Raw genomic sequence first — 69,703 nt, 5'->3', positions numbered from 1 at the left:
GATAATTCCTCCTCACTCTGTTTCAAAGGTAATTAGAGTTTATCCGCTCTGTTCCCAATGTTAACACTTTTCTGAGCAGGTAAATCAGGTAATTCTCCTCACCAGCTGCTGCTTCCTGCTGAGTCAAGTCCTCCTGGAAGGCTGCATTTCCTGTTGAACGCCTGATGAGAGGTGCTGTTTACAATGAGTCCAGTTCATAAATAGCTCCTCCAGCTGAGACCATTTGTCTGAGGGATATTTCCATCAGTTACCATTGGAACCTGAAGTATTTTCACTGCAGTATGCTGTAATCTCCTGCAGCATTAGGGGAAAAAAGCAAAAAAAAGAAAAAATATATATATACATTTTTTTAGAAATCTCTGTAGTTTCACCAATAGGAGGTAGCCTCCCTCTAAATGAGCGAGACTCAGCAGGTCTGGCGCAGCTAACCTTGATTCTTCCTAGCTGGTTTCCCATTGCTGCTTCTTGCCCAGCCTCCTTTCTGTTTTTGACCTGGCCTCCTCTTTTATGTTCACTTATTTCATTACTTGAAAGGAAACAGCAGAACCTGGAAACTGTAGTCCAGTCATGCTCCTGGACTCCTGTCTCGCCCTGTGGTCTCTTTTGATCTAAGTTTCTTTCTCGCTGTTACAAATGTGGCAGCTGAGAAGCCTGGGGAATCTGAAATAAACCAAGGGATTGTATGAGGATGTGTTTGTAAGGGTATGAAACCAGGTGTGTCCCCCACATCATTGTCTGATCTCAGGTTGGCGGCAATCGTAGACGGCGCAGCCTCCCTCCCCAAACAGAGGTTTTTATGGCCACACAGAAGTGTGAGTTCCTACATTTAATTACAACATACGGTGAGTTGCAACATGCTCTGGTGCTGATTTTAACACTTGTGAGGCAATTGGAGGATTGTCCATTCTTATTTAATTGCCTCACGGCTGGAGAAGAAGTATTGCCACAAGCTGGTTTCATAATGAAAGGCTACTGCCGGGATACTCTGGTTTAGGCTGGCCTGCTTTTCTTGGGCAAAGACAACATGCACTCCAGCCTGCCTTTGTAATACTATGTTTGATATACTGGTCTTCTGTATTTTTTGCTTTCTCAGCTAGCTCTTTAAAAAAAAAGTCAAATTTTAGAAGAAATGAAGTTTAAATTGGAAAATGGCCATACACTATTCAGGTAGAGAGGGCATGTGTAGCATCCTATTACATACACCTATACAATTTTATACATTTCATATACATATTTTTATTTGAATTCTTATGAGTGGCTACCTTTTTCTTAAATCTCAATTCATTCATAAAGATGTTAGCACTTTTTTATGCCAAACATTAAGGGTTTTAAATTTCATATTTCGTAATTGGTTTTTTCATATTGTGTGCTTAAAAACATATTTTGAGTTTGTGTTTATATACTATTTTCAAGCTGAGCCATTTTGAAGAACTCCAAGATACAACTTATATTTTCATTTGGAATTATAATGATTTTCAACTCACTTAAAATACTAGATTTTTTTTGCTGTACACGGGCCTCGCCCTGTTGTGGCCTCTCCCGTTGCGGAGCACAGGCTCTGGACGCGCAGGCTCAGCAGCCATGGCTCACGGGCCCAGCCGCTCCGCGGCATGTGGGATCTTCCCGGACTGGGGCATGAACCCATGTCCCCTGCATCGGCAGGCAGACTCTCAACCACTGCGCCACCAGGGAAGCCCAATACTAGATTTTTAATTGAATTGATTTGTTTTGCAGACTAATTTCATGTGGTAATTAAAATGTTTCCTTTATACACACTTCAGCACATTTTGTTGCTGTGTATTCATTTCTCACATCTACTACCTAATCCTGGAAAAAAGAAAAAAAAAATCAAGCACAGAGTATTTCCATTCTGGATGAGACCTAATGTCTTTTCAGTTCTGATTCTGTTTCCTACTAAACCAGGAGATGTGTTTTAGAAGGACATGATTGACCTCCATGATGTCAACTTCAAAACGCAATCTAGGGCTTCCCTGGTGGCGCAGTGGTTGAGAGTCCAACTGCCATTGCAGGGGACATGGGTTCGTGCCCTGGTCCAGGAAGATCCCACATGCCGCGGAGTGGCTGGGCCCGTGAGCCATGGTCGCTGAGTCTGCGCGTCCGGAGCCTGTGCTCGGCAACGGGAGAGGCCACGACAGTGAGAGGCCCGCGTACCGCAAAAAAACTCCCCAAAAAAACACGCAATCTACCATTCCCCACTAAAAGGAATGAGGACTCCTTGAGAATGGCTGATTCCTGGGCAGCGGCAGTGAGAGTACACCATGAGCCTGAGATTTTTTTTTTTTAATGCCAGAAATAGGGAAGTGCTCAAAAAATGATGAGAACATGTCAGAAGTTCACAGAAGCCAGCTTGAATGAGTTCCCACAGGCCAAATATAGGACAATTTGGGCATGAGAGAGAGAGAAAAATAAAAAAGAGAGAGTTACATTAATGGAAAATAGTTGAATAAAGCAAGAATTCATGGGTCCAAACTGTTAATAAATAAATAAGGAATAAAATAAAGCCGTTCCTTACTGCCAGGTAGATAGAGTAGGCTAATAGATAAATAAAATGTAAATTAATTACCATTTTGCAACCATCCCAGTGAAATTAATTCAAGCTAGAATGAGCAATAGGCTAAACCTAAGGGAGGAAATTTGATTAGGAACAATATATTTACATAGTTTCAAATTGTCTCTTCACAAATTACCTAATAATTATAAAAGGGAAAATAGTGTACAGGGAAATGGCATAACAGCTTAAACAAGTAGATCTACGTTAACCTAACCAATAAGAAGGAACGTTACATCCAGTTCCTCCAAATTTGAAACCATGAGAAAGACACATCCATCATGTAGCAACCCAACTAAAAATGGGTACTCTGAGTTTAATCACCAGGAAACAACAGAGAAACCAGAATCTTAATCAGTATGAAATACCTGGCCTGTATTCATCAGAAATGCCAATGGTATGAAAGACAGAGGAGGGCTGAGGAACAGTTCCAAATTAAATAAGACTAAAAAGACATGATAAAATGCAGTATGACATCCTAGACAATATCATGAATTAGGGAAAAAAACTAAAAAGGATATTATTTGTACAATTGATAAAGTTGAAATGTAGACTTTAAAGTGTTATATCAATGTTAAGTGTCCTGAATTTGTTAATTGTACTGTTACTATGTAAAAGAAAAATCTTGTTCCTAGGAAACAAACTCAAGTGTGGAGGGATAAAGGGGCATGATGTGTGCAATGTACTCTCACATGGATAAGAAAAACTATGTATATTTTTAAAAGTGTAACATATAATAGATCTATGATAGATAAATAGATATAGATAGATGGATACGTAGATGAGAGAGAAATGTTAAAATCTGCTAAATCTTGGTAGACAGTAATCAGGTGTTTGTACTGTTTTTACAACTTTTCTGTAAGTTTGAAATGGCTTCAAATACAAATTTAAAAGAAAAAAATACAGAAGAGAAACAATAAGCCAACTCATTTTTATAGAAAACTTGCTGTAGCCCAATTCATCTGTAAAAGCAGAGAGGAGCTAAGAGACATGGAACTTCCCATTAGAATTTGTAAATATACTTGAGAAGACTACATTAGCATATAAAACAATTAAATCAATGGATCTTACATAATAAAATAGTTACAACTATTTATTGAATAAACCTTTATAAGTTAAGAATGCACATCTATTTACACCATGGACATTCCCTGATCATATGAAACTACAGGGTTCTAACTTTTTTCCTGAAATTGCATAGATTCAATTTATTATCTGGACCTGTTTATCATACAGTTGACTTTTTTAATATAAATTTATTTATTCATTTATTTTTGTCTGCGTTGGGTCTTTGTTGCTGCACGCGGGCTTTCTCTAGTCGCAGAGAGCGGGGGCTGCTCTTTGTTGCGGTACACGGGCTTCTCATTGCGGTGGCTTCTCTTGCTGCGGAGCACAGGCTCTAGGTGCGTGGGCCTCAGTAGTTGTGGCATGCGGGCTCAGTAGTCATGGCTTTCAGTCTCTAGAGTGCAGGGTGGGTCAGTAGTTGTGGTGCACAGGCTTAGTTGCTCCATGGCATGTGGGATCTTCCCGGACCAGGGCTCGAACCCTTGTCCCCTGCATTGGCAGGCGGGTTCTTAACCAGAATCCGCCAGGGAAGCCCCATACAGTTGACTTTTGAGTAACAGGGCTGGGGAGAGGGGTGGTTGGGGGTGCTGACCTGGACACAGTCGAAAATCCAAGTGTAGCTACAGTCAGCACTCCGTATACCTGGTTTTGCATCCACAGGTTCAGCCACCCATGGATTATGCAGTACTGTAGTACATATTTATTGAAAAAATTCCACATATAAGTGGACCTAGCAGTTGAAACACATGTTTTTCAAGGGTCAACTGTATTATTATTATTATTATTTGGCCATTTCTTTATTTATGTAGCAGAAAAACATTACCCTAGGACTCAGGACACTTAGTTTTAGGACTAATTTGTCATTTCATTGCCATTGACTTTATCAAGTCAGTTAATTTTGTATGGCCTCAGTTTCCTCACCTATGAAAAGGGGAAGGTGAGCTCAAGAGTCTCTGAAAGTCTTTTCAACTTTAAAGGCCTATGATTCTACATGGGATGGAAACTATGAGAACTACACAGAGCAGAAAGCTGATGAAAGTAACTGGACATATTAAATATGTTTTGATGATTTGCAGTTAGGATGCATAAGCAAACGGCCAAACTTCTGTAGAAGCTACACACTTTGATGATAAAAACACTTTTATTTCCCCCAGTACTCCCATACCTTTGTTTTGATATTCGTGGCAAAGCTGCTGTGAGACAGAGAGTGTACATCATCAATCCAATTTTTCAGGAAACAAAACAGATCCTGAGAGGTGACCTTTATGTCTGTAAATAATATTAATATTTCTTTCTTGGTCTGTCAACTTCAGAAATTTGTATTCATAATCACATAAAATGAGGAGATTAAATGCCCCCTATGCTTTCTTCCATCTCTACTCTATTTACATGTCCCAACTTTTTACACTGTCAATGTTTCTATCACTTGGGTTGTTCTAAATGGTTGATTATTCTACACTTTGCCAATAGGCTGAGTGAAAAAAAATTTTTTTAATAAAAAGCTTTTTTACTATTATATAATGCGAGTATTATTACTTAAGGTACAAAGTAGTATGATTAGACCCATAAAGGAGGAAATATAGTCTTGTGTTAATTAACCTATGCTAGTTGAAGAAGAATATTCCAAGTGTCAAGGTCAAATTGATTCTTCTCTTTCAATGTATTAAATATCACACAGCATTATAGTTTTTTTTATATTTAGGCCATGATTTCTTTATATATCATGTTTGTTGTTTGGAAATTCTAATTAAATACTTTTCTTGTGGACAGAATTGTAGTATGCTTTCATCTTGTCAAAGATCATTCAGTTTATTAATAATATTTCCTACAGGAATCTTCCAATGTGAGGACTTACTCCTCAGAGCTTTCTGATTTCCTGTTGCTCTTTGGACTGTTGATTTTCTAAGCCTGCTGAACCACTTTTATCTAATTATTTTTCATAGATTTCTTTTTTCATGGCTGTCATGTTCACCTTTTTCTTGGCTTCCATGACCTTATTTTTGCTGGATTATTTTTTCTTTTTGCTCTAATGCATCCCCCAATATTTTTTTTCCAGAAAGTATGCATGGGAGATAAAATTTTCTCAGCTCTTGAACGTCTAAAAATGTCTTTTGGACTTGAAAAATAATTTAGATAGGTATATAATTCTAGTTTCAAAGGAATTCCCCCTCAGAACTTTTAAAGCATTTTCTGTTATCTTCTAGTGACCAGTTTAGTTGGGGAGGAGATTAACACCAGTCTGATTCTCATTTCTTTACAGATAACTTGTTTCTTCTCAGAAATGTTTAGGCTCTTATCTTTGACATAGTGAAGTTTCAGAAAAGTTGCCGAGGTGTGGATTTTTTTTTCCATGTATCATTTTGTGATCCCTTTAAAGTTAAATCATTCATTTAGTTATTAAAAATAGAGAGGCCACTCCTTATGTACCAGGCGCCTAGAACAGGAGCCTTAGCCCTTCACAGACAAGTTACTCAACTTCTTTAGAGAATACTTCTTTGGTTTTAGTTTAACTAGGGGACACATCACCCCTACATGTAGATGTGGGAGTAGAGAGCAGGGGGAGATGGACTCTTGTAGTTTTTCTGTGCACATGAAACTAATACCCTTGATTTTTCATTCATTTTCCCCTGGAATTCTTGCCAGTTCCAAGCTTCGAGCTTCCAGCTTTCTTCTGTGTAATTTCTTAGTTGTAAATTCTTTGGCTTCTGTTTATAACAGTGAAATCTAACTTTTATTGAGCTGTGTTCCAGGAAGTATCCTAGTGCTTCATATAACTTGGTCAACCTACACAACAACCCAGTGCCGTAGGTCCTATGATTTTTCACATTTTAAATAAGCAAACAGTTGCTCAAAGTCATACAGCTTATGACTCATGGAGCTGACATTTGAATCCAGACAGTCTATGATCCCATCCTCTGCATATCTTGGACAAATATATAGAAATCTTTCATTCCCTGATGTGGGGATTATTATGAATTTATTTCCTTTATATATTTTTTAAACAGGTATTTCGGTGGAATGTGAGGTGGGAAGGCAGAGAAGGAAATTCATGTGTCTGTCTCCAACATTTAACTGAAATCTGTCCATACCTCCTGAATGCCAAATGCACAAATGCTGCTGGTCAACTCTGGGTCTGGGTAGTTGCTTCTGCTGTGAGTTTCTGAGAGCCAAAATGGCAGACAATGAGTAGCCAGAGCCCTTACTTTTAGAGGTAAGACTAACTGTGGTCACTCTTTCCCATTGCTTTAATTACCTCCCAGTGACACAGCTGGAATGACATCTTGCTGATAGAACCTAAAGATACAGGTGAATTTCTCCACTTCCTGCCATGCTCATTTCTCTGATTGGGCTGGTCAAGGGCTGGTAGGTGGAAGGAGGCGGACCACCAAGGGAAGGTGGCACTGGGACTGGAGGAAGGAGGAAGTGAAGAATGGAATTTGTGTGGGAAGCTAGGCTTGGCTTCTGCTCCCTGCTAATTACTAAATGTGTCTAATGTGTCATGTGTTGGTCTAGGTATTCCATGTATATCATTCTGTTTAATTTTTATAATGACCCTGTAGCAAAGGTATTATTATGCCCATTTTATAGATTAGGGCACTAGGTTTAGAGAGGTTAAGAATTTTGTTCCAGGTTACACAGGCAATATGTTCAACTGGCTTTCAAGCCCATGTCAGTTCTACTCTGCCATGCTGTCTCTTAACTCCCTAGGGGAGTATTTGGAATGGAGCTGGTATTTTTGCATGCTCACCCTTCCTCCTTCTCTCTTGATACACTCTTAGGCTCACACATACACATACACTCATGCACACATGAATTAACTAATTCAGTATTTATTGAGCAGTTATGTACCAGGTGTTTGGTAGAGTCAAGTGATTGATGTACTCCCTTCCATATGTCAAATCATGCTTGTCAAGCACACTGTGATGTAACTCTCTAAGGGGTGGAAGGAGCGGGTGTGGAATCTGTGTTCAGATAGGTGGCTGCCTGTAGATCAGGACTGGAAGGGCTGCAGAAGAGGCCTTTGCAGAAGAAAAGCTCTTTCTCATCTACCACTGTGCCTGCAATTTTGACTCTAGACATTGGTTCCCTGGAGGTGAGATATTTTGCCAAGTTATGAAGCAAACCACCTTGTTAGGGGTCCTTAATCACCTTCGTGTGAATTAAATTTATGGGATTTCTCCAAAATGATAGTGTGATGGTTCACACAAGTTACTTATATCCCTGTATCCCTTTGCAGTGGAATTTTTGCCATGACTCCCATCAAAAAATTGAGTTTATTTCTCTATCCTTTGAACCTGGGCTTGGACAGCTAACTTTCTTTGGCTGATGGGACATTAGAAAATGTGGTGCAAGGGCTTGAAAAGTGCTTCCAATAGGGTTTTCCTTCTCCTGCTGCTAGGGACCTTTCTGTCACCATGTGGACAGACATCCTTGAGGATGAGAGACCACATGAAGAAAGGCCTTAAGCATCCCAGGTGTCCTGGCTGTAACCCCAGACATGAGAGGGAGGCCGTTTTAGAGTATTCAGCCCCAAATGAGCTGGCCTAATCCAGAAGAGCTAGCCAGATCACGCACAGGATTGTGATACATTATAGATGGTTGTTTTAAGTCAGATTTTGTGTTGTTTTGTTATGGGACAAAAACCTAACTGATGATAGATAGCTAGATGGATAGGTAGTAGAGGTAGGTTGGGGAAGGGGGAGTGAAACAGAAAGGGAAAGGGAACGAGAGATAAAGGCCTATATTTGTGCAACTGGAGGGCTGTGAAATCTTGGGTAGAGACAGGGGAGCCCCTGGGGAGAGTGAACTACAGAAAAGGAGGAAGAGAATACTTCCTCATAGTTGATCGTTTTATAACTCCCAAGAAGAAACATTTAAAGCATGAACACTTCACCTAAATGTCAGAGTTTTGCTGTAATTTGAACAATCCAAAAGCAATCTGACACTCTTGTTTACTTTTTATTTAATAGTCCAGCAGAGATAAATCATTTCTCAACAGAGTCATTGAGTTGCATGTTGACCCAGAACTCAGTCTAAATACAGCCCTTATCTAAAAGTGTGAAACATCAGAAGGGGAAGCCGACTCAACTTGTTCTCTGGCAAACTCCTGCCACCTTGTTTTAACATCCCACTGTGTTAAAGAACGGCAGACCCTGATGTTTTGATTCAGTATCACACTCTCAGTTGGATAATCCTCTTTCTCCCTCCTCTGCCCTCACATATAATGCTTTCTTTTTCTTCCACAATGTAAATAACCTACTCTGCAGTCTGGTTACTTGAATGGATGTTTGTTTCAGAGACTTTAAGCTTTCTGAGGGCAGGGACCTTATTTTATTCATTCATTCTTCTAGTAATTTATTTATGCAGGGAATGTTTATTGTGGAATGATGATTCATTCCTGCTTTCAAGGATCTGATTATCTAGTAGAAGAGGAAAAATCATATATCAGTTTGTAAAGAACGTGTAACCTTAACATTGAGTCCTGGCAAAACGTTGTGTGAACACAGAGAAGAAAGCATCGCCTTGGCCCCTCCTGCACCTGTATCCTAATTTGTCTTCCTGCTTCTATACCTGACCCCCTAAAACCCAGTGTGCACTCAACAGCCAGAGAGGTTTATTAAACTATATTAGATTCTATCAGTCCTCTGCTTTAAATTTTCAATTTAAACTTCTTACAGGCCTTGCAAAGCCAGTGGGGTCTGGTGGCCGCCTTGCCCTCTGGCAGCACCTCAGTCACGCTGGCTTCTTTCAGTTCTTGGGAACCAGGCTTGCTCTCTAGCTTAGCGCCTTTGAATGAATGGTTCCTGGCTCTGCACAACTGGCTCCTTCTTGTCATTCAGAGTTCAGCTTAAGTGACTGGATTCCTGACATCCAGTGTCACTGAATGTCATATGGCCTGCCTAACCCTAACCATAATGAGTTAGCAACTCCCCTCCTGCCTTCTTCTTTCCTTCCTCCCACTGCCCTTCCCTTGGTCCCTTACTTCTTTCCTTCCTTCCCTCCCTCATCCATGCTTTCTTTTTTTTCTTTCTTAACTTTGTCTCTCTTTCTGCAGTAAAATGAAAGTTTCATCAGAACAGTGACCTTCTTCCCTCTCCCATCTCCCCGTTTCTGCCTCATAATAAGTGTTCAGTAAATACTCTTTGAGTGTATGAACAGATGAATAGAATTCTGAATGCTGCAGGCACTCCCTGGGTGGAACAGAGGGGGAGAAAAGAGAAAAGAGCACCTTATTCAAAGACACATAACAAGGGACTTCCCTCGTGGTGCAGTGTTTAAGAATCCTCCTGCCAATGCAGGGGACACAGGTTCGAGCCCTGATCCGGGAAGATCCCACATGTCATGAAGCAACTGAGCCTATGCGCCACAGCTGCTGAGCCTGTGCTCTACAGCCCATGAGCCACAACTACTGAAGCCCGCGCGCCTAGAGGCCGTGCTCTGCAACAAGAGAAGCCACTGCAATGGGAAGCCCGTGCACTGTAACGAAGAGTAGCCCCTGCTCGCCGCAACTAGAGAAAGCCCACGTGCAGCAACGAAGACCCAACGCAGCCAAAAATAAATATATTTATTAAAAAAAAAAAAAAAAAAGACACATAACAAGGACCAAGCGCGCTAAAAGTATTCAGGCACGGTCAGAACACAGGGTGTGAGCTGAGCTTGGAGAGATCAGGAAAATAAAAGGAGGTGAGAACTGAAAGGTTATATATAATAACACACAGGAATGCCGACTTCTGCCACTTTCTGACAGCAGGAAGAGAGGGAAGTGGCCTTGACAAAAGATACTGACAAATTTGGTCTGCTGTAATGACTCATTTCAGAGTTTTAACTTGAATTGGAAGTGTACTACTGAACTTGGCCAGTTGTGAGAAACATGTGTATAATCATTTTGTGTCACTTATTCATTTGACTCTTCCAACAAATCACTGTAAGCAGCAGCTTCATTTATGATTTTTTTTGTTTTTGCTTGAGCTTTGTTTATTATTTGTGAGGTTTCAAAACAATTTGGGGAGACAGTGAAAAGGCTTTCATTCATTTTGATAACTTCCTCATTTGTAAAATGGGAACAATAATAACGCTTATCTCAAAGGGTATTTGTAAGACTTAAATGACTTTATAAAGTGCTTAGGGCAGTTCTTAATGTAATAATTGTTAGCCTTTATCATCATGATAATCGTTTGCTGCTCTCATGAAGAGAAACATAATGTAACTTTATTGAAGCAATTTTACACTAGGTTCAAAACACTGCTGTAGATGTGTTTACATTTTGCTGGAGAGACACTGCCGTTTTGCATTGTGAAGGCGTTGCTTGATAATGATGATTGATATCATTTCTTGCGTGTTTTTTAAACAGAGTATAAATGAGGACCACTCAATTAACTGTGTCAAGCCCACTGTTTAAGAACAATGCGAGGGCCAGAATATACCAGGCAGATACTGCATAAAAGTGAAAGAGAAATCTCAACAGAAACAGTGCTCTCTAGGATGAATAGAGCATGTTTTCCTGGCAGCCGGGTCCTGACGTTTTAATCCATTTGGCGAGCCCACCGCAGTGGCCCAGACTCTGTCTGTGGCTCTAGCCCTGCTCCCCAAGATTCTAGGCTCCTTGTGGCCTGTGGTTCTGCAACTCAGCTGGTCGGGAGGGCAGGAAGGAAGGGTGGACCCGCTTGACATTTCCTGTCTTGCTGTGAGTCACTGATACCAACTACTTTTCTTGCACTTCTCTGCCTACTATCCGGAGAGCAGGAATGCGGCCACAGAAGTCAAACCGGAACCATCCTCTGCGTCATGATAACGGCTCTCACGCGGTTAACTAGTGTGGTCTGCACCGATATCAGGGGGCACACCCTCCCTGTGCAGGCAAGGAACTGAAGGATGGGCTCGCCATTACATTATCCTTTGTGAGAAGAGGATGGTGACACTTAGGAGAAAGAAAATCCTCCTGTATCACTTTGGTGCAGTGGAAAGGAGTCTCATTTTGGAGAAGGAAGACAAAATTTCCAGTTCTGACTCGGCTGGGAAAGATTGTAAGCCCGTCTCACACCTGCTTCCCTTCTACTCCCTGCCTGCCTGCCTGCATTGCCAACAAACTGAAGTTGAATATGGGGTTTTGAGATTCCTGTAAGTAAATGCCTTAAAAATAAAAATTTTAAAGTAATTCTTGCTTGTGGAGTATAACGTGAACGGGATTAATCTTTGTAGGAAAAGTCTGTCGGGGGGCATGATGACAGTTGTACTACTTAACTGCTAAGCTTGCTGGGAGGATCAGTAATAATAATAATAATAGCTACTGAGCACTTGTCTTACATTGGATATTATACTTTATATACATTATTGCTATTCCTCACAACACCCCACAACAAGCACCCCATTCTACCAGCTGCCTTGAAAGGGGATGATGTATACGATAGTGCTTTGAAAATAGTAGTCATTAAATAAAAGTATTTTTATATAAAGGTATAATTAACATTAGTAAAAATTCCAGGGGCAATATTTTACTTAGGTTACAAAGAGCATGAGCTATGGAGTTACACACAACTAGGTTCAAACACCATTTTACCCCATAGCTATTGCTAAGTCTCTCTGGGCCTCAATTTCCTCCTCTGCAAAATGGGTACAATAACAGCTACCTCTTATGATTATAGCAATCACAAGGACTATTTGTAAGAATTCCACATCTTTGTATTTGACACAATAGGTTCACCCCAAATATGGACTCCCCTTTCTTTTCCATTTTTCCTCAAGGTAATAGAAATAAGACAAAGATCTTTAGAATCATTAATTAGGTATTTGAAAATTTTTCAGAGTGCCTACAGCAATACTGAGGAAGAGGAAGGACAAGTATAAGAAAGAGGAATAACAGAATAGTATAAATGAAGGAGTTTGCTGACCATGAGGAAAATAGTCTGATTGTTCTCATAAAGTGTATTTGGAAGTAACTTTGTATCAGAGACTTGAAAAAAAGTTGTGATGGAAGAGGAATTATTAAAAATGCATTTTATTTTCTTTAACACTGTCTGATCATAACAATATAACTTGATTCTAGGGTTCTGGTAGGGAAGTTGTTATGAATTCAGTTGTAGGAATGAATTTAAATTGCTAGTCATTGAGTAGCTGCCTCAGAAACCAGAAACCTGGCCTGTCATACTGAGTATTCACTGGAGGAGAGAGATTAAGCTGTATAGTGGTCACTGCTGTGCAGTAGAGAATTAGATATTTTCAATATTTTACTTTGTTCACACAATTAAACTTTTTATCCATGAGAGCTGGATCAGTTCTCAAGATGGTAACTATTTTATTAAACAAACAGCTCCTTTTCTCAATCTCTTGCTAACTTTACACTTCAGAGTAGAAAATAACAAGTCAGTATCTTTTCTATATCAGTGCAGGTTAGATTCAGTACACTTCATGATATTCTCTACTTTTCATGGACACTTTTATGAATGTGGAGTTTGTTAGTACACTTGAAAGACTGCTTGTGTTGAAAGAAAAACAGTCTTGAGAACTATCTCAGCAAACACACCGGCACCACCCTGTTATATGCCTGAAGCATCATAGTTTTCTGTTCAGGCAAGCTTTGTAGAGATTTGAGCACCGTATCATTGTGTTAGCCCTAAATACTTAAGTACATAAGTAGCATTCTTTTCCACAATTTTGGAAACATAAAACACTGGGTTCTAATTATATCTGCACATCTAAAAATAAAGTATACTTTGCAAAGGAAAGACACAAAGACCAGAAGATACATTCTTAAATAGTAACAAACTTTTTACTACAAGGTCTTCATTTTATTTCACAGTTATCTCCTAACAAAATTCTTACTCTCTTTGTACCTACAATCTCTGCTATGGAAATGGCTTCAGTTATGGGTGGTAAATACAAAACTATCTGACAAATTGAGTGTATGACCCTGATAATTATCTTGTATAGTATGGTGTCAGGTACTGAGTTGCATTTTCCTACAGTAGTTGATAGTTACTGAGTACATATTTGATAAAGAGTTTAAAAGGTATTATCCAGAAAAATGAGTCCACGTCTTTAAAAAGGATAGAGGGGGATAAAAGGAAATGAGTGAAACGTAGTGTAGCTTTTAGAAGCAGTTTATAAGATCTTTGTGTGAGCCACATTTAACTAATGGCAGCAGTGTTGGTTGTAGCTTTCATTATTCATGGATATGCTGAGGACATAACATAAAAGTATTTTTTTAAAGTATTTTAATGCTACTAATATTGCTAAGCTTAACATGAGTTTCTCAATCATGAAAGGGGATTTTCTACTTGTTTAGTTCCTTATTCTTACACTAAATATAAGCTGTGATTTTTTTTTCATATTTTGGTTATTTGATATCCCTATCCACACAATACAGGATCCACATCTAAGGAACAGAAGTTTGCTAGTGAGTCACATGGAAAAGAAACTTGAGTGTTTTTCAAGGCGAAGGAATTTTACAGTAATAATGTAAAACAGGCAAACTCAACCTTGCCTCATCTCTGAGTTTTTTTTTCCTCCCTTCCCCTTAATCTTCCATATGTTACATAAACTAAATTTAGAGAGGTTTTTCATTTTCAAAATAATTATGTTTAACACGGGAAGCAAAATAGGTCAATTTTGAAAAGTGATTTTTTCTTCTTCTACTGGTTTTCATTATAAAATTAGAAAGACACCCTTACAGTTCCCAAATCCACACAGTTGAAACGTCTACTGAAGGAGTTAAGGTGGAAGTAAGGCTTAGGCCGTAAAAGACCCCGTAGTTCTTAGAGAATTGGAGTTCTTACTTAGATCCTGAATTTGGAATTTCCCTTCTACTATTAACCTTCTACTTCTTTTACTATTTAACCCAAAAGTCCATCTCCCCTGTCAGAGTGAGGCCTCATTCCTCCCATGAATGTTCCAGCTTGGTGCTTGGCTTTCTGACTGCATAGGTACAGTCTTGGTCCAAATCAGCCTCTCCAGCCTTCTGTGACAGAGCCACATGGCGGTGCAGTGGTTCTCAAACTTTAATGTGCATCAGAACCACCTGGAGAACTTGTTACAACACAGCTTACTGGGCATCACCCCTGGAGTTTCCGATTCATTGGTCTGGGGCGGTGACTAAGAGGTAGCATTTCTAACAAGTTCTCACATGATGCTGATGCTGCCAGTTGGAAACCACCAGTGTGATGCAAAGTGCCCCAGACCGAAAGCTGAGAAATCTTGCCTTCATCTAGTTTCATAATTTCCCTCCACAAATACACTAATGTGTGACCTCTGGGCCTTATATATTTTTGTTGTTTTTAAAACAAAAGAAGTTTGAGCCGGTAAACTCTTGCTCAGAATTTCCCAATAACGGTATTTTGTTATCTTGATTATTAACTAGTCTTCTAATGTTTCTCACCCTCTTTTTATATAGCAAATTCCCACTCTTTAGCAAGCCTTTCTGCTTGCTGAAGCATCGTTTAATTTATTGCTTATGAAATAGTTTAAACTGACCCATGGGCTCTAAGTGAGCCGTTTTCCATCTCCAGTTGCCTCCTTCACCCAGAAAAACTGTGCAAAAGCTCTATAGCATCTTCTTCTGGAACCAGATGGCTCTCACACAACCATGAATAAAGTTAACACGTAAAAACCTATCATTTTTGTGGTAGTACCAAACTGATTTTTACCTCCAGTTAGTCAATCACTTTTAGCAGAGGGAAAGCAGATGACAACATTGGGATCCTTGTGAAAAACAGACAACGTCCAGAAGATACTTAAGGCTGTCCTAGCTCCAAGCTGGGGAAAGATCATTTCCCTGGGGCTTAATTCCATTTTATACTTCGCCTTCTAACTTCATTTCTCAGTTTATTACTCATTACTGATAATTCTGCGTTTGACTCTGGTTGGTCAAGATTTTGAAATGGCAAACCATGTATTATTTTCATTTAAATTTGCTTCAGGGTTAAAGGAGTCTGAAGATCACTGTTTTTTGACAGGAGAATCATCTAGATGTACATTCCAACAGATATGGAATTCCTTTCCTTTATTATCCACATCTGCTTTATGTAATCCAACCTTCTCCTAGCACTGAGAGACAACCATCTACCCATAATTTGCAAATTTCTATTCTGCTGAATACCGTCCTGCCTGGTTTTCGTAAGAATATTCCTACTGTTATTCTCTTGAGCATTAAAAGCAAGTATAAGCCAAGAGACATACTATGCATATATTAATTAAAAAAAAACAAAAGCCAAGTCTAATAACACAAGACAGCTGCTTGCTAAGGGGCACTGCCACCATCAACACCCTCATTCCCAAAGCTTCACCTGTTATCTCATAGTCCTCCATCTGGTTCTTATCTACCTACCTTTCAATAGGATTTCCAGCTCCTGGGGGCAGGAATCCTGTAATACATCTTTTGCATCCTTCCTAGTGTCTAATGGAGTACTGAGCATCACATGGATATCCAATAAGCAATTGCTGAGTCATGCCGAATTGAATTAAAAATGCCCATATTCCTGGTGCTAATGAAGGAAGCAACTGAACCTACCCCTGCTCTCCACAGTCTGAGAATTATCATCAAAAGTAAGGATTATCAGATAAATGAAGATTACCAGGAAGGAAAAGCCAAAGACCAATGAAAAATAGTGCAAAGAAGGGTTACAAGAAAGATAACTCCCCTTTAACCTAGTCGTCTCTCTGCTGCAAAAAGGGAATGTTTGGTAAATGTTTGGTGAAAGTTATAGCCCACATGGTCTATTGTGATTGTCACATGTACCAGCAGCATAGAGCAAAACAACTTTTTTTTAGGCCTGAATTTCTAATAAAAAAGTTTAGTGTTTATTTCTTTGATTCTATGATTAGTAAGCTTGTGTATAAATAATGAAAAGTGCTTCTCCAAGTCCATGACTAATTCCTAAATATTAATTCAGTGCTCAGACACTAGTTTTTACTGCACATTTTCCTCCCTAATGTAAACCTTGTGAGTGTCATGTGCAGGAAGTAGGACAGAGAACAGAGGTCTTCTGTTAACTTTAGTGCTATTACATGGACTTCCTTGAGGACTGTGTGTTGGGTTCCACGTTCTACAACCGTGAATAGTCATCTTTACCATGCCTTGGCTAGCTGCTGGTTTTTAAAATCTACTTTTGAATCTCTTGCTTTTTAGAGTCGTATTATAAAATCTGTCACTTTATACATTTTTTTTTCCCCAGTGTCCAGTGGAGTCATGAGCATCTTGTGGGTTTCCAATTAACAATTTAATCATGTTGAACTGAATTTAAAAAATTTAAAAGGAATTTAAAAATACTATTCTTTGTTTCCAGGATGAAAGTTTTGCATGGCATCTATGGTATAATCGAACAATTATTACAAACTAAATTATTACAAGCTAAATATCATAAAATATTGAAAAAATATTGTAACCAAAGATTGTCATTGCATACAAACACAGACACACCTTTGCCACTTCCTATAACATATTTGTCTTATAGTTTTTATATAAAGATTTTATGTAAAAGCATTAACCACATTTTTTGAAAAGTATTTGGAATTCTTTGTTGTGTACAAATACTAAGGTAGGACCACATGGGACCCACTGTTTTGGCTTTTGAAAAAGTAAACTCAATTTTTCCAGTAAGTCTATGGACATTACATGGTATGTACATATGTTGGCTCGATAGATAACTTTACTTGTAGGGTTGGTCCAGTAACAAATCAAAGTCTTAAAAAAAAAATTAATGTCTTGACACCACCCCACCTCAACTTTAAGGAATTCTCTGTAATAATGAATTTTCACCCTTTATAATAAAGATTTTCTTCTCATGCAGATGGTGGTATTTTGAATGAACACAAGTGTATATAAAAGATCAATAGGAAATAAAGTTATACCTATATGAAAGGTGCTTTTCTCTAAATAACAAAAATTGGACTATAAAATAAAGATGATGGTTTTAGTTTTCTAAGTTCTCCCTCTTGTAATTTCATTGGCCCTTGTTTGGCAAAATGAAAATTGAAAATTAGCCTTCGTTGTTTTATTATACATACATATATCTTGCAATCCACTTGATAGGACATTTCATCAGACTGTTGTTGTGACTAGAAGTTTGGGATTGTTTAGCAAAACCAGGAGTTTGGGATTGTTTAGCAAAACTGAGCTGGGATCAGGCCTGTTTTGCTGTGCTCACAGACCTGATTAACTGCCACTTTTCATATACAGTAGAACCTAAAGCAGTGGTTTCCAAAGCATGGCCTGAGAATCATCTAAGAAGCTTGTAATTATGCATATACCCAGGCCCCACATGGACCAACAGAATCAGAACCTCTGGGTGCAGGGCCTGGAGATTTACATTTACACAAGTGTCCCACGTGATCATTACGCTCACCAAATTTGAAAGCCAGTAACTGCAGGCTCACACTTAATAATTAAAAAATATACAACTCATCTTTTGGTTAAAAAAAAAAAAAGATTAGTTTGGTAAAATTTATCTTTCGGTTTTATATTTGCTTTGCCTCTCCATTCAGTGTGCTTCCGTTATTTTCTGCTCTCCTTTTCTCTCTCCTCTTACTAAAGTAAGTCTCAGAATTTTAGAACTACGTGCGATTAGAATCCTTTGGTTACAAGCAGCAGAATCTAATTCTGAATGAGTTAAGCTAAAATAAAATTTATTGCAATTTATGGAGTAGCTCATAAGTCAAAAAGAAATCTGAAGGCACAGTGTTAAGAAAAAGTATATATGAGTTAGAGTAGAGTAAGAAGGACCTACCGTCTTCACTTCCTGTGTCATTTTATTCACATTACATTTAAAAAGTATAGGCTTTGTCTACCATGGTCCTGTTCCCATATCTTGGCCAGGAGAGGGAGTGTAGCTTAGGAGTGCTTTCCAGAACTGTATCTAGTGACTGAGGGGTAGATCTCTAAAGCAAAATAGTAGTACCTTTACAAGAAGACTGAAGAAAGATTTCCATGTGGTCAAAAATGATAGATTCACCATGATGCAGAAAACTTTAGAATACTGAATGTGAAGTCGTCATTTTAATCATAAGTCACCTAATTTCTGAGAGTTAGTTAACAAATACTTATTACACAACTAGTACTCTGAGTCAGGTGCTATATTAGGTGTTAGGGAAATAATAACAAAGTTACTAGAGGTCAGGGCAACAAATTAAGGCAAATAGTAGGTGGGCTAGTTTAGATTGAATATGTTTATAATCGGAAGTCTCTAATCAGGACTAAGGGAAGAGCCTGTTTATGTAAATAAAAGTCTGAATCAGATGCCTTTTCAATGGACTGTTGTTTCCATTAACTAAGGAAGGCAGGTAAACACTGTTTGCCTGCTGGGTGTTCTTACCGGGACTTAAGGAATAGATATCCGGGCTTGCAATTTGTATAGTAGTGGATTAAATAATTATTGAATGAATAAAATGACCTGATTACAAGTTTTTCTCTCAGTTAAGTAGGAGAGTAGTCTTTCTGAAATTATTTTGTGTTATATTACGTTACATTATTTATTTGAACAGACCCCATCGTTTCAACCAACTTTTATTGAGCACCTAATGTGTGCTAGCTACTGGGGATACAGATTGTTCCTGCACTCAGGGAGTTCACATTCACTTTCAGGGAGTGCCTTTATTCAGCAATAAAGCAAACTTTAGCCTGGTTGTATATTAACTTATCACAAGTTCAATGATTTGCCCTCTTAACTTGTTTTTGCAACAGGTGGTCCTGCCAGCAATGCTCCAGTCCCCAGTCACTCCACTAATCAACACAGATTCATCCTTCATGTTTGACATAAAAAGACCCTCTGGGTCGAGTTCTCTTGCTTCCCCTAAAATTTAAGTCTCCTATGGCATTTTATGCCAATACTTCCATCCCATAATTGCTTACCTGCCTTGCTCCCCACTAGACCTTAACTTCTTCATCTTCCAGGAGCCTAGAGCCTCCATAGACAATGTCTTAAGTTTCAACCACCATTTATACTCTGAGAAAGCTCAAAGCTATGTCTCCAGTTCAGAAATATCTGTTAATTTCTGGATTTATACAGCCTACTGCACACACAGAATTCCCAAATCTGATCTCGCTGATCATTTCCTCATTTGTTTCCTCCTCTTGGAATCCTCAATTTGGGTGAAGGGAACTGCCTTCTATCTAGTTTTTCAAGACAGAAAATTGGAATCTCCTCTGCCTCTTCCATCTCCTCCTCCTTCCACATGAATTCAGAATTCCTCACCTTAATATATTTCTACACCACCCACTCTACTGCATTCCCCCTGTCACCACCTTTGTTCAAGCAAGCATGATTTTTTTGTTTGTTTTTAACGTTTTTATTGGAGTATAATTGCTTTACAATGGTGTGTTTCTGCTTTAGTGAATCAGTTATACATATACATATATCCCCATATCTCTTCCCTCTTGCGTCTCCCTCCCTCCCACCCTCCCTATCCCACCCTTCTAGCTGGTCACAAAGCAAAGAGCTGATCTCCCTGTGCTATGCGGCTGCTTCCCACTAGCTATCTATTTTACATTTGGTAGTGTATATATGTCCATGCCACTCTCTCACTTTGTCCCAGCTTACCCTTCCCCCGCCCCGTGTCCTCAAGTCCATTCTCTACTAGGTCTGCATCTTTATTCCTGTCTTGCCCCTAGGTTCTTCATGACCATTTTTTTTTTTTTTAGATTCCATATATATGTGTTAGCATACAGTATTTGTTTTTCTCTTTCTGACTTACTTCACTCTGTATGACAGACTCTAGGTCCATCCACCTCACTACAAATAACTCAATTTCGCTTCTTTTTGTGGCTGAGTAATATTCCATTGTATATATGTGCCACATCTTCTTTATCCATTCATCTGTTGATGGACACTTGGGTTGCTTCCATGTCCTGGCTATTGTAAATAGAGCTGCAATGAATATTCTGGTACATGACTTTTCTTGAATTATGGTTTTCTCAGGGTATATGCCCAGTAGTGGGATTGCTGGGTCGTATGGCAGTTCTGTTTTTAGTTTTATAAGGAACCTCCATACTGTTCTCCATAGTGGCTGTATCAATTTACATTCCCACCAACAGTGTATGAGAGTTCCCTTTTCTCCACACCCTCTCCAGCATTTATTGTTTGTAGATTTTTTGATGATGCCCATTCTGACTGGTGTGACATGATATCGCATTGTAGTATTGTTTTGCATTTCTCTAATGATTAATGATGTTGAGCATTTGTTCATGTGTTTCTTGGCAATCTGTATCTCTTCTTTGGAGAAATGTCTATTTAGGTCTTCTGCCCATTTTTGGATTGGGTTTTTTGTTTTTTTGATACTGAGCTGCATGAGCTGCTTGTAAATTTTGGAGATTAATCCTTTATCAGTTGTGTCATTTGCAAATATTTTCTCCCATTCTGAGGGTTATCTTTTCATCTTGTTTACGGTTTCCTTTGCTGTGCAAAAGCTTTTAAGTTTCATTAGGACCCATTTGTTTATTATTTTTATTTCCATTTCTCTAGGAGGTGGGTCAAAAAACGATCTTGCTGTGAAACATGTTACAGAGTGTTCTGCCTATGTTTTCCTCTAACATTTTGATAGTGTCTGGCCTTACATTTAGGTCTTTAATCCATTTTGAGGTTTTTTTTCTGTATGGTGTTAGGGAGTGTTCTAATTTCATTCTTTTACATGTAGCTTTCCAGTTTTCCCAGCACCACTTATTGAAGAGGCTGTCTTTTCTCCATTGTATATTCTTGCCTCCTTTATCAAAGATAGGGTGACCATATGTGCATGGGTTTATCTCTAGGCTTTCTATCCTGTTCCATTGATCTATCTTTGTGTTTTTGTGCCAGTCCCATACTGCCTTGATTACTATAGCTTTGTAGTATAGTCTGAAGTCCGGGAGCCTGATTCCTCCAGCTCCATTTTTCTTTCTCAAGATTGCTTTGGCTATTCGGGGTCTTTTGTGTTTCCATATAAATTGTGAAATTTTTTGTTCTAGTTCTGTGAAAAATGCTGGTGGTAGTTTGATAGGGATTGCATTGAATCTGTAGATTGCTTTGGGTAGTAGAGTCATTTTCACAATGTTGATTCTTCCAATCCCAAGAACATGGTATATCTCTCCATCTATTTGTGTCATCTTTAATTTCTTTCATCAGTGTCTTATAATTTTCTGCATACAAGTCTTTTGTCTCCTTAGGTAGGTTTATTCCTCGGTATTTTATTCTTTTTGTTGCAATGGTAAATGGGAGTATTTTTGTAATTTCACTTTCAGATTTTTCATCATCAGTGTATAAGAATGCAAGAGACTTCTGTGCATTAATTTTGTATCCTGCTACTTTACCAAATTCATTGATTAGCTCTAGTAGTTTTCTGGTAGCATCTTTAGGATTCTCTATGTATACATTCATGTCATCTGCAAATGGTGACTCCTTTACTTCTTCTTTTCTGATTTGGATTCCTTTCATTTCTTTTTCTTCTCTGATTGCTGTGGCTAAAACTTTCAAAATTATGTTGAACAATAGTGGTGAGAGTGGGCAACCTTGTCTTATTCCTGATCTTAGTGGAAATGGTTTCAGTTTTTCACCATTGAGGACGATGTTGGCTGTGGGTTTGTCATATATGGCCTTTATTATGTTGAGGTAAGTTCCCTCTTGCCTACTTTCTGGAGGGTTTTTATCATAAATGGGTGTTGAATTTTGTTGAAAGCTTTCTCTGCATCTATTGAGATGATCATATGGTTTTTCTCCTTCAATTTGTTAATATGGTTATCACATTGATTGATTTGCATATATTGAAAAATCCTTGCATTCCTGGGATAAACCCCACTTGATCATGGTGTATGATCCCTTTTGTGTGCTGTTGAATTCTCTTTACTAGTATTTTGTTGAGGATTTTTGCATCTATGTTCATCAGTGATACTGGCCTGTAATTTTCCTTTTTTGTGACATCTTTGTCTGGTTTTGGTATCAGGGTGATGGTGGCCTTGTAGAATGAGTTTGGGAGTGTTCCTCCCTCTGCTATATTTTGGAAGAGTTTGAGAAGGATAGGTGTTAGCTCTTCTCTAAGTGTTTGATAAAATTCGCCTGTGAAGCCATCTGGTCCTGGGCTTTTGTTTGTTGGAAGTATTTTAATCACAATTTCAATTTCAGTGCTTGTCATTGGTCTGTTCATATTTTCTATTTCTTCCTGATTCAGTCTCGGAAGGTTGTGTATTTCTAAGAATTTGTCCATTTCTTCCAGGTTGTCCATTTTATTGGCATATAATTGCTTGTAGCAATCTCTCATGATCCTTTGTATTTCTACAGTGTCAGTTGTTACCCTTTTTCATTTGTAATTCTATTGATTTGAGTCTTCTCCCTTTTTTTCCTGATGAGTCTGGCTAATGGTGTATCAATATTGTTTATCTTCTCAAAGAAGCAGCTTTTAGTTTTATTGATCTTTGCTATTGTTTCCTTCATTTCTTTTTCATTTATTTCTGATCTGATCTTTATGATTTATTTCCTTCTGCTAACTTTGCGGTTTTTTTCCCTTCTTTGTCTAATTGCTTTAGGTGTAAGGTTAGGTTGTTTATTTGAGATGTTTCCTGTCTCTTAAGGTAGGATTGTATTGCTATAAACTTCCCTCTTAGAATTGCTTTTGCTGCATCCCATAGGTTTTGGGTCGTTGTGTTTTCATTGTCATTTGTTTCTAGGTATTTTTTGATTTCCTCTTGGATTTCTTCAGTGATCTCTTGGTTATTTAGTAGTGCATTGTTTAGCCTCTGTGTGTTTGTATTTTTTACAGATTTTTTTTCCTGTAATTCATATATAGTCTCATAGCGTTGTGGTCAGAAAAGATACTTGATACAATTCCAATTTTCTTAAATTTACCAAGGCTTGATTTGTGACCCAAGATATGATCTATCCTGGAGAATGTTCCATGAGCACTTGAGAAAAAAGTGTATTCTGTTGTTTTTGGATGGAATGTCCTGTAAATATCAATTAAGTCCATCTTGTTTAATGTATCATTTAATGCTTGTGTTTCCTTATTTATTTTCATTTTGGATGATCTGTCCATTGGTGAAAGTGGGGTGTTAAAGTCGCCTACTATGATTGTGTTACTGTTGATTTCCCCTTTTATGGCTGTTAGCATTTGCGTTATGTATTGAGGTGCTCCTATGTTGGGTACATAAATATTTACAATTGTTATATCTTCTTCTTGGATTGATCCCTTGATCATTATGTAGTGTCCTTCTTTGTCTCTTGTAGTAGTCTTTGTTTTAAAGTCTATTTTGTCTGATTGAGAATTGCTTCTCCAGCTTTTTTTTTTTTTTTTTTTTGCGTTACGCGGGCCTCTCACTGTGTGGCCTCTTCCGTTGCAGAGCACAGGCTCCAGACACGCAGGCTTAGCGGCCATGGCTCACAGGCACATCCTCCAGATGCGCAGGCTCAGTGGCTATGGCTCCCGGGCCCAGCTGCTCACGGCATGTGGGATCTTCCCGGACCGGGGCACGAACCCATGTCCCCTGCATTGGCAGTCGGACTCTCAACCACTGCGCCACCAGGGAAGCCCTCCAGCTTTCTTTTGATTTCCAGTTGCATCGAATATCTTTTCCATCCCCTCACTTTAAGTCTTTTTGTGTTCCTAGGTCTGATGTGGGTCTCTTGTAGACAGCATATGTGTTGTTTTTGTATCCATTCATCCAGTGTGTTTCTTTTGGTTGGAACATTTAATCCATTTACATTTAAAGTAATTATTGACATGTATATTCCTACTACCATTTTCTTAATTGTTTTGGGCTTGTTATTGTAGGTCTTTTCCTTCCCTTGTGTTTCCTGCCTAGAGAAGTTCCTTTTGCATTTGTTGTAAAGCTGGTTTGGTGGTGCTGAATTATCTTCGCTTTGCTTGCCTCTAAATGTTTTAATTTCTCTCTTGAATCTGAATGTGTTTCTTGCTGGCTACAGTAATCTTGGTTGTAGGTTCTTCCCTTTCTTCACTTTAAATATACCCTGCCACTCCTTTCCGGCTTGCAGAGTTTCTGCTGAAAGATCAGATGTTAGCCTTATGGGGATTCCCTTGTATGTTTTTTGTTGCTTTTCCCTTGCTGCTTTTAATATTTTTTCTTTGTATTTAAGTTTTGATAGTTTGATCAGTATGTGTCTTGGCGTGTTTCTCCTTGGATTGGATTTATCCTGTATGGGACTCTCTGTGCTTCCTGGACTTGATTAACTATTTCCTTACCCATATTAGGGAAGTTTTCATCTATAATCCCTTCAAATATTTTCTCAGTCCCTTTCTCTTCTTTTTCTGGGACCCCTATAATTCGAATTTTGGTGCATTTCATATTGTCCCAGAGGTCTCTGAGACTGTCCACAATTCTTTTCATTCTTTTTTCTTTATTCTGCTCTGAAGTAGTTATTTCCACTATTTTATCTTCCAGGTCACTTATCCGTTCTTCTGTCTCAGTTATTCTGCTATTGATCCCTTCTAGAGAATTTTTAATTTCATTTATTGTGTTGTTCATGATTGTTTGTTTGCTCTTTAGTTCTTCTAGGTCCTTGTTAAACGTTTCTTTTATTTTCTCCATTCTGTTTCCAAGATTTTGGATCATCTTTACTAGCATTATTTTGAATTCTTTTTTAGGTAGACTGCCTAGTTCCTCTTCATTTGTTATGTTTGGTGGGTTTTTATCTTCTTCCTTCATCTGCTGTATGTTTCTGTGTCTTCTCATTTTGCTTAAATTTCTGTGTTTGGGTTCTCCATTTCGCAGGCTGCAGGTTCGTAGTTCCTGTTGTTTTTGGTGTCTGCCCCCAGAGGCTAAGGTTGGTTCAGTGGGTTGTGTAGGCTTCCTGGTGGAGGGGACTAGTGCCTGTGTTCTGGTGGATGAGGCTGGATCTTGTCTTTCTGGTGCGCAGGTCCACGTCTGGTGGTGTGTTTTGGGGTGTCTGTGACCTTGTTATGATTTTAGGCAGCCTCTCTGCTAATGGGTGGGGTTGTGTTCCTGTCTTGCTAGTTGTTTGGCATAGGGTGTACAGCTTGTAGCTTGCTGGTCCTTGAGTGGAACTGGGTCTTGGCATTGAGATGGACATCTCTGGGAGATTTTCGCCATTTGATATTAAGTGGTGCTTGGACGTCTCTCGTGTACCAACGTCCTGAACTTGGCTCTCCCACCTCCGAGGCACAGCCCTGACACCTGTCTGGAGCACCAAGAGCCTGTCATCCACACGGCTCAGAATAAAAGGGAGGAAAAAAGAAAGAAAGAAAACGATAAAGTAAAATTAAATTAAATTTAAAATTTAGTAAAATAAAATATAATTATTTAAAAAATTTTTAAGTAATTAAAAGAAAGAACAACCAAACCAAAAAACAAATCCACCAATGATAACAAGTGCTGAAAACCATACTAATAAAACAAACAAACAAAAAACAGATAGATAGAACCCTAGGACAAATGGTAAAAGCAAAGTTGTATAGACGAAATCACACACAGAAGCATACACATACACACTCAGAAAAAGAGAAAAAAGGGAAAAAACTATATATATATCATTGCTCCCAAAGTCCACCTCCTCAATTTGGGATGATTCATTGTCTATTCAGGTATTCCACAGATGCAGGTACATTAAGTTGATTGTAGAGATTTAATCCACTGCTTCTGAGGCTGCTGGGAGAGATTTCCCTTTCTCTTCTTTGTTCTCACAGCTCCCAGGGTTCAGCTTTGGATTTGGCCCCGCCTCTACGTATAGGTCGCCTGAAGGCGTCTGTTCTTTGCTCAGACTGGACGGGGTTAAAGGAGCAGCTGATTCAGGGGCTCTGGCTCACTCAGGCCAGGGGGAGGGAGCGGTATGGATGCGGGGCAAGCCTGCGGCGGCAGAGGCTGGCATGACGTTGCACCAGCCTGAGGCACTCTGTGTGTTCTTCCGGGGAAGTTGTCCCTGGATCACGGGACCCTGGCAGTGGTGTGTTGCACAGGCTCCCAGGAGGGGAGGTGTGGATAGTGACCTGTGCTCACACACAGGCTTCTTGGTGGTGGCAGCAGCGGCCTTTAGCATCTCATGCCCGTCTCTGGAGTCCACGCTAATAGCCGCGGCTCTCACCCATCTCTGGAGTTCCTTTAAGCAGCGCTCTTAATCCCCTCTCCTCGCGCACCAGGAAACAAAGAGGGAAGAAAAACTCTTGCCTTTTCGGCAGCTCCAGACTTTTTCCTGGACTCCCTCCCAGCTAGCTGTGGCGCACTAGCCCCCTTCAGGCTGTGTTTACACCATCAACCCCAGTCCTCTCCCTGCGCTCCGACCAAAGCCCGAGCCTCAGCTCCCAGCCCCGCCCGCCCCGGAGGGTGAGCAGACAAGCCTCTCGGGCTGGTGAGTGCTGGTCAGCACCGATCCTCTGTGCGGGTATCTCTCCGTTTTGCCCTCCACACCCCTGTTGCTGCGCTCTCCTCCACGGCGCTGAAGCTTTCCCCCTCTGCCACCCACAGTCTCCGCCCGCGAAGGGGCTTCCTAGTGTGTGGAAACCTTTCCTCCTTCACAGCTCCCTCCCACTGGTGCAGGTCCCGTCCCTATTCTTGTGTCTCTGTTTTTTTGTTTGTTTGTTTTCTTTTGCCCTACCCAGGTACGTGGGGAGTTTTTTGCCTTTTGGGAGGTCTGAGGTCTTCTGCCAACGTTCAGTGGGTGTTTTGTAGGAGTTGTTCCACATGTAGATGTATTTCTGATGTATCTGTGGGGAGGAAGGTGATCTCCGCATTTTACTCTTCCGCTATCTTGAAGCTTCTCCAAGCCAGCATAATTTTTGTGAAGAGAACTGCAGTAGCTTCTAAATTAGCCTAGCCCCTTCTGGTCCATTTTCCAAAGAGTTAGCAGAAGACAACTTTATAAAACAAAACTTATTTCCCTTACCTCTTTTAAAAAAAACGTTTCAAAAGCTCTTGTAATGTTAAGGAGAAAGTTCAAGTGTACAGGCACTATATGAAAACCTCTTCATTGTCCATCCTTGCCCATCAGTCTAATTTCTAGGTCTGCCAAAGCCAGCAAGTAGTGTTTGAGATCCCACCCCGCCACCCTATCCCAAGGCCTTACCATTTTAGTGAGAGTGACTTCCAGCTGCCTGATGTCTTTCTCCTCTAGCTGTCCTCAACTAACAAATATCAAAATCTGATGCACGAATGAGTAATCCAACTTCCTTCCTCTTGTTAGATAACTCTAAGGCCTGTGTCCTATATCAGCTCCCAGAATTCCCCAATGTAACTGATTTCCATTCATCTGTATTTACCACAGTGGTAACAGACTTGATAAAGTAACCTTTGTGGCTGTCTCTCCTTTCCCAGCTTACTTTCCCACGGTCCACCCAGTGTCTCCTGGGATCACCCCATTAATACAATGAATCCTTGTCTCTAAATCAGATTTTTAGGAGCCAAATAGACACCCAACATGTATCCGTTGCTTCAGAAAAAAAAAATGTATTTTTAAAAATGTCATGTTTTCCCTGGAATGATTCTGGCTCCTACCTCCATTACTTTGCTAAACTTTACTAATTTCTTAAAATTTTTGCTCAAGCACTGCCTCTTTAAAGGAAGCTTAACACTGAATTGTGGACTGGAAGCTCTACCTCACCGTACACAAGCATACCTATATCATGGCAGACAGCTTAATCTCTGATTTGTTTGTCTGGCTTCCCTAGTAGACTGTGATCTCCTTGAGAGTAGGGATCAAGATATATTTGAATGTTTAGTCCAGCCCTAAAAATATAAGAGAAGACAACATTGATTAAGCTCACTAAATGTTTGCTTGAATGAATGGTTTTTAATGAATACGTTATGAATAAATAAATAAAAAATGAAACCAACAAGGGCAGATTTAGTTCAAGTAAAGAAGTCTATTGCTGAATGAAAATTTATACAATTAATCCCAAGTTTCAGAAGAAACAGTTTAGTTTATTTGCACCATTGTTCTTCCATAAGTGTGGATAACAATAAAATATTACATTCTAAGCAATTGTTATGTCCCAGACACTGTGTAAGCACATTAAAAATAGTACATATCTAATAGTACATATCTTCCCATTGTATATGACATTATGATATCATATTACATTAAACCTATTAGAATTTATTATTATGGCTGTTATAGTTAGTTTAACAAAGAGTTAATTATGCTCATGCTGGATATTTTAAAGCAGTTTCTTTCCACAGGAGTCTCAGAAAGTCCCATTATCCTTATCAAGGTGGTACAGAATAATAAATTCAAATGATGGGTTGAGTTTGGGAACTTTCTTCCTTTTGCCTTGCTCAATACAGAGGATTAATAATTGTCAGGGGCAATCTTCTGGACTCACACTGTTTTGTAACTTTTTTTTTTTAATTTATTTTTGGCTGTGTTGGGTCCTCATTCCTGCGTGCATGCTTCCTCTAGTTGTGGCAAGTGGGGGCTACTCTTCCTTGCGGTGTGTGGGCTTCTCATTGCAGTGGCTTCTTTTTGCAGAGAACGGGCTCTAGGCACGCATGCTTCAGTAGTTGTGGTGCGCAGGCTCAGTAGTTGTGGCTCGCGAGCTCTAGAGCATAGGCTCAGTAGTTGTGGTGCACGGGCTTAGCTGCTCTGCGGCATGTGGGATCTTCCCGGACCAGGGCTCGAACCCACGTCCCCTGCATTGGCATGTGGATTCTTAACCCCTGAGCCACCAGGGAAGCCCTGCTTTGTAACTTAATGCAGCCAAAATACTCTTATTATGACCATAGGCTAGAATTTCCTAAAACCAGTTTCAGAATTATATTTTACAAACACATTCAAAATTTAGGTTCACAATAAAGTAGTAAAACATTTATTCAACAAACGTGGTAAGCCCTTTTTGTATATATTGCACGGTATTAACTTCTGGGGATACAGATTTAACTAAATCAGGATTCTGATCACTGGCATGTGGTAGCTTATCTTGAATAATACAGCTGACCCTTGAACAACATGGGTTTGAACTGAGTGGGTGCAACTTATACTCAGTTTTTCCAATAAATACACAGGCCCTCAGTATCTACGGGGTTCCATATCTGTGGATTCAACCAACCGCAGATCATGTAATATTTATGATCTGGATCTGCAGTTGGATGAATCCATAGATTTGGAGTCTGTGGATACCGAGGGCAAATATGGGACTCAAGCATCCGTGGATTCTGGTATCTGTGGTGGGTCCAATCCCCCTCAGATTCTGATGACTGTAATTGCCCTTTCCAACTTCAGGATCAATGACCAAAAGGTACCACCTAAGTCTTTTTTCCTCTACTGTGACCAGAATTAAAAATAAAGATTGACTTGGTCTTTGATAATTTTGTATTTGTTTAGTCTTTCTGCTGAGAAACTCCAGATGCTTTACAGACATTAGCATGTTTATCTTGAAATGACTACTCCCTTTGTGTCAAAACTGAACTGAACAATACTTTCATTTTATCTATGAATGAATGAATTTTTTAATTTTGCTTTTCTCTTCTGGTTTTCTCTCTGTAAGAGTACTTGTTGTTTTTGAGGAAAGGGACTGTGTTTTACCTATTTTTGTATCACCAGGACCAGCCATGGCTTTAGGCACCTCATAAGCACTCTATAAGTGTTTCTACAACGGATTAAAAAACAATTCTGTAAAACATTTCATGCTTTTAAGCGTAAAAACTAGAAATGTTTTTGCAGAGTAGTTCTTTATAAATTTTTATCAATAAAGGCATTTAGGTTTAAGTCTTATGAACTAATCGGTACCTTAGTTAATCCCCACCCCAGTATCTTTTCTTCCAGACATAACTTGAAATCAGTGATAAATTCTAATTCATAAAACTAATCTCTAGTGTTACATCCTGTCTGCCTCATTCACTAGCTTTCCAACAATAATCTGAAGTAGTCAGCATGTAGTAATCAGGAAACCTTTACTGGCGTGCTTCCAGGCCCTAGTCATCGTTTATGAGCCTTAACACTATTAAGTCACATTGACTTAGGCTCAACCACATGAATGAAAATTCCACGATACTCTAAGCCAGTATGTACATACAGGTCCACAATTTACAAAGAGGCTGTACTTAGAAGTTCGTTTTCACATCAGTGTCTGCAGCTTGGAGAGCATTTTCATAAATTCCCAAACGAGCCCATCAAATCCTTTTGTAAACTTTATTTAAAGACAGCTGAATCATAAATGCTAATAGTTGTACACAAACTTATGGATTCTGGGTCGTGGACCTCTGGTGCAGGAAACTGGGGAGTAGGGATGGAGTTTGTCAGAGAGAGATGCATACCCCGAAGGCCTGAATAGACCAGTGTAGCAAATCCCCCAGTCTTTGCAAAGCCTATGCAGCATGACTTTCAGGTCACACATACCTTCCGGAACCCAACAGCAGGACGAAGGCAGAGGGCTGGCTTCCCAATGTCTAGACTTACAGCTTTCTTTGGACATCCCTGCCACCTTTTGTCTAAAGGGCCAGAGAGTAAATATTTTAGGCTTTTCAGGCCATACAGTCCCTGTCACAAGTATGCACCTCTGCTGCTGTGGTGTGAAAGCAGCCAAAGATGATACATAACATATGAGCATAGCTGTGTTATAGTAAAATTTTACTAACAGATACTAAAATTTGAATTTTATATAATTTTCACTTGTCACAAATATTATACTTCTTTTGAGGGTTTTTTTCCCCCCAACCATTTAAAAATATAGAAACATTCTTACCTGGGCTGGACAAAATAGACAGAAGGCTGGATTTGGCCCACAGGCCATAGTTTGCCAACCCTGCTTTAAAACAATCTGTGTTTGAGACTTCCCTGGTGGTCCAGTGGTTAAGAATCTGCTTTCCAATTCAGGGGGTGTGGGTTCGATCTGGGGAACTAAGACCCCACATGCTGCGGGGCAGCTAAGCCCACATGCCACAACGAGAGCCCTCATGCTCTGGAGCCCATGCGCCACAGCTAGAGAGAAGCCTGCACGCCGCACGAAGAGCCCGCATGCCACAACTAAGACCCGACGCAGCCATAAATAAATAAATAAGTAAATAAATAAATAAATATTAAGGAAAGACATCCGTGTTTAACTTCACATTTGCTAAAATTCTCTCTCTGCCTCCTGTTCCATCTCCCTCATGCACGCTGAACACCTGTTTTGTTCTAAATCCCCTGCAGGATGATACTAGGCCAAAGTATCCCATGCTCTGATGTGTCTAAATTTTCCTTCCTGCCTTCCCATTTCCCAGGTACAGCTTTCCACATAGTTCTTAAGGAAAATTAAGTGGATTCACCAAGAAGTGCTGTTGCCAGAGTATTCTCTAGAAAATACAAATCTGGACCTGTCATCCCAGTTCCAACATTTCCCTATCTTTCCTTTGACTAAAAGAAATTAATCTTTTAAAGTCAGCTGTTAAGTCCTTGGCCACCTGGCTGTCATCTCTCATCATATCTTGCTTCTTATCAGTTCTGTGATTCTCACGTGCACTACACACCCTGTAGCCAGGCCAATTGTTTCCCCATTGCCAAGCAGGGCAGTTTTTGGCCCTTTTGCCCTCGTGCAGACCACTCTCTCTGTAATTCTTTGACCCCTCTTCCCTGATATGGAACTTCAGTTGACCCTCCAAGGCCCGGCTCTAAAGTCACACTCACAGTGAAGCCTTTGCTAATACCTTGAGAAATCGCTTTATAAAAAAAACTATAATGTATATATATATATTTTTTTAAATTAATTTATTTATTTTTGGTTTGTGTTGGGTCTTCGTTGCTGCGCGCAGGCTTTCTCTAGTTGGGGCAAGTAGGGGCTACTCTTTGTTGCGGTGCGTGGGCTTCTCATTGCAGTGGCTTCTCTTGTTGTGGAGCACGGGCTCTAGGTACGCGGGCTTCAGTAGTTGTGGTGCACGGGTTTAGTTGCTCCGCGGCATGTGGGATCTTCCCAGAGTGGGGCTCAAACCTGTGTCCCCTGCATTGGCAGGTGGATTCTGAACCGCTGTACCACCAGGGAAGTCCCTATAATGTATTATTTATTATGACATATAACACATTGTGGTGTAACTATCTGTTTATATACCTTTTCTTCCTACCAGACTGGTTTCAGGTGGCTAGGGATTGTGTTTCCTTCATCTTCACCGATACGTACCTCTACGACCTGCAGGTCCTAGCCCAGATTTGGCAAATAGTGTATTCCTACGATAGGTGTTAAATTTAACCCTCCAAGAGTGTTAAATGTTTTCACTTTTAGAAGTGTCTATTCCTTAACTCTAGTGAATTTCGAACTGGCAGAGTTTCAGCCTATAGTAAAATAAAGTGAACACATTTGGGCATAAAAAATAAATACGCTGTTTGTCCTCAGGGTCAGCTTCCCCAAGGGGTGTCCATGGTTTACAGTCCTTGTTTCTTTCTGGTCCCGCAGGCTCACTATCACATCCAATGTCCCCATGACCTTCATGGGTAAGGCTTCAGGTCTGAGGAGGGAAGTGGAGTGAGAGGAACTGCCATTCAGACTACCAGTCAGCTGTCACTTGTTTGAAAGCTAGTGACTGAGGCAATACCTGGTTCTGCCATTTTCCTTACCTACCACATCTGGGGAGCAGAGTGGGGTTTAAATGGGAGTGACACAGACTCTGAAGTGTGCCACTTAGAAGTAAATAATTTTACTAAATGCAGAAAGAGTTAGGGAAATGAACAACTTTTAGTCTAAAATAAATGGCAGTGATTCAATGAAGGTCCTGTCAGGAAGGTAAAATGTAAACAATTTTCTGATTTCTCCTTGGAAACTTTTCTACCTTTTAGACCTATTCAATTTGATTTCTAAGGGAAAAAAAAGTAAAACTAAAAACAACAGAAAGAAATTATATATATATATATGTATATATGTGTATATATATATATTTTTTTCTTCTTTTTTTTTTTTTTTGCGGTACGCGGGCCTCTTTCTGTCGTGGCCTCTCCCGTTGCGGAGCACAGGCTCCGGACGCGCAGGCTCAGCGGCCGTGGCTCACGGGCCCAGCCGCTCCGCGGCATGTGGGATCTTCCCGGGCCGGGGCACGAACCCGTGTCCCCTGCATCGGCAGGCGGACTCTCAACCACTGCACCACCAGGGAAGCCCTCATTAGATATTTTTAAATGGTTATTCACTAATTTGTATCCTTTTCCTGGTTAGCAAAGTAGTTTCACCTTGATTACTATTTTGATTTTGACGTTCCTGAAATTCAGAAGTAGAGATTTGATTATCTACGGATTATAGCAACGTTCCAAACCTGGTTTTCTTCCAACTTTGTAAACAGGACATTGTGGACTCATTTCATCTTCCCATTGCAGGGATTACAGACTAATTTATTTATTTATTTAAAAAATTTTTCATTTATATACAATTTTTAAAGATTGCTTTCCATTTATAGTTATTGCAAAATATTGGTTATACACCCTGTGTTGTACAATACATCACTGAGCCTATCTTACACCCAACAGTTTGTACACCCACCTCCTCCAACTTCATACTGGCCCCCTCCCTGGGAACACAAACTAATTTTTTTTTTTAAACATCTTTATTGGAGTGTAATTGCTTTACAGTCTTGTGTTATACAGTTTCGGCAGTATAACAAAGTGAATCAGCTATATGCATACGTATATCCCTATATCCCCTCCCTCTTGGCGTCTCCCTCCCACCCTCCCTATCCCACCCCTCTAGGTGGTCGCAAAGCACTGAGCTGATCTCCCTGTGCCATGCAGCTGCTTCCCACCAGGTATCTATTTTACATTTGGTAGTGTATCTATGTCAATGCTACTCTCTTACTTCATCCCAGCTTACCCTTCCTCCTCCCTGTGACCTCAAGTCCATTCTCTACGTCTGTGTCTTTATTCCTGTCCTGCCCCTACATTCTTCAGAACCATTTTTTATTTTTGGATTCCATATATATGTGTTAGCATATGGTATTTGTTTTTCTCTTTCTGACTTACTTCACTCTGTATGACAGAACCTAGGTCCATCCACCTCCCTACAAATAACTCAATTTCGTTTCTTTTTATGGCTGAGTAATATTCCATTGTATATATGTGCCACACATTCTTTATCTGTTCATCTGTCACTGATGGACACTTACGTTGATTCTATGTCCTGACTACTGTAAACAGTGCTGCAATGAACATTGTGATACATGTCTCTTTTTGAATTATGGTTTTCTCAGGGTGTATGTAGTGGGATTGCTGGGTCATATGGTAGTTCTATTTTTAGTATTTTAAGGAACCTCCATACTGTTCTCCATAGTGGCTGTACAAATTTACATTCCCACCAACAGGGCAAGAGTGTTCCCTTTTCTCCACACCCTCTCCAGCATTTATTGTTTGTAGATGTTTGGATGATGGCTATTCTGACTGGTGTGAGGTGATACCTCATTGTAGTATTGATTTGTATTTCTCAAATGATTAGTGATGTTGAGCATCCTTTCCTGTGTTTGCTGGCAATCTGTATATCTTCTTTGGAGAAATGTCTATTTAGGTCTTCAGCCCATTTTTGGATTGGGCTGTTTGTTTTTTTAATATTGAGCTGCATGAGCTGCTTGTAAATTTTGGAGATTAATCCTTTGTCAGTTGTGTCATTTGCAAATATCTTCTCCCATTCTGAGGGTTGTCTTTTTGTCTTGTTTATGGTTTCCTTTGCTGTGAAAAAGCTTTGAAGTTACATTAGGTCTGATTTGTTTATTTTTGTTTTTATTTCCATTTTTCTAGAAGGTGGGTCAAAAAGGATCTTGCTGTGATTTATGTCATAGAGTGTTGTGCCTATGTTTTCCTCTAAGAGTTTTATAGTGTCTGGCCTTCCATTTAGGTCTTTAATCCATTTTGAGTTTATTTTTGTGTATGGTGTTAGGAAGTGTTCTAATTTCATTCTTTTACATGTAGCTGTCCAGTTTTCCCAGCACCACATACTGGAGAGGCTGTCTTTTCTCCACTGTATACTCTTGCCTCCTTTATCAAAGATAAGGTGACCATATGTGCGTGGCTTTATCTCTGGGCTTTCTGTCCTGTTCCATTGATCTATATTTCTGTTTTTGTGCCAGTACCATGCTGTCTTGATTACTGTAGCTTTGTAGTAGAGTCGGAAGTCATGGAGCCTGATTCCTCCAGCTCCGTTTTTCTTCCTCAAGATTGTTTTGACTATTTGGGGTCTTTTGTGTTTCCATACAAATTGTGAAATTTTTTGTTCTAATTCTGTGAAAAATGCCAGTGGTAATTTGATAGGGATTGCACTGAATCTGTAGATTGCTTTGGGGATTATAGTCATTTTCACAATGTTGCTTCTTCCAATCCAGGAACATGGTATATCTCTCCATCTGTTTGTATCATCTTTAATTTCTTTCATCAGTGTCTTATAGTTTTCTGCATACAGGTCTTTTGTCTCCTTAGGTAGGTTTATTCCTAGGTATTTTATTCTTTTTGTTGCAATGGTAAATGGGATTGTTTCCTTAATTTCTCTTTCAGGTTTTTCATCATTAGTGTATAGGAATGCCAGAGATTTCTGTGCATTAATTTTTTATCCTGCTGCCCTACCAAATTCATTGATTAGCTTTAGTAGTTTTCTGGTAGCATCTTTAGGATTCTCAACGTATAGTATCATGTCATCTGCAAACAGTGACAGTTATACTACTTCTTTTCTGATTTGGATTCTTTTATTTCATTTTCTTCTCTGATTGCTGTGGCTAAAACTTCCGAAACTATGTTGAATAATAGTGGTGAGAGTGGGCAACCTTGTCTTATTCCTGATCTTAGAGGAAATGCTTTCAGTTTTTCACCATTGAGAATGATGTTTGCCGTGGGTTTGTCATATATGGCCTTTATTATGTTGAGGTAGGTTCCGTCTGTGGCTACTTTTGGAGAGTTTTTATCATATACGGGTGTTGAATTTGGTCGAAAGCTTTTTCTGCATCTATTGAGATTATAATATGGTTTTTGTCCTTCAATTTGTTAATATGGTGTATCACATTGATTGATTTGCGTATATTGACGAATCCTTGCGTTCCTGGGATAAACCCCACTTGATCATGGTGTATGATCCTTTTAATGTTGGATTCTCTTTGCTAGTATTTTGTTGAGGATTTTTGTATCTATGTTCATCAGAGTTATTGGCCTGTAGTTTTCTTTTTTTGTGACATCTTTGTCTGGTTTTGGTATCAGGGTGATGGTGGCCTCGTAGAATAGTTTGGGATTGTTCCTCCCTCTGCTATATTTCGGAAGGGTTTGAGAAGGATAGGTGTTAGCTCTTCTCTAAATGTTTCATAGAATTCGCCTGTGAAGCCATCTGGTCCTGGGCTTTTGTTTGTTGGAAGATTTTTAATCACAGTTTCAATTTCAGTGCTTGTGATTGGTCTGTTTATATTTTGTATTTCTCCCCGGTTCAGTCTCAGAAGGTTGTGCTTTTCTAAGAATTTGTCCATTTCTTCCAGGTTGTCCATTTTATTGGCATATAGTTGCTTATAGTAACCTCTCATGATCCTTTGTATTTCTGCAGTGTCAGTTGTTACTTCTCCTTTTTCATTTCTAATTCTATTGATTTCGGTCTTCTCCCTTTTTCTCTTGATGAGTCTGGCTAATGGTTTATCAATTTTATCTTCTCAAAGTACCAGCTTTTAGTTTTATTGATCTTTGCTATCATTTCCTTCATTTCTTTTTCATGATCTTTATGATTTCTTTCCTTCTGCTAACTTTGGGTATTTTTTTGTTCTTCTTTCTTCAATTGCTTTAGGTGTAAGGTTAGGTTATTTATTTGAGATGTTTCTTGTTTCTTGAGGTAGGACTGTATTGCTATAAACTTCGCTCTTAGAATTGTTTTTGTTGCATCCCATAGGTTTTCAGTCGTCGTGTTTTCATTGTCATTTGTTTTTAGGTATTTTTTTGATTTTCTGTTTGATTTCTTCAGTGATCTCTTGGTTATTTAGTAGTGTATTGTTTAGCCTCCATGTGTTTTTATTTTTTACAGTTTTCTTCCTGTAATTCATGTCTATTTCCATAGCATTGTGGTCAGAAAAGATACTTGATACGATTCAATTTTCTTAAATTTACCAAGCCCTGATTTGTGACCCAAGATATGGTCTGTCCTGGAGGATGTTCCATGAGCACTTGAGAAGAAAGTGTATTCTGTTATTTTTGGATGGAATGTCCTATAAATATCAACTAAGTCCATCTTGTTTAATGTGTCATTTAAAGCTTGTGTCTCCTTATTTATATTCATTTTGGATGATCTGTCCATTGGTGAAAGTGGGGTGTTAAAGTCGCCTACTATGATTGTGTTACTGTTGATTTCCCCTTTTATGGCTGTTAGCATTTGCCTTATGTATTGAGGTGCTCCTATTTTGGGTGCATAAATATTTACAATTGTTAAATCTTCTTCTTGGATTGATCCCTTGATCATTATGTAGTGTCCTTCTTTGTCTCTTGTAATAATCTTTGTTTTAAAGTCTATTTTTACTGATATGAGAATTGCCACTCCAGCTTTCTTTTGATTTCCATTTGCATGGAATAACTTTTTCCATCCCCTCACCTTCAGTCTGTATGTGTCCCTAGGTCTGAAGTGGGTCTCTTGTAGACAGCATATGTACGGGTCTTGTTTTTGTATGTTTCACCAATCTGTGTCTTCTGGTTGGAGCATTTAATCCATTTACATTTAAGGTCATTATCGATATGTATGTTCCTGTTACCATTTTCTTAATTGTTTTGTGTTTGTTATTGGAGGTCTTTTCCTTCTCTCGTGTTCCCTGCCTAGAGATGTTCCTTTAGCATTTGTTGTAAAGCTGGTTTGGTGGTGCTGAACTCTCTCAGCTTTTGCTTGTCTGTAAAGGTTTTAATTTCTCCATCAAATCTGAATGAGATCCTTGCTGGGTAGAGTAATCTTGGTTGTAGTTTATTCCCTTTCATCACTTTAAATATGTCCTGCCACTCCCTTCTGGCTTTGAGTTTCTGCTGAAAAATCAGCTGTTAACTTTATGGGGATTCCTTTTTATGTTATTTGTTGCTTTTTCCTTGCTGCTTTCAATATTTTTTCTTTGTATTTAATTTTTGATAGTTTGATTAATATGTGTCGGCATGTTTCTCTGTGTTTGTCCTGTATGGGACTCTCTGTGCTTTCTGGACTTGACTATTTCCTTTCCCATGTTAGGTAAGTTTTTGACTATAATTTCTTTAAATATTTTCTCATACCCTTTCTTTTTCTCTTCTTCTTCTGCGACCCCTATAATTCGAATGTTGATGGGTCTAATGTTGTCCCAGAGCTGAGACTGTCCTCAGTTTTTTTCATTCTTTTCTCTTTATTCTACTCCCTGTCAGTTATTTCCACCAGTTTACCTTCCAGCTCACTTATCCATTCTTCTGCCTCAATTATTGCTATTGATTCCTTCTAGAGTATTTTTAGTTCCAGTAATTGTGTTGTTCATCACTGTTTGTTTGCTCTTTAGTTCTTCTAGATCCTTGTTAAATGTTTCTTGTATTTTCTCCATTCTGTTTTAGAGATTTTGGATCATCTTTACTATCATTACTCCAAATTCTTTTTCAGGTAGGTTGCCTATTTCGTTTTCATTTATTTGGTCTTGTAGGTTTTAACCTTGCTCCTTTGTCTGTTACAAATTTTTTTGTCATTTCTTTCTTTCTTTTTTTTTTTTTTTTTTTTACTGGGTGGTGCTGTATTCCTGTCTTACTGGTTGTTTGGTGTGGGTCTTCCAGCACTGGAGTTTGCAGGCAGTTGGATAGAGCTGGGTCTTGGTGCTGAGTTGAGAACCTCTGGGAGGCCTCACTCTAACTGATATTTCCTGGGGTCTGAGGTTCTCTGTTAGTCCAGTGTTTGGGCTCGGAGCTCTACCACAGGAGCTCAGACCCGACCTCCAGCCTGGGAACCAAGATCCCACAAGCTTTGTGGTGCAGTTAAAAAAAAAAAAGAAGAAAGAAAGAAAGAGAAAAAGGAGTGGTACAATATCATGGAATGAAAAACAAAATAAAACTAGAAAGATTAAAAATATATTAGGGAAAATAAAGGTATAATGGAAACAACTGCAACGATGTAAAATAAAACTGCAACAGAAAAAAGAAAAAAAAAACTGGGGTGGGGGGCAAACAAGCCAAAAGGAGAGAACACTAACAAAGTGTAAAAAATAAAATTAGGAAAATAAAAGATTTATTAGGAAAAATAAAAATATAAAATAATCAACAACAATGAATCAACAAGGTAAAACAGAACCCTAATCTAAAAGAGGAAAAAAGAAAAGAAAAAAAAAAAGCCTTCGCTGTGGGGGCAGAGTTTAGGCAGGGGGCAGGGTTTAGGGTGGGGTGGGAGTGGTGACGTTCAAGCATGGGGCTGGGCCTCTGCTTGGGACCTGCGCCGAAGGGGAGTGGCAGCACGTCAGAAGGAGGTCCTCTGGAGTGTGGAGTTCCGGAGTTTGGAGGTAGCGCCCTGAGTGAGGGTGTGTGGGTGAGGTTTAGGCCCAGCTTGTTGGAGGGGGTCTCGGAGTGTAGAGGTGGGGTGTTGGGTGGGGGTGTAGGGGCGGGGCTTGGGCTCTGCACGGCAGGAGGGAGGCTCCAAGGGCAGTGGATTAGGCCCAGAAGCCCAACAGGCTTCCCGGTGCCCACGTGGACAGGGAAAGCACTGGCTCCGTTCCCTTCCATGCCTCCACATCCCTCCCCCACCATCTCCCCCAGGGTCTCCCCCGTCGCCGCTGGACCCGTAACCGTGGGTGGTTAGGGGTCGCCGCTGGACCCCTAACCGTGTGTGGTTAGGGGTCCCCTCCCCCAGCCACCCCTCAGGGGTGCCGGTCCCATAGGTCTGGCCTTTACTTTTGCTCGCCCTTCCCTCCCTCCCACTCCCTCCAGACCCACATGGCTGGAAGAGGCCTTGGTGGGCAGAGAATCAGGCCCGGGATCTCAGCAGGTTCCTGGGGGCCCATGTGGGCAGGGAAAACCTGGCCATGCTGCCTTTTGATCCTCTGCCCTCCCGATGGTTCCCCAGTTTCCCCCTTCGGGCGTGGGATCCCTTCCCCTCCCCCAGCCTCCCCTCAGGGGCACCAGTCCTGTCCCCCCTCCACTTCTCCTCCCCCATCACTCTCCCCACGCCCCATGTCCTACCCGGTCGCTGGGGGCTTCCTCCCGTCCCCTTAGGTGTCTGTGGTCCCCCACTGGTGCCTGGTAGGTGCCCCAGTCGTGAGGAGACACAGATTCCACGTCCTCCTAGTACGCCGTCTTACACAAACTAATTTTTAAATGAGTCTAAAACAGGTGTTCATAACCTGGAAACTGTGGGCCCTTGAAGAAGCCAAAAAGACAACCAGACGTGGGTCTTGCCTTCATGAAACATTCCTATTTACTTATGCATTATTTATACTCTAGGCTGTTTGGCTATCATTTCTGAATTATTCAGCCCTCAACACTTTGCATCATGTTTGGTGCTCAATAAATGTTGGCTGAATATTAATAGAGGAAGGAGACCAAGAGTTTTAAGATGCTGGGGAGAAAAATAGATGATAAATGTAGTTGGTCATGAGTGAACCGAAAATAAATGACTCACTGACTGCCAATATGGGAAGTTCTTATCGGAGGAAAGTGGTACAATTATTCAGCAGTATACTGCAGGGAAAAAGTTACTAAGTTTAGAAAGAGCCCAGTTGAATTTGTATTTCTTGGGGTCCTTTCAGATATCAACATGGATTTATTTATTAGTCAGGTTAGTTTGATGTTCCAACCAAGGGAGCTTAGATATGATGAAGGAGGGGAGAGCAGGACAGTGGCCTAGGGAGACAAACTGCAGGCAAGAGCAACATCTGGGGACAAAACATTGCTGAAAATAATTCCCCACTGGCTACACTGGCCTAACTGAGGGGTAAAAACACTCTAACTCCAGGATCTTTGGGTCTTTGGAACATGGAAATGAAACCTTTAAAAAAAAAAAAAATCTCTTTTTAATGGAAATGAATGTTAAAAAGCTAATGTGTTTTTTTTTAACACTTCTTGTGATATGAGGTGCATTTAAAACACTTGGGGGAAAAAAAGTCCTAAAACAAGTTTGGATCAGTTTAACTTTAGAATGTCAGTTTAACTTTGTATCGGCCTTGGGTCTCCTCTGAGTTGACTTCTCAAAAGCAAAATCTACTTTGTGTAGTTAGGTTAGAAACTGTGTTAACACATGCTATTTTCAAAGAATCCAGAGCCTCAATGAAATTAGAACTGTAATGGGATCTAGGGCATTATCTGCAACATTTGAACAGCTTTTCTTCAGCAGGCCTGCTACATAGTTGCAATAGATTCCTGCAGAAGGTATTGCAGGATCTTTCTGGTTAAGTGCACTAAACTTTGCTTAAGTATTCCGTGCTGATACTTTCTCTCTCTTTTTTTTTTTTTTTTTTTTAGCAAATAGAAGCAGGGAGACCAGATTCCAGCAGTGGCCGCCATGGCCCACTTTTGAATTCCTGGCAACTAAAGATTGTTTGATAAGTATCTTCAGCCCAAGTTACAAATTCAAAGGTTTTCTTCAACAAGGGTAGAAAACAGGCACAAGGGTTTATCTTCTATCAGATGGCACAGCTGCTATCTTCAGGGCTGGCTGAGTCAGTGAGATTAGGAGAAAGGCAGGTATTTAGATAAAGAAGAGTTTATCAGAACAGGAGTCTTACCACTGGACATTCAATCTAGCTTTTAACAATCCCAAAAGAACTAGTTTAATCGGCCTTTCCCAGCATTACTATGTGGTCTGTTAAGAGAGCTGCATATGGTAATGATGTATCACAACATTCTGTAGATCAAGATCACAAGGAAACTTTGAAATTAATTCATCAAGACAGTGAAATTTCATTTGATCAATATCTCCTTTTTTCCCTCTTTAAATAAATTCTTATTCCTGGTCTTTATTTTATGGTGGTTACTTCTCTTGTAATGTAACTCTACATAGGGTTTTGAAAAGTGACACTCATTTTCAGTCACAATTTGTTTAAAAAGTGAATGTATGAGGCATATTATAAAAAACTATAGACCCTTATACCTACAAATATAGATAATTTAATATATTTCCTGGCTCTTTCCTTTCCTTAACAGTTTACCTATATAATCTTTACATGATAATTGATATAATTGTGTCAGCTTTGTTTTTATATAACATTACTTTGCATCTCTAAATAGTGTTCATATTTTAATTTCTTAAGTTACATTGTAATCTATGGAAATAATATAGTTTGTTAAAATGTTTCTGATTGCAGGCTTAGTTTTTACAATTGATAAGTGAGTAGATCTAACAATAAGGATAATTCTGTATATGTTATATTATTAAGGAGTCTGTATAACTTGACACTATCATAGGAAACTGTTTTTTCTTTGTAAAGAAATAACTCAGAAGCACAAGATGTGGTACAATTATATTGTTGTTTTGATTAATCATTTTCTTCTGTGACAATTAACTCAGATTGTAAGTTTTAAGATTATATAAAAGGAAACACAGGACGATGTAACTTATTACAGATCTTGAATTTTCTAACAGTTATAAGTGGGCCACTGGAGACAAATTATAATGGGCCTTCATCTCATCTTTTTCAAGAAATTGTGTTTGGCAGGCTGTTCTGACCCTATACCCATTGCCAATGTTTTTTTTTTTTTTTCTTAATGACCAACTATTTTCTCTGCAACAGAATTTGTTCACTCTAAGTCTAAGGTGGCTGGCGTCTTCTAACTAATACTATAAGGGTCGCACATATTTAATAGATTGAAAGGATAGTCTTTTATAGAAACTAATTATTTACATGTGTTGTATGAGAGGGAGGATGGAGACATTCCATGGCACTAATAGTGTGAGCTTTCTGAAGTCTGCGTTTTTAAATCTCCTCTGACTAACCAGTAGTAATGATTCCTCCAGTGATTTGGGTGTGCTACTTCCTCATTCCTGTACATATAGAACAGCAAATAGTTAAATAGCAAGTTCCACAGGCAAAGTGCTGTTGTAGGCACTTTACTTACATTAATTATTTAATCCTTCCAACAACACTGCGGCAAGTATACTATTAATAGCTCCATTTTATAGTGAGGAAAATAAGGTATAGAGAGGTTAAGTAACTTGCTCAAGGTCACTGCTAATCATGGGGGGCTAAGACTCAGACAGTCTTGCATCAGAGCCCGTGTTCTTCACCATATGCACAGCATCTCACAGGCCAGGGCAGGAAACTGGCACACACAAGACATCATGCTATCTTTTAATATTGAGTAAGAGAGGATTAATAAAAGATTAACATTCATCATCTTGAAATGGAAAAGTAAACAAAAAATTGGGGAGAGAAATTCATCCTAGGTGGCCACTTATTCAAGTCAGTATCTGTGCTCTTTCCTCTTACGATTACAGCTTACACTGGCACTGCATGGAATCTCATATATCATCTTTAAAAATTCCTCTGAAAATGTGTCTTCTACGTAGGAATATTATGTTTCCCTTACACTTGGCAGCTCGCATATTTGTTTATGGTACTAAGTAGTTTTGCAATTCCTTAAATCATTTTCAACCTTTTGAGAAGGGGGATCATTAGACTTAAGGTCACTTCAAAAGCAGCTATCTGGGGCTTCCCTGGTGATGTAGTGGTTGAGGGTCCGCCTGCCGATGCAGGGGACACGGGTTCGTGCCCCGGTCCGGGAAGATCCCACATGCCGCGGAGCGGCTGGGCCCATGAGCCATGGCCGCTGAGCCTGCGCGTCTGGAGCCTGTGCTCCGCAGCGGGAGAGGCCACAGCAGTCAGAGGCCCGCATACCGCAAAAAAAAAAAAAAGAAATCAGCTATCTGTCAAATCTTTAGATATGATAGAACACCGGTCATTTATCTACAGCAGGGGCAAGGACAAATGAGGAGAGGGTAGGGATCTGGAGCTACAGGCCCCTGTGGGGCTGATATAGGCAGGAAAGAAGTTCTTTCTGGCCAGTGGATTCCAGGAACGCAGGAGCATGCAATGTTGTGAAGAGAAAAGAGGATGGGATTTGGAGCCAGGAGGCTTAAATCTGATCATTGACGCAACAAATGCTAACTACACGAGCTCATGTGAGTTATTTAACTTTTCACTGTTCTGGAATTTTTTATGGCTGTTAGGATTAAATAAGAAAATACATTGTGTGCTCTGTGAACTATAAATTATTAAGTACATTTGAGCTAATTAAAAAAAAGATGGACAGTGGACACTACATTAGACAATCAAGCTGAGCCTGAATCACTGATGTGGCATAATAGTGGTGTTCTAGCCGGTGGTCAGGTGCCATGATGGGTAATCCAGATCTGAGCAAGGTCGGAAGCTTAGATCTCAAGGACATCTGTGAGCACCTATCAGAACTCCAGCCTCTGGTCTGGGGTTCAGGCAGAAAGCCCCAGGTTTAAGTACATTAAGATGCTAGGCAAAACTTTGGGTATTTAAATAGGTCGTAACAAAGCCACTGCCCAGATACTGGGTCATAATATCATCTGTGAGAACAGCAAGGATCCCTTGAGTCTGCATCCCAATATTTGGCTAAAGTGCCACCAATCCTTTTATCAGGCTCTGACCATGGGATGTAATGGCTGCCAAGTCTGGGAACCTGATACTAGTCTCCCAAACTAATGGACCACACATGATTCTTGGATTACAGAAATAGAGACAGCTTCAAGGCGGTGGAAAATGAGGACTCAAAGGTGACTTTGTGGTTTTTAGCCAGGGTGGCTGGGGCCACAGATATCTCATTTACAAAGGTTGCTAAGTTGGGGGCCAAAGGTGAGAAAGAAGGGAGATGGGAGAAGAGTAATATTCTGGAAAGGCAGGATCATGGTTGCATAGTCATGAGTCGCTGTTGATACCATACACCTAGAACTCAAAAGGATAATTAGGACCAGAGGTGTGAGTTTGAGACTGTTCACAGAATAGTTGCCTCTAAGCCCCTGGAAAGTGTTTAGCTTCCTGGGGCTGCCATAATGAATTACCACAAACTAAGTGGCTTAAACAGCAGAAATTTATCATCTCACAGTTGTGGAGTCTAGAAGTCTGAAATCAAGGTATCAGCAGGGTTGGTTCCTTCTGAGGGCCTGAGGGGAGAATCTGTTACATCCCTCTCTCCTGGCTTCTGGTAGCTCAGGTGTTCTTTGGCTTGTAGATTGTATATTCTTTGTGTATTCACATAGTCTCCCCTCTATTCATGTCTGTGTCTGTGTCCAAATGTTGCCCTTTTATTAGGACACAGTCAGATTAGATTAGAACCTGCACAAATGACCTCATCTTAACTTGATCCTTTGAAAAGACCCTATTTTCAGATAAGTTCACATTCACAGGCACTGGGGGTTAAGACTTCAGCATCTTTTTGGAGGACACAATTTAACCCATAACAGAGGAAAGACGGTTCCTGGGGAATGTAGAATAAGCAAAGAGGGGGGCTGAAGTAAGGTGTTTGAACTTGTGAGCATGAACAAAGGCACAGAAGACTGAAGAAGGAGATGTAACTATCTCATGGAAATAGGAGGAGAACCAAGAAAAATGTAGTAGCCAAGAGAAGGAAAGTTTCACGTAAAAAGGGTCATGATTTTAAATGACAGAGAAAAAATTAGGCAGTTGAATGAGGACTAAGAAAAGATAGCTGGATTTGGTGATCAGGAGGTCACTGATGTCCATTATAAGAAGTGGGTGTGGAGGCTTTCCTGGTGGTGCAGTGGTTAAGAATCCACCTGCCAATGCAGGGGACACAGGTTCGAGCCCTGGTCCAGGAGGATCTCACATGCCGCGGAGCAACTAAGCCTGTGCACCACAACTACTGAGCCTGTGCTCTAGAGCCTGCGAACCACACCTACCGAAGCCCAGGTGCCTAGAGCCTGTGCTCCGCAACAAAGAGAAGCCACCGTAACGAGAAGCCTGTGCACCGCAAGGAAGAGTAGCCCACTTGCTGCAACTAGAGAAAGCCTGCACACAGCAATAAAGACCCAATGCAGCCAAAAATAATTTTTTTAAAAATTTTTTTTAAAAAAAGGATGAATTCAAATTTGAGAAAACAACAAAAAAAAGAAGTGTGTGTGAGACATAGTGTTTCTGGGATTCCCCCATGGGCTCTTAGTTTGGGCTGCTGTTACGAAGTACCATAGACTGAGCGGCTTATAAACAAAACTATTCATTTCTCAAGTTCTGAGGCTGGAAGTTCCAGATCAGTGTGCCAGCATGGTTGGTTCTGGTGAGAGCCCTCTTCCAGGTTATAGACTGCCAAATTCTCATTATATCCTCACCTGGAGGAAAGCAGAGAGGGGATGCGAGCTCTCTCATGACTCTTATAAGGGCACAAATTCCACTTGTGAGGGCTCCACTCTCATCACCTTATCTAATCCTAATTACTTCCCAAAGGCCCCACCTCCTAATACCATGACGTTGAGGGGTAAAGTTTTAACATACGAATTTTGGGAGGACACATTCAGTCCATAACAGACTCAAATCTAAGCTCAGTCATTACCATGGGGGATGTTGTCACATTATTTAAACCCTCTATGTCTCAGTATTCTTATCTGTAAAATAGGGATGATAATAATAGTTCCTACCTCATAGAGTTGTTATGAAGATAAAATAAGTTGTGCTTAAAATAGTGCCATGTTATTTATGTGCGTCAAAGGATACTATCAACAGAGTGAAAAGGCAACCCATGGAATGGGAGAAGATATTTGCAAATCATTTCTCTGATAAGGGATTGAGTAGGTTTTAATGATTACAGGTATTCGATTTTTAAAGCCACTTTGCTTTTACAAAACACCTACATTAGTACCCATTTTTGCTAACTGAAAAAAATCCGAAGAGGATTTTCCTTTTTACGAAAAAAGACGAAAAGTGAAAATAGCATTCAGTGTTTGTTTTGCAGTAGCCCTTACAGACGCAACACATACCTTGAACTGTGCAGTGATGAGAGTGGCGCCACCAAGCTCCTTTCCTGGGAACTACACTCAGCATGTCAGCCTCAAGCCACAAAGCTTTGAACTGTGTGAGTATCTGTGCTTTATCTCAATTTAGTCTGTGCATCTGTTAGCAAGAAGTGTCCTAAGGCAGTTGCTTTGCCACTTTACCCCATTTTAGCTTAACATTTGGATATGGGGGGGAATCTGTAATTGCAACTAAATTAGTAGCATTAAAGGCTGTTAAACTTGAAGATCAAATATATTTCAAGTATTATGAAAATTAATGTTTAGATATAGAAGTGTTCCTGGCCAAAAACAGAAATGTAAAAACAGTTATCATATGTTAAGTACCCCAAAATCTAAACCTTTGATGGGGTTATTCTGAAATTAAATCTGAAGAATTAAACTAACCAAATGGGAAAAAGAAATGAAAGCTCTAGGGCTTTAATTATTTGTGTACTCTCATAATTTTGCTAAAATATCTTTTAATTGGAAAGGTAATTAAGATATTCTCAGCTTCTTAGTCAACTCAAAATAAGTACAGTCCTGCCTTTTTAGTAATTTCACAGTCTATGTTTATTGAACTGTGCTATTAAGATTAAGTTCTCAAATTAGTTTTCAGAACATTTCATAGTTGCTGCAATATGATAAAACAATGTTAAGCTTTCCAGTTTTAGATATAAAGGGCCATTATGTATTCAAATGTTGATAGAGGTAAAACAAATTTTATTGGTCCATTCACAATTTAAAAAAACAATTTAAAAAATTGTGAATGGTCCATTCACAATTTAAAAAAACAAATTTTATTGGTCCATTCACAATTTAAAAAAACAATTTACATTGATGTGTTTAAAAAAATTAGTTTCCCCCAAATTTACCATTTCATGCTTATTTCATTTAGTAGGATAATAGGTTCTTTACTCTCACTCTACTTTCCCAGGATTTAGATACTGGATGATCCCACCAGATTTTAATTTCTAGCTAGGTATGAATGGAAGTTCAGATTATCCGATGAGATTAATAATTAGATTTATATTTTCTTTATATAATATTCTAGTAAATTGAATGCTGGCTTCCAAAGATATCATATCTTAATATCTGGAACTTTTTCTTTACCTTATTTGGGAAAAGGGTCTTTGCACATGTGATTATGTTAAGAATTTCAAGATGGGGAGATTATCCTGGATTATCTGTGTGGTCCCTAAGTGCCATCACATGTATCCTTACAGAAGACGTGCAGAGGGGGCTTGAAAATTACACAGAGGAGGACATATGAAGACAGAGGCACAGATTGGAGTGAAGAAGCCACAAGCCAAAGAATGCCTGTAGCCACCAGAAGCTGGAAAAGGCAGAGATTTCCCTCTGGAGCCTCCAGAGGAAGTGCAGCCCTGTGACACCTTGATTTTGGCCCAGTGACGTCAGTTTTTGAACTTCTAGCCTCCAGAACTGTAAGAGAACGCATTTCTGTTGTTTTAAGCCACCCAGTTTTGGTAACTGGTTATAGCAGCCCCAGGAATCTAAAACATACAGACTTTTACAGTGGCAGATTTTCACCCCATCTCTTTAATGTTGCAGGTAGTTCTGATGTTTTCACAAAAAAACCCTGGAGAGGAATAGTCCTATGAGTTGAACTACAAGAATTCTATATATAGGGAGATATAAAGAACTAGAAAAGGAATGTTGCTGACATGATGATTCAACAGAAATGGTATCCAATTGCATAAGCTATTGCATTAGCCTTTAAGCTTTCTGTAAGGCCAAGAAGAAACTTCATAAATGTTAGAGAAATGAACACCGATTTGAGTATTTTAATCTTCTTCCCTTTAATTACTTAAAAAATTATTTTTCAAACTATAAGGATAGCATAATCACATTGAGTAACCTTTGCAAAATAGGCAGGAACAAATTCACATAAAATCCTCAATACAACTACTGTCATCGCTTTGTTACAATCGCTTACATTCACTTTCTCCTTTTAAATGGTAGTAGTCATTTAATGCCTACACTATTGTATACTGAATTTTTTCACTTAATAAATATGCAACTTCTGCTATTGTTACTTAGTCTTTATAACTGTTTTTTTAAAAGATAAAACAGTTTTAAAGATAAAACTGAGCACGGGCTCAGTAGCTGTGGCTCACGGGCTTAGTTGCTCTGCGGCATGTGGGATCTTCCCGGACCAGGGATCGAACCCATGTCCCCTGCATTGGCAGGTGGATACTTAACCACTGCGCCACCAAGGAAGCCCAGGGCTGGATAATTCTTTGTTGTTGGGGGCTGTCTTATGCAATGGAGAATTTTTAGCAGCATCCTGGTTTCCATTCCACTTGATGCCGTAGCCTTCCCCTCACACAGTTGTGACAACCAAAAATGTTTCCAGACATTGCCAAATGTGACCTGGCAGGCAAAATATCACCTTGTTGATAATCATTGTCATAGAAGCTAAGTTCAATCATTGGACAATCCAATACTAAAGTCCAAGTTTGGTGCTTTTTATCCACTTTTAATGGTCTTGTTCCACCACTTCTATGGAAACTTTTGAACTCATGACAGTAAGATGGCTGCTGCATCTCCAAGTGTCACATATACATTTCTGGCAGGAGAAGATGATTAACAAATAATGAGAGGCAAGAACACTCCTCCCAAAGAGGCCATCTTTTTATTGAGAAGGGATGCCCTCCCTAGTGACTCTACCTACATATTATTGGTCAGAAGTGTATCACACGGCCACCTCTAGTCATGGTAAAAGCTAGGAGTTCAAATTATTAGCTTTAACAGCGTCTATAATAGAGCAGGAAGAAGGGTATATGTGAATGTTTTTTGAAGAGCCCGTCCATAACATTTGCTAAATTCCCCATTCTAGTTCACTTACTTCCCTGTGGCAGATGGGATGGGCAAGAATTTGGAAGCTGCTCAAGATGTTTAGTCATATATATGTGAAGTCTTACTGTGCTGTGATTCATTATCTAGAAAGTGCTTCATGAAATCCTTTCCAGCTGATTGATTTGGTGATTTTTTAAAAATTCTGTTTTCTCTGAATTAGGAAAGTGTATTCAGTCATGGACAAGTAGTGTCATTGAAAGGACCCAGTTAATTTCAGCTAGAAAGGTCACTACTTCAAACCAGCAGTGCTTTTACCAGTTGTAATAAACATGCCTGTCAATTCATATCACCCACAGGCCAATGTTTAGAAGACCCATATCGGTTTCATTTCCCACCCAGCAATAGTCAGCAGTGTCCCCAAGTGCTAGGTGCCAGCTGCATCCGAAGATGTAGAGGATGTGGATACATCAGGCATATAATAAGGACACAATACAAGCAGCAGAACAAATCACTACCTAAAAGCAGAACTGTTTGCTTATATCCCAAGTAACTGAGAAATTTTAATTATGCACTTTTTAATTTTTCCATTCAAAGAAACATGCCCCTACCCAAGTGCTGGGGTTGAACTGTATCTCCCCAAAAGATACATTGAAGTCCTAGCCCTGAGTATCTGTGACCTTATTTTGAAATAGTGTCTTTGCAGATGTAATCAAGTGAATATGGGGTCACTAGGGTGGGCCCTAATCCATTATGACTGCTGTCCTTCTAAGAGAAGAGACGTAAAGACATCTAAGGAGAAAACCATGTGACTACCCAGGCAGGAATTGGACTCATGAGTGGTAAGCCAAGAAACACCAAGGATTGTTGGAAATACCAGAAGCTAAGAGAAAGGCATGGAAAAGATTCTCCCTTAGAGCCTTCAGAGAGAGCATGGCCCTGAAGACACCTTGATTTCAGACTTCTAGCCTCCAAAACTGTTTGAGAGAATAAACTTCTGTTGTTCAAAGCTGCTCAGTTTGTGGTACTTTATTATGCAGCCCTAGGAATCTAACTAATACACTAAGTATGAAAAAATAGTAAGTACTTGCTAACTGAAAAATAAGTAGTACCTTCTATTAAGCTCTTCTACAGATAATTTTAGACAAGTGCTTCTATTCTTCATGTACGTTCTCTTCCACTTTATTCGAGTGGTCCATTTCCCAATGCTAATTTCCTTTCCTTTGCTTTTATCGAATGACAAGATCCTTTCCAAGTCGAACCTCTTTCTGGAAGAAGGGCAGATGTGAGCCTGGCAGTCAATATCAAGGGAAAGGTGGCAATGGGAAATGGAGAGTCTCTGCTTCTTTGTATGATTGCGGAGGGTTTGGAGGCTTGCCAGAGAGAAAGACTTCATCTACAACCCTAACAGAATGAAACCTCATAATGGATTGCATCATAGTTGAGTATCTGTGTTAGTTGGGGTCCTCTAAGAAGCAGACAAATTAATATTAGATGTGCAGAAAATGTATCGGGAAATGCCTGAGAAGGATAAAGGGAAGGATAAGAGAAGTATCTGGAGAAGGCAAGGAGAGCGTTCCAATCATAATGCTGGTCTGACTCCTGTGAAGGGGACAGAAAAGGAAGGATGGTTGGATAGGAAAAGTCTCAGTTTTCAGCACAGTTCCAAGAAATGTTCAGCCAGATCAATGGGAAATCTTATACCTAAATTGCCCATCAGGACAGTCCTGCATCCCAGGAATGGGCTTGCCCCAATCCTCCCCATGCTCAGTCACTGGCCAGGAGTGCTCATAGGAAATGTAGCCTGAGATCAGATGTGGTGGTGGATCCAGAGAGGCAACATCTGGGCCATCAATCAACCATGCTCCCAGCAGCAGGAGATCTGAGCAGTGTATTTTCATGGCCACGACTCTCAAAACGAGAACAAATTTTGAGTGTTGCCAAAAGATCATGAGAGGGCTAGAATTCTTGAGTAATAAGCAACTTCAGCCTGATACATTTGCTGGCTCCTGAGATGATAGTTCCCGTTGCCAATGGCTGGTCAGAGACAGTTTTCTTGTTTGCCTACCTCGTGTTTCCAGGTTCCTGTCAGAGGCTCCCAGCTGTGCTTCTTGACAGCAGCTCTTGCCCAAGGCATCTCCCACTGAGAAAGACTCTGTGGAAGCATGTCTCTGGGGAGCCCCACCCTGGGCTGCATAGTGCCTAACCTGACTGCAACGGCTCCAGGTGTTTTCTCCCAGCTTCAGGAGTGGTTTGCTCTGGCAGTGGTTCCTGGCGCCCACCACCCCTCCTTTGCTCCCATTGTTCCCCCTGCAGGGCCCTCCTTCCTCCTCTGCCCATTCAAAGGCTGCCCAAACTTCAAAGCTTAGCTTAATTCCACTTCTTTACCAGAATTCAAAAACATATTGTATAACCTATTCATTATTCAATCAAGGATTTCTTATGCATTAACTTTTTTTTCCAACAGAATTTCTTATACTTTAATAACTGATACAACCATAGTGGGGAAAAATTGGCATCACCTAGTAAATCTGAACTTGCACATACAACCCAGTAGTTCTACACCTAAGTATATACCCTACTATATATCCTAAATATATAACCATAACTTTTTCACAATTAAGAGATATATATAAGACTGTACATGGCAGCATGGTTTGTGAAAGCAAAATTGAAACTACTAAAACCCACAAACAGGAAGTTGGATAATCCTGGAAAATTCACACCTGGATTACAGTACACATAAAAATGAATAAGCCATAGTTATACGTGTCAACATGGATGAATCACATGAACTTACTAAAAAGGGGGCAGGTAACAAAATAATACATAGAGCATGATTCCATTTTGCCAATCCCAGGCAAAATCAAACAATACATTGTTTAAGTTTACATACAATCACATAGAGTAAAACTATAAAGAAAAGCAAGAGAATAATTCACACAAAATTCATTATAATGGCTACTTAGGGAGTGAGGAAAGAGGAGGATGCAGTTTTGGAGGGACATATGGTAGGCCTCAAAGGAACTGGTCATCTGTTAAGTTGGGTAGTGGGCAAATGGGGTATTAGTCCTTAATGGACATATGTTACATATATTCCTATGTACATGAAATAAAGTTCATGCACAAATTATTAAATTTAGTGTGCATAATAATTCTTACTTAAAACATATATTAACAGGGTATGTGTTTCAGCAGGTCTGGGGAGTAAGGGGACACCTCAGGTTCAGCTTTTTTAAACAAGCATCTCAGGCTCGATAGGGAAGATGGCGGAAGAGTAAGACGCGGAGATCACATTCCTCCCCACAGATACACCAGAAATACATCTACACGTGGAACAACTCCTACAGAACACCTACTGAACGCTGGCAGAAGACCTCAGACTTCCCAAAAGGCAAGAAAGTCCCCACGTACGTGGGTAGGGCAAAAGAAAAAAGAATAAACAGAGACAAAAGGATAGGGACGGGACCTGCACCAGTGGGAGGGAGCTGTGAAGGAGGAAAGGTTCCCACACACTAGGAAGCCCCTTCGCGGGCGGAGACTGCGGGTGGCGGAGGGGGGAAGCTTCAGAGCCGCAGAGGAGAGCACAGCAACAGGGGTGCGGAGGGCAAAGCGGAGAGATTCCCGTACAGAGAGAGGATCAGGGCCGATCGGCACTCACCAACCTGAGAGGCTTGTCTGCTCACCTGCCGGGGCGGGCGGGGCTGGAAGCTGAGGCTCAGGCTTCGGTCAGAGTGCAGGGAGAGGACTGGGGCTGGCGGCGTGAACACAGCCTGAAGGGGTTAGTGCGCCACGGCTGGCCGGGAGGGAGTCCGGAGAAAAGTCTGGACCTGCCAAAGAGGCAAGAGACTTTTTCTTGCCTCTTTGTTTCCTGGTGCGTGAGGAGAGGGTATTAAGAGCGCTGCTTAAAGGAGCTCCAGAGATGGCGCGAGCCGCGGCTAAAAGCGCGGACCCCAGAGACGGGCATGAGATGCTAAGGCTGCTGCTGCCGCCACCAAGAAGCCTGTGTGCGAGCACAGGTCACTATCCACACCCCCTTCCGGGGAGCCTGTGCAGCCCGCCACTGCCAGGGTCCCGGGATCCAGGGACAACATCCCCGGGAGAAAGCACGGCGCGCCTCAAGCTGTGAAACGTCACGGCGGCCTCTGCCGCCGCAGGCCCGCCCCGCACTCCGTACCCCTCCCTCCCCCCGGCCTGAGTGAGCCAGAGGCCCGGAATCAGCGGCTCCTTTAACCCCGTCCTGTCTGAGCGAAGAACAGATGCCCTCCGGCGACCTACATGCAGAGGCCGGGCCATATCCAAAGCTGAGCCCTGTGAGACGTGAGAACAAAGAAGAGAAAGGGAAATCTCTCCCAGCAGCCTCAGAAGCAGCGGATGAAATCTCCACAATCAACTTGATGTACCCTGCATCTGTGGAATACCTGAATAGACAACGAATCGTCCCAAATTGAGGAGGTGGACTTTGAGAGCAAGATCTATGATTTTTTTCCCTTTTCCTCTTTTTGTGAGTGTGTATGTGTATGCTTCTGTGTGAGATTTTGTCTGTATAGCTTTGCTTTCACCATTTGTCCTAGGGTTCTATATGTCCGTTTTTCTTGTTTTTAAAAAAAAAATTGTTTTTCTTAAAATTATTTTTTATTTTAATAACTTTATTTTATTTTATCTTACTTTATCATCTTTCTTTCTTTTTTTCCTTCCTTCCCTCCTTCCTTCCTTCCTCCCTCCCTCTTTTTTTCCTTCCTTCCTTCCTTTCTTTCTTTCTTTTTTCTTTCTCTCTTTCTTTCTTTCTACATTTTCTCCCTTTCATTCTGAGCCGGGTGGATGAAAGGCACTTGGTGCTACAGCCAGGAGTCAGCGGTGTGCCTCTGAGGTGGGAGAGCCAACTTCAGGACACTGGTCCACAAAAGACCTCCCAGCTCCACATAATATCAAACAGCAAAAATCTCCCAGAGATCTCCATCTCAACACTAGCACCCAGCTTCACTCAACGACCAGCAAGCTACAGTGCTGGACACCCTATGCCAAACAAATAGCAAGACAGGAACACAACCCCACCCATTAGCAGAGAGGCTGACTAAAATCATAATAAGTCCACAGACACCCCAAAACACACCACCAGACGTGGACCTGCCCACCAGAAAGACAAGATCCAGCCTCATCCACCAGAACACAAGCATCAGTCCCCTCCACCAGGAAGCCTACACAACCCACTGAAGAAACCCTAGCCACTGGGGACAGACACCAAAAACAACGGGAACTACGAACTTGCAGCCTGCAAAAAGGAGACCCCAAACAGTAAGATAAGCAAAATGAGAAGACAGAAAAACACACAGCAGATGAAGGAGGAAGATAAAAACCCACCCGACCGAACAAATGAAGAGGAAATAGGCAGTCTACCTGAAAAAGAATTCAGAATAATGATAGTAAAGATGATGCAAATCTTGGAAATAGAATGGAGAAAATAAAAGAAATGTTTAACAAGGACCTAGAAGAACGAAAGAGCAAACAAACAGTGATGAACAGCACAATAAATGAAATTAAAAATTCTCTAGAAGGGATCAATAGCAGAATAAATGAGGCAGAAGAACGGATAAGTGACCTGGAAGATAAAATAGTGGAAATAACTACTGCAGAGCAGAATAAAGAAAAAAGAATGAAAAGAACTGAGGACAGTCTCAGAGACCTCTGGGACAACATTAAATGCACCAACATTCGAATTATAAAGGTTCCAGAAGAAGAAGAGAAAAATAAAGGGACTGAGAAAATATTTGAAGAGATTATAGTTGAAAACTTCCCTAATATGGGAAAGGAAATAGTTAATCAAGTTGAGGAAGCACAGAGAGTCCCATACAGGATAAATCCAAGGAGAAATACGCCAAGACACATATTAATCAAACTGTCAAAAATTAAATACAAAGAAAACATATTAAAAGCAGCAAGGGAAAAACAACAAATAACACACAAGGGAATCCTCATAAGGTTAACAGCTGATCTTTCAGCAGAAACTCTGCCAGCCAGAAGGGACTGGCAGGACATATTTAAAGTGATGAAGGAGAAAAACCTGCAACCAAGATTACTCTGCCCAGAAAGGATCTCATTCAGATTTGATGGAGAAATTAAAACCTTTACAGACAAGCAGAAGCTGAGAGAGTTCAGCACCACCAGACCAGCTTTACAACAAATGCTAAACGAACTTCTCTAGGCAAGAAACACGAGAGAAGGAAAGACCTACAATAACAAACCCAAAACAATTAAGAAAATGGGAATAAGAACATACATATCGATAATTACCTTAAATGTAAATGGACTAAATGCTCCCACCAAAAGACAGGTTGGCTGAATGGATACAAAAACAAGACCCATATATTTGCTGTCTACAAGAGACCCACTTCAGACCTAGAGACACATACAGACTGAAAGTAAGGGGATGGAAAAATATATTCCATGCAAATGGAAACCAAAAGAAAGCTGGAGTAGCAATTCTCATATCAGACAAAATAGACTTTAAAATAAAGACTATTAGAAGAGACAAAGAAGGATACTACATAATGATCAAGGGATCAATCCAAGAAGAGGATATAACAATTGTAAATATGTATGCACCCAACATAGGAGCACATCAACACCTAAGGCAAATACTAACAGCCATAAAAGAGAAAATCGACAGTAACACATTCATAGTAGGGGACTTTAACACCCCACTTTCACCAATGGACAGATCATCGAAAATGAAAATAAATAAGGAAACACAAGCTTTAAATGATACATTAAACAAGATGACTTAATTGATATTTATAGGACATTCCATCCAAAAACAACAGAATACACACTTTCCTCAAGTGCTCATCAAACATTCTCCAGGATAGACCATATCTTGGGTCACAAATCAAGCCTTAGTAAATTTAAGAAAACTGAAGTTGTATCAAGTATCTATTCTGACCACAACGCTATGAGACTGCGTATAAATTACAGGAAAAGATCTGTAAAAAATACAAACACATGGAGGCTAAACAGTACACTACTTAATAACAAAGTGATCACTGAAGAAATCAAAGAGGAAATCAAAAAATACCTAGAAACAAATGACAATGGAGACATGACGACCCAAAACCTATGGGATGCAGCAAAAGCAGTTCTAAGAGGGAAGTTTATAGCAATACAATCCTACCTTAAGAGACAGGAAACATCTCGAATAAACAACCTAACCCTGCACCTAAAGCAATTAGACAAAGAAGAATAAAAAAACTCTAAAGTTAGCAGAAGGAAAGAAATCACAAAAATCAGATCAGAAATAAATGGAAAAGAAATGAAGGAAATGATAGCAAAGATCAATAAAACTAAAAGCTGGTTCTTTGAGAAGATAAACAAAATTGATAAACCATTAGCCAGACTCATCGAGAAAAAAAGGGAGAAGACTCAAATCAATAGAATTAGAAATGAAAAAGGAGAAGTAACAACTGACACTGCAGAAGTACAAAAGATCATGAGAGATTACTACAAGCAACTATATGCCAATAAAATGGACAAACTTGAAGAAATGGACGAAGTCTTAGAAATGCACAACCTGCCAAGACTGAATCAGGAAGAAATAGAAAATATGAACAGACCAATCACAAGCACTGAAATTGAAACTGTGATTAAAAATCTTCCAACAAACAAAAGCCCAGGACCAGATGGCTTCACAGGCGAATTCTATCAAACATTTAGAGAAGAGCTAACACCTATCCTTCTCAAACCCTTCCGAAATATAGCAGAGGGAGGAACAATCTCAAACTATTCTATGAGGCCACCATCACCTTGATACCAAAACTAGACAAGGATGTCACAAAGAAAGAAAACTACAGGCCAATATCACTGATGAACATAGATGCAAAAATCCTCAACAAAATACTAGCAGACAGAATCCAACAGCACATTAAAAGGATCATACACCATGATCAAGTGGGGTTTATTCCAGGAATGCGAAGATTCTTCAATATACGCAAATCAATCAACGTGATACACCATATTAACAAATTGAAGGAGAAAAACCATATGATCATCTCAATAGATGCAGAGAAAGCTTTTGACAAAATTCAACACCGATTTATGAGAAAAACCCTGCAGAAAGTAGGCATAGAGGGAACTTTCCTCAACATAATAAAGGTCATATATGACAAACCCACAGCCAACATCATCCTCAATGGTGAAAAACTGAAAGCATTTCCACCAAGATCAAGAACAAGACAAGGTTGCCCACTCTCACCACTCTTATTCAACATAGTTTTGGAAGTTTTAGCCACAGCAATCAGAGAAGAAAAGGAAATAAAAGGAATCCAAATCGGAAAAGAAGAAGTAAAGCTGTAACTGTTTGCAGATGACATGATACTCTACATAGAGAATCCTAAAGATGCTACCAGAAAACTACTAGAGCTAATCAATGTAGTAAAGTAGCAGGATACAAAATTAATGCACAGAAATCTCTGGCATTCGTATAAACTAATGATGAAAAATCTGAAAGTGAAATTAAGAAAACAATCCCATTTACCATTGCAACAAATGAATAAAATATCTAGGAATAAAACTACTTAAGGAGCCAAAAGACCTGTATGCAGAAAATTATAAGACACTGATGAAAAAAATTAAAGATGACACAAGTAGATGCAGAGATATACCATGTTCTTGGGATTGGAAGAGTCAACATTGTGAAAAGGACTCTACTACCCAAAGCAATCTACAGATTCAATGCAATCCCTATCAAACTACCACTGGCATTTTTCACAGAACTAGAACAAAAAATTTCACAATTTGTATGGAAACACAAAAGACCCCGAATAGCCAAAGCAATTTTGAGAACGATAAACGGAGCTGGAGGAATCAGGCTCCCTGACTTTAGACTATACTACAAAGCTACAGTAATCAAGACAGCATGGTACTGGCACAAAAACAGAAAGATAGATCAGTGAAGCAGGATAGAAAGCCCAGAGATAAACCCATGCACATATGGTCACCTTATCTTTGATAAAGCAGGCAGGAATGTAGAGTGGAGAAAGGACAGCCTCTTTAATAAGCGGTGCTGGGAAAACTGGATGGGTACCTGTAAAAGTATGAGAGTAGATCACCCCCTAACACTATACACAAAAATAAGCTCAAAATGGATTAAAGACCTAAATGGAAGGCCAGAAACTATCTAAGTCTTAGAGGAAAACATAGGCAGAACACTCTATGACATAAATCACAGCAAGATCCTTTTTGACCTACCTCCTGGAGAAATGGACATAAAAACAAAAATAAACAAATGGGACCTAATGAAACTTCGAAGCTTTTTTACAGCAAAGGAAACCATAAACAAGACCAAAAGACAACCCACAGAATGGGAGAAAATATTTGCAAATGAAGCAACTGAGAAAGGATTAATCTCCAAACTTTACAAGCAGCTCATGCAGCTCAATTAGAAAAAAACAAACAACCCAATCCAAAAATGGGCAGAAGGCCTAAACAGACATTTTTCCAAAGAAGATATAGACTGCCAACAAACACATGAAAGAATGCTCAACATCATTAATCATTAGAGAAATGCAAATCAAAACTACAATGAGATATCATCTCATACCAGTCAGAATGGCCATCATCAAAAAATCTAGAAACAATAAATGCTGTAAAGGGTGTGGAGAAAAGGGAACACTCTTGCACTGCTGGTGGGAATGTGAGTTGGTACAGCCACTATGGAGAACAGTATGGAGGTTCCTTAAAAAACTACAAATAGAACTACCATATGACCCAGCAATCCCACTACTGGGCATATACCCTGAGAAAACCATAATTCAAAAAGAGTCATGTACGGAAATGTTCATTGCAGCTCTATTTACAATAGCCAGGAGATGGAAACAACCTGAGTGTCCATCATCGGATAAATGGATAAAGAATATGTGGCACATATATACAATGGAATATTACTCAGCCATAAAAAGAAATGAAATTGAGCTATTTGTAATGAGGTGGATGGACCTGGAGTCTGTCATACACAGTGAAGTAAGTCAGAAACAGAAAGACAAATACCATATGCTAACACATATACATGGAATTTAAGAAAAAAAATGTCTTGGAGAACCTAGGGGTAAGACAGGAATAAAGACACAGACCTATTAGAGAATGGACTTGAGGAAATGGGGAGGAGGAAGGGTAAGCTGTGACAAAGCAAGAGAGAGGCATGGACATATATACACTACCAAACTTAAGGTAGATAGCTAGTGGGAAGCAGCCACATAGCACAGGGAGATGAGCTCGATGCTTTGTGACCACCTAGAGGGGTGGGATAGGGAGGGTGGGAGCGAGGGAGATGCAAGAGGGAAGAGATATGGGAACATATATATATGTATAACTGATTCACTTGGTTATAAAGCAGAAACTAACACCATTGTAAAGCAATTATACTCCAATAAAGATGTAAAAAAATAAAATAAAATAAAAACAAAAGAAAACAAGCATCCCAGGCACACCTGCAGGTAGTCCATGCAGGGCCATGGGCTACCTTATGAGAAATACTAGATTGTTCTTCCTGAGTTATCAAGGTTTATACCAAATGTTTATGGACTTTCTCAAATGAAATCTTATTTTAAAAGAAAAAGAACAAGGCTTCCCTGGTGGCGCAGTGGTTGAGAGTCCGCCTGCCAATGCAGGGGACACGGGTTCGTGCCCCAGTCCGGGAAGATCCCACATGCCGCGGAGCAGTTGGGCCCGTGAGCCATGGCCGCTGAGCCTGCGCGTCCGAAGCCTGTGCTCCGCAACGGGAGAGGCCGCAACAGTGAGAGGCCCGCATACAGCAAAAAAAAAAAAAAAGAAAGAAAGAAAACTGTTTGTAAAAAGGATCAAAACAAGGGGGTTTTGGTTAGTGTTGGGAAGGAGGCCCCAAGACTTTTTTTTTGGTTCTTCCTCTCCCCACTGTGACTGCAACCTTGGAATCAGCTCTAGAAGTCCGTAAGTCTATGACCAGTGGCAAAAAAACTTCCAGTGTCAATCCCATTCAATATAATCAAAATCAAAATAACTCATTATTTAGGCTTGACTAAAAGACAAAGGCAAGCTGGGAAATAAACCTTGGGTATATTTTAGCCAGAATTTGTAAAATGTGTTTACTAGTATGACTTGATTATGCACACAATTTGCATATGTGAAAGCACCATGTCTAACACATAGTAGGTATGCAATACAGCTTAAGTGAATAGGTACCTGATACATTCAGAACCTTCGATAAAATAGATCTAAGGCAAGAGACATTATTCTGTGATTCTAAGTTTTGGGTTCAATTTACCACATAGTAATAGCCACAATTTTTTCCACTGGAATGCTTCTAGGCAACAAAAGTAATGGATTTGTTAAGGTACCCATGGCAAACCACAGCACCCTGAACACCTGCTGAAAAGAAAGAATTTTCTAGTTACAAATGTACTTTGAACGTGCTGTCTAGAGCAGATCTACTCTGCATGAAACAAGTAGCCAAAGTCAGAAAGGAATGGAATGGAATATTCAAATAGAGAAAAATAGGTGGGTGGCTACATATTGGTGTAAATGGAACATCATGTAGAGAAATGTGTTCTTTCTCTGTGAATTTACATTTTATCCACAAATCATATAATTAATACTAGGCCATTATTCATTAACTTTTCGCATGGGGCCTATCTTATTTCTCTAATAATGCATATGACAAATTCTTAAATATATGAGCCACGATAAATACTTTTCTACGGGGCTAAAAAAAAATTTAGAAAAACACTGACGCTGTTGATATTATTCAATAATATCCAATGAATATCTTCAATGACATGGGTCTATTCACCCAGTAACCATTCCTGGTTCCCTAGCTGCTGATGACATTGTCCCTGTCTCCAGACCCTTATGATTCATTGTGAGTTGATAGTACAGTATTCTGAATGTTAAAAAGTATTCCAAATTATTTTCTAGTGGAAATAATTTTGCAAATACTGGATAAAACAGTTATATATATTTTTTCTGCAATATATTTTGGGGCCTTTAATATGTTTTTTTTTTTTTTTTTTTTGGCATCGCGAGGTTTAAAGAGTTAACAAAGTACGGAGCATTTACCAAATTTCTTTGACCACAGAGTTTTTTTTCCCCCCCATGAAACATGTTGAGAGACTAGAACTATATATTTTTGGAAATACTGGATTAAATATCTAATCTTCCCAGGGGTGATTTGCATTTTGATGGGAGGTTCTAGAAGACCAAAAAGACTTCATGACCTAAACGAGTGACACTCTAATGGTGGGATTTCAGGCGTTAAGAAAGTCAGGAAAGTTATGAAGAGGAGGAGAGACTATTTTGGCATGGGTCTAATGTATCCTGCCTGATAACACTGCTCCTCCAGTGACCTCATGGAAGCTCTTATTAAGAGCTACAATTTTGCAACATGTCATCCCGATTTGGATTCAAACTGAATTGTTCTATTATTCACAGACTTCATGTTATCACTTGCCCCGCCGCTCCCCCACTTCAGAGTTGCACTCCTTCCCTGTGAAACTTCTTATTGAGCCTAGAAAAGCAGTCTGAGAAATTGCATGACTCCTCCATTCTCAGAAATGATATCCTTAGTTTTTAGCCTAAAATCAGGATCCTATCTTAAGAGAAGCCATTGCCTGTCTGGTTGGGGACACTTCAAGGTTATCAACTCAGCACACGTCCCCTGAGCAACCAAAATGTGCAAAGTCCTATGCTTTATGTTTGCCTAATGTCATAGTTTTCTCTGTTCCTTAGGAACAATCTAGATTAATGGAACAAACCTAAATTTAGTAGCCTGATTATTTAATGTTTAACCAAATGTCATGATCTTATTTAGAATGCAAAATGAAAGCAAAGTAATATCTTTGTTAAGGTCTCCACTCAAACTATTTTCTATATAAGCTGTACCTATAATTGGGTCATGATCTGTCCCTAAAGCTTTCTGCTTCAGAATATTGTTGTGTACTCCATTATTAAAAACTCTATTCAGAGATTTGGGGAGTCTCTCGTGGAATATACACACTTAACTATTAGACTGTGATCATCAATTTTTTATGGATTACCCACAGTCAGTAAATGTTAATAAATGTGGTTGATATATTCATTTTAAATAATCAATATTAAAGAAATTTCATGGATGCTTTTCTGGTGGGAAATTGTTATTTCCTACTCTTTCAAAGACATTATTATTACCACTAATGTAATTCCCTTTCCCAGGGCTCAGTAATGCCATATAGCCATCATTTCACTAATTTTGCTTCATTATAAAATTTTTCAGAAACGGGGCAGATGCAATTATCAATATTTAATGACAAAGAGATGGGAAATGATCAAGAGTTTTTTCCATAATTCATAACAGGCAAACTTATTAACTGGCCTTGGCAATGAAAAGGTTATTTGCTCTCCTTTTTTGTTTTTTCTTTTCCCCGTTGGGATAATGTGTTGATTACTGAGCTTAGACTGGGCTTGCCACCCAGTGGTGTCTCAGTTCTGGATTTGTTTTGTTCATCTTGGCCTGGGTGTGTCTTGGGGGAGGGAGGATCTGTGAAGTGGAGTTTGCTGTGTAGGCAGCTGGAGACAGCCTGGTAGGCAATGGAGAAGACAACATGGGTCAACCCCCCAGCCAGCCCTGGAGACTAAGTCGGAGGCCTGTGAAGAAAAGGAAGGAACTGAAAGAGCTGTTTTAACTCAATGACTGGTGAAGAACCAGGAGGTAGGCCCATTGCCTGAGTGCCCTGGATGAGACCGGAACCATGTATTTGTTGACTGTATGTCCTGGTTTGCCTGGGATAGGTCAAGTCTATTCTTCTGTCTTGGGGTAACTGTTAATTAGAGCCCCCTCTCACTCTCAAAACTGTTCAAGCTAAGAAAATAAATTATATATTCACCCTCAACATAGAGTGAGGCAGAAAGGAGACTCTCTCCTTGGTGAACAAGGAAGGAACTGTGCGCCTCTGAGGTCAGAGGGCTGAAGGGAAGGCAGGGACATTTGCCATCTCATGGAGGGCCTGGGCTGTGGTGACCAGTGTCCCCCAGATGGCTTTGTGGGTGCCAGGCATCACTTAGAGGCTGCACTGGAAGAATGTGAGCTGATCTGTTTGGGGACACATGGAGTGTTGTCCTGAGGACTACCTGAAATACTGAAGAGAGACTTGTTGGGAGGGAATTTTTGTCATGTGACCTCACTTGATCTCCAGGCTGGTAAGGCAGGGGGAACCTAATACAGGGCCTGGCAGTAATCACAAGGGCCCATATTAATTCTAAGAATTTATTTGTTTAATGCATTCAGCAACATTTTGGAATGGGTATGATTCAGTCACAGTGAATCTTAAGTAGTTTCCCCAAGTTAAACGGATCTAAATAATGCTGAACCCTTTATCAAATAGTAGAGTTCAGCAATTTATCAGTCTGGATCTGGGTCTTTTGAAATCCTGCGGCTCCTGTCTGAGGCAATCACTCAAAAATTCTCAGTGATGACAAGATGAGGATGATGACTAAGTTCGCTTCCAGGTGTGGAGCCAGCTTGAAAATAACTATAGTGCATTTTTGACTGATTAGCTCATGCTCTCACTTTAACATGATCATGTCTGTCTGACTTATTTTTATTATGTTATATAACCAAAACCTTTCCCAACACAGGAATAAAAATAGAACTGCCATAAGTAGTTATGCATTATTTCTTCTAGGGACGGTTTCATATTTTGTTGGTTCTCAGAGAACTGCCTTAAATTTACTTGTGCTTCATTATAATAAGGGTTCAAGTCAAATTACTACCCTCATTTTTGTTTTGGGTGATTTAACCTTTGGATTGAAAAGGACATTTGCATTAGTGCTCTGAATAAGTTAATTTTAAAACATCTCAACAAATCTAAAAGAACTGATGTACCTCCCCAAGTTGAATAATCAATTCCTTTCCTTCCCCCACCATCGCTACTTTTTTATTGGTATATATAGGATGTTTCCTTATAATGCATTAATAAAAAGGCTTTTTTTTCTGCTTTTCCACATTTTCTTTTGTGCATAGGATTCGCTCTCTTCAAGAAAGACACTAAGTTCTTTTAAATGTTTTAGCCCCGACAGCAAAATAACTAGCAAATATAGATATTTATGAATTTGCATTCATGTACTTTAATTTTATATTGTATTTTGTTTCTTGGGGCAATGACTCTGAATATTATGAATTATTCTATTTTTAAATAATCTGATTATTTTGTTTTCCCAATGTTTTAGTATGTTTAATTCTTTCATATTTGTGTATTGTGTATTTACATTACCCTTTTTATTTTATGATGTCCTAAGAAAAGGAACCATTTTTATTATTGAATTTTTCCATTGTAAGCTCAGCTTTTTCTTTTTTTTTTTACTCAGAAAAGCAAATGTGAAAAATGGTTGTTTAGCACTGACTGAATTATTTGGGTATAGAAATTATCTGACTACTGCATCTTTTAAAAATAAAAATGATCTAATTATAAAAAATACATTCCTTGGGCCTTTGGCTTTTCTTCCTTACCTACAGTAACCTGTCCAGCTATGCTATTTAACACATCATCTTTCACCTTCTCCAGGATCTTCCTCCATGAAACAGCTCCTTTTTCCTGAAATAATCAACTCTTGACTGGCCCCTTCCATTCTACCTACAGACACCATCAACCCTTCCTTATTTATAAAAGCAAATGAAAGCAAACAGACAAACAAAACACCACCATTTTCTTCACTGTCTTGCAGCTTCCTTTACTTTCTTTTTCTTTTTGTTTTTTTTTTTTTTTTTTTGTTACGCGGGCCTCTCACTGTTGTGGCCTCACCCGTTGCGGAGCACAGACTCCGGACGCGCGGGCTCAGCGGCCATGGCTCACGGGCCCAGCCGCTCCGCGGCATGTGGAATCTTCCTGGCCCGGGGCACGAACCCGCGTCCCCTGCATCGGCAGGCGGACTCTCAACCACTGCGCCACCAGGGAAGCCCCCTTTACTTTCTTTACTACTAGATATCTTGAAAAAGCCACCCTGGGCTACTCTGCATCAATAACCTCTCTCTTATCATCTGACTTGCTCCTGTCTCAACTGCCCTTGATGTCTTAAAGGTCCCCAGTAACAGACAATTCTCCGATGTGCTGCTACAGCCTCCTCAACCTGTCTGAGCACTTGATGATTTAATCACATCCTCCCTTTCTTAAAACTCTGTTTTCCTTGGTTTATTTTGATGTGGTCCTGTTTATAATTGCTGGACCATTTTGAACTATCACCACTGCCCCCAATGCAATATGATATATTCATCCAGACTCTAGTTCATCATTTAGGAAAAATAATAATTCAGTCATGTAAACATTTAACATCAGGATATAATACAAATGGCATAGGATTTTCTGCCTTTGAACACTCTCACCATCAAAGCTCCTGAAAATTAAGTTGAGGTCAGCAAGCCCTCTGGTTTTACAGCTGGTACCTTGGGCCCCAAGTCCTTAATGCATCCCATACTAGAACTTTCAGTGATTCAGTGGCAGAGTTAGCACAAAACTACAGGGATGTGGTACAATTTTAGTCATCTCATGAGCGTTCTTATCTGTTATTAAAAAGAGAGAAAGATTTAAATGAAGCCTATCTGTGACTGATGTCAGCTGAGTAATAAGGCAGTGAACATTTCTAAGTAATTTAAAGGTTAAGAGCTACTTCTTGACACTTCTGATCCTCTACACATTGTCTGGCCTTTGCAGCCCCTGTACTCATCCACTCTGATGTGCTTCAGAATTTATTTCAGCACAGTCTATCCTCCTCTCCCTCTTCTCTTCCTAGATGGTTATTCACGTTCTTTTACATTATGTTTATTCAATCAGCATTTACTGAATGCCTACTAGGGGTGAGTTCCTTTACTAATACTGACTATAGAGAGATTACTAAGACACAGCCTTTGTTCTAGCATGTAGTCCATTAGAGGAGATGGACACAGTCAAATATTCATGAACAGACGCAGAGTTCAAGTCTCCCCACAACGATGGCACCTGCTGGATGCTGGTGGGGGACCCTGATGGCCAAGGAGACGGGAAGAACCCCCAAGTGAACTGGTAGGACGTGGGGGACTAAGTGGGGAGGAGAAGTGGAGGCCAGACGGGATCGGTGCCCCTGAGGGGTAGCTGAGAGGGGGGAGGGGTTCACACGCCTGGAAGGACCCTCAGGGGCTCAGATCAGGGGGGGGAAAGAGGTCCAGCGTTTCCCCTGCCCAATCAGCCAGGGAAGTCTGCCCGGCTCTTGGGCCAGGTCCTACGCCCTCAGGCGTCCTCTCCAGGACCAGAGGAGGAGGAAAGGAGCAGAGGGCATTTGCCTCGCCCACTGGGGCCCAGGTTAGGGGTTGGAGGGGAGCCTGCTGAGCTCCCAGGCCACTTCCAAACCCTCCAAAGCCCCCTCCAGGCTGCGTGGGTCCTAGGGGCATAGGAGGGAGGCCAGCGAGATCAGGGGATGCAGGCAGGAGGGTCCTCCATGACAGGAGGAGCAGGAGAGGAGCAGAGGCCATCTTCCCTGCCCACTTGAGCCTAGGAAGCCTGCTGGGCTCCCAGGTGGGGCCCCCGGCCCTCTGAAACCACAGGTGGGAGGCATGCCTGGGCCCCTTCTGTTCTGTTGAGCCTAAGCGGCCCAATCCCCCCGGACTTTTCCAGCCCTGTGAGTCCTAAGCATAGGCCTTGCCCACTGCCCAAACTTCACCCCTGCTTTGGCCCTGCCCTCCACAGCCAAGGCCTTTTCCACCTTTTTTTTTTCTCTTCTTTTTTAGTACTGTGGTTCTGTTTTATCTTCCAGTTGTTTCATCTATATTTTTATTTATATATTTTTATTTTTATTTTTTACTTTGTTATACTTCTCCTTTTTCTTTTTTTTGCCACCCCATGCGGCTTGAAGCTTCTTGGTTCAGGAGCTGGGGGTCAGGCTGAAGCTCCTGTGGTGGAAGCTCTGAGTCTGAACCACTGAAGTAACAGAGAATCTCAGACCCCAGAGACTATGCATCAAAGTGAGGTCTCCCAGAGGTCCTCAGCTCAGCACCAAGACCCAGCTCTACCCAACAGCCTAAAAACTGCAGTGTTGGAAGCCTCAGGCCAAACAACCAGTAAGACAGGAACACAATCCCACTCATAAAATAAAAGAAAAAAAAATGAGGTGGCAAAAAAATATGTCACAGGTGAAGGAGCCAGGTAAAAACCTATAAGACCAAATAAATGAAGAGGAAATAGACAATCTACCTGAAAAAGAATGCAGAGTAATGATAGTAAAGATGATCCAGAATGGATTGAGAAAATACAATAAATGTTTAACAAAGATCTAGAAGAACAAACAGAGATGAACAACACAATAACTGAAATGAAAAAATACACTAGAAGGAATCAATAAAGAATAACTGAGGCAGAAGAATGAAAAAGTGAGCTCAAAGACAAAATGGTGGAAATAACTACTGCAGAGCAGAATAAAGAAAAAAGAATGAAAAGAATTGAGGACAGTCTCAGAGACCTCTGGGGTAACACTACACACACCAACATTCAAATTATAGGGGTCCCAGAAAAAAAGAGAAAAAGAAAGGGTATGAGAAAATTTTGAAGAGATTATAGTGGAAAACTTCCCTAACATGGGAAAGGGAATAGTCACCCAAGTCCAGGAAGTACAGAGAGTCGCATACAGGATAAACCCTAGGAGAAACACACCAAGACACATATTAATCAAACAAAAATTAAATTCAAAGAAAAATATTAAAAGCAGCAAGGGAAAAAAAAAAAGCATACAAAGGAATCCCCATAAGGTTATCAGTCGATTTTTCAGCAGAAACTCTGCAGGCCAGAAGGGAGTGTCAGGATATACTTAAGTGATGAAAGAGAAAAACCTACAACCAAGATTACTCTACTCAGCAAGGATCTCATTTAGATTTGACAGAGAAATCAAAAGCTTTTCAGACAAGCAAAAGCTAAGAGAATTCACCACCAAACCAGCTTTACAACAAATGCTAAACGAACTTCTCTAGGCAGGAAACACAAGAGAAGAAAAAGACCCACAAAAACAAACCACAAACAATTAACAAAATGGTAATAGGAACATACATATCGATAATAACCTTGAGTGTAAATGGATTAAATGCCCCAACCAAAAGACACAAACTGGCTGAATGCATACAAAAACAAGACCCATATATATGCTGTCTACAAGAGACCCACTTCAGACCTGGGGACACATGAAGGGCTGGAAAAAGATATCCCATGCAAATGGAAATCAAAAGAAAGCTGGAGTAGCAATACTCATATCAGAAAAAAATAGACTTTAAAATAGACTGTTATAAGAGATAAGGAAGGACCCTACATAATGATCAGGAGATCAATCCAAGAAGAATATACAACAATTATAGATGTTTGTGCACCCAACATAGGAGAACCTCAATACACAAGGCAAATGCTAACAACTATGAAAGGGGAAATCAACAGTAACACAATAATAGTAGGGGACCTTAGCACCCCACTTATACCAATGGACAGATCATCCAAATGAAAATAT

The 69,703-nt window shown here is 40.0% G+C and overlaps 1 long non-coding RNA gene across 1 annotated transcript; it reads left to right on the top strand.

Moving 5' to 3' along the window:
- The first annotated feature begins 11,378 nt into the window (after positions 1–11,378).
- LOC309962293 lies at positions 11,379–49,418 on the top strand. Its single transcript, XR_014326234.1, has 3 exons — positions 11,379–11,752; positions 47,341–47,460; positions 48,604–49,418. It is a non-coding gene; the product is annotated as an uncharacterized lncRNA (long non-coding RNA).
- The last annotated feature ends 20,285 nt before the right edge of the window (positions 49,419–69,703 follow it).

Source organism: Leucopleurus acutus (genome assembly GCF_964270905.1).
Source record: "Leucopleurus acutus genome assembly, chromosome: 5".
In the NCBI taxonomy this organism is placed as follows: domain Eukaryota; kingdom Metazoa; phylum Chordata; class Mammalia; order Artiodactyla; family Delphinidae; genus Leucopleurus; species Leucopleurus acutus.
The sequence above is the reverse complement of the archived record's forward strand: the minus strand, read 5'-3'. Positions and strand labels throughout refer to the sequence as shown.